Source organism: Emys orbicularis, chromosome 20 (genome assembly GCF_028017835.1).
Source record: "Emys orbicularis isolate rEmyOrb1 chromosome 20, rEmyOrb1.hap1, whole genome shotgun sequence".
Lineage (NCBI taxonomy): Eukaryota > Metazoa > Chordata > Testudines > Emydidae > Emys > Emys orbicularis.
Genome location: NC_088702.1, coordinates 3,984,054 through 4,053,276, shown reverse-complemented (window position 1 = coordinate 4,053,276; position 69,223 = coordinate 3,984,054). Strand labels below are relative to the sequence as shown.

The window sequence follows — 69,223 nt, the reverse complement described above, 5'->3', positions numbered from 1 at the left end:
ATGGAGACTGGGCAGTAGCCAAGACTGAGGCGAAGTGGGGATAGTGGATGGGGGTTCCAGAGCTGTGAGGGGTTACTGCCAGGGGGCAGTGCCCCAGATAACAGGGCACCGGGTCTGGGAGGGACACCGGGGGCCAAGCGGTAGTGGGATACCGGCCTGCAGAGGGCGCTCCCATGGCTGGAGAGCTAATTCCCATGGACAGCCAGCAGGAGGCGCTGCAGGGGTGAGTCCTGCACCATCACAGGCTCTTAGGCAGCTCCTCGCCCACCAGGGAAACCCTCTGCGTGGAGGGGATTCTTGTGAGTGGAAACGGCCCCCTTTAAGGCCCCTTTACACTGCAGAGCCGCATGTAAGAGAATCAGGCCAGCTACCACAGTGGGTGTAAAAAGCATTACACCCACCTTGCACTGGTGTAACCAAGGTGCAGGCTGATGGAGAATCAGTCCCAAGGGACCAAATCCAGCCCTGGGGTAAGCAGGGGCATTGGCCACCAGTGCCAGGAGCTGGAGCTGGCCCTGGGTTTCTATGATAAACACAGCATCTAAGTGCATGTCCTCTCCCCAGTGCATCTGTATCAGGCACTGACAGGCTCCTAGCCTCCCATGAAGTATCCCTTGCTCTCAGCTTCCCCTGCCATACCCAGCCTGTGGGTCCATGTCCCCTCCAGGCGGGGAAAGCCTGGAGGTCTTTTCAGCTGGTGGGGCACTCGTTAGTCTTCCTTTACTGGCAGGATTTTGGAATCAGCTGGTCTCTCTTGCCCTCTGTCCCAAATGGGGATTTGAACCTCTGGTTAACTCTCCGGCCAGCAAGATCCTGGGCAGTTCTCCGGCAGGGGAATCGCAGAAAGCAAAGGAGAGAGAAACAAGAAGAAAGGGCCTAGGAAAGCGGCAAAGGAGGAGGAGAGTGGGAGAGGCTGGAGAGACATGATCCAGCCCCTAGGCAGAGATGGATCCAGCCCTGCTGCGGCTCCTAACTCTGCTGTGAGAGTCGAGGGCCTCCTGGTGGCAGAAAGGAATATTTAAGGCCCAATTTCCCCATCGCCTTCTGCCTTGCGCTGTCATTTACTCCAGCGCAATGTGAGGGTGTAACACTCCGCTGCATCAGGGGGGGGTGTGTGTGTGCGCACGCACAGTCATTCCTGAGCAATATCAACACAACACACATAGGCCAATTGCTAGTGACTCTGGATCCGCAAAGGTATTTAGGCTCCTAAAAACCTTTGAGGCTCTGGGCCTTTCTGCCCAGATGTCCCTCTGGGCCAGCCCTGTGACATCCGCTGAGAAATGTGTTGCAACTCTCCATTCCGTTCGGGAGCATCATTAGTCTCCTGGTTCCTCCATACTAACCAAGATGCCCACCTGCAGGCGTCGGTACAGCCTCTGCTGAGGCGTGAGCTACCTGAAAGCACCCCCTGGAGTGGCACTAGAGAGGGGGAAGATGGGAGTTTGTTGGTTGAAAAATACTTGGGTAAAGACAGAGCTGGCCAGGGCTGGGAGAGCCGATTATCCCAATTCATGTGAAAAAATATATAGAAATAATGCTGCCCCGATAAAAATTAACTGCCCCCAAAACTTCTTTAACGCAGGTTGCCCAGTGCTGCCCTTCTGGAATGTGGAGAGTGTCTAAATGGAACCCACTGAAAGCCAGGAAATGAAAAGTTAAGGTAACACCAGCTTAAATCTCTGAAAACCAAGTTATTTGTATCCCCATCCTCTCAATGCAACCTTAACTCTGCTCCTCACCCCGCTGGAGCTGGCGACAGTCCCCTGGAATGGTTCAGTAAAGGACTAAGAATGTGCCATGGTTTGTGTCGTGTTGCACAGATTTAAATGGCAGCGTGTCTCTGAGCCGCCAAGCCTGGTTCGTGTCAAAACCAAAATTGCCCCCATCCAAATCCCGGCTTTAAATATAAAGTGTTGCCCCTTCTGGGAACTGCTTGTGTAACTGTCTCCGTTTGGATCCACAGCAGGATTTGAACCCCAGGCCCTTCTGCAAGGAAAGCACAAGCTTGTCCCACTTGCACTGAAGAACTAAAATACGATGATGAGATTCCTGAACCTCTTAGACGGCCCCGCCACTAGAGGGAGGCAAAGAGTAGCAAGGGGTTACACACTCACATGTGTAGCATGCTCACAAAGCCTGCTGTGTCCCCCATTGCTGGCCCATGGAGGATAACAACCTACTACTCCGGTAGCACATGGTCCAGAGTCCCTTTGTGAGGCAGGGCTCCTGCACAGCCAAGAATATAGGGAGGGCAAAGGTGGCTGAAGTCCCCACGTGCAGGAACAGAATCACCGCGTGCCAGTGCTTTGGAGTTTCTGCGTGAGGTCTGGTAGACAGGGCGGCTCTGAGTCCACCATCGCATCTCTGGCAGCAACCCCCAGGGCACATCAGCAGCATCTGTGAACTGTGGGTAATATCTGCCTCCTAGGAGGGCCCTGCCACGCACCTTGGCTTCCGTGACACCGGTCAGGAGTGGCTAAGCACAAGGGTAACTGACCTCGCAAGCTGCAGGGCAGGGGGACTCCAAACCCAAGAGCTCTGACTGACAGCAAAAGTTTGGATCTGAAGAACCACAGGGGCCTCGTTGCGCTGTCCCCAGTGCTGGTGTAAACTGGGAGTCGTTAATTGATCATGACCGGTAGTGCGGTCTAGTGGATAGAGCACTTACTGGCCTGAGACCTGGGTTCCCATCTTGGCTCTGCCACTGCCCTGCTGGCCTTCCTTGACTCAGTTTCCCCTTCTTGTTGGCTTAGACTGTACGCTTTTTAGGGCCGAGTTACTGTGTTTCAATATGTGTGCTAGCAAAATGGGGCCCTGTTTTTGGTAAGGCCCTGTCTTGCTAAGAGACACTGATCACTCCGTTGACATCAATCGTATGAAACGAGGCGCTCAGGCCTGGATCCTCAAACGTATTTAGGTGCCGAACTCCCCTGGGAGCTACGTGCCTAAATACCTTGGACAATCTGGCCCACAGTTACCGCAGCGATCAGCTCCTCTCATTCAACTGTCTGCGTGAATTGCTGCTGTTGCCTCAGAAGGCCTGTCTGTGTTTGCCCCGGTCCTCGGGATCAGCAACCAAAGCTCCGCTCGCCTTTCCAATAAAGCCACATGATGTCGGCCCCAGACGGGGCAGAGGCGGCTGGCCTCTGGGTTACATTCCTTGCTGAATACTTCATAGAGCAACCAGAACTTTTTCTCTGCACCCGCTCGCTGCCATATTCCGGAGTCTGTCTTGCTCCCAAACAAGGCAAGCGGGAGCCTCAGCGCGTGTAAACGGGAGTCACTCCGTTCTGATCGATGTCGGGCCCGGCACTGTTGTTACTTGCACGACACTAGCACCCGGAAGCCCTGACTGCTGTCGGGGCCCCGGTGTCACTGACACCGCATGAGATTACAATCTGAATAGACAGGACAGAGGAAGGAAGGATTATTCGCCCCCTTCTACCACTGGGACTCAGGAGAGCCGGGTTCAGATCCTGCCTCTGCAACAGACTCCTGGCATGATCTTGGACAAGACACTTGGTCTGCCCTGTGCCTTAGCTGGGAATGACTCCTATAAGTCATTGAGACGCTGACTTTATCCAGCTGTAAAAAGCAACAGAGAATCCTGTGGCACCTTTAAGACTAACAGATGTATTGGCGCATAAGCATGCGTCTGACGAAGTGGGCATTCACCCACGAAAGCTTATGCGCCAATACATCTGTTAGTCTTAAAGGTGCCACAGGACTCTCTGTTGCTTTTTACAGATCCAGACTAACACGGCTACCCCTCGGATACTTTTATCCACCTGTTGTCTCTTGTCTTCGGCAGAGCGTGCAATCCATGGGCCGAGGGGATAGCGCGCTGGTGTGGGAGCTGGGAAATCTGGGTTCTCTTTCCAACTCTGCCGCTGGGTGACCTGGGGCGAGTCAGGCCCCCGCTCGGTGCCTCAGTTTCCCCATCTGTAAAATGGGGACGATGATACTTGCCCTCCTTTGGAAAGTGCTTTGAGATCTATGGAGGAGAAGAGCTGGGGACTATGGTGGTTGTTTCTGTGCAGCAGCCAGCCCGACGGGGTCCTGAGCCAGGACTGGCTCCTACGTTGCCTCGGCCTGGACTTGACCCAGCAGCAAAAGGTATGGTCCCCTGGTGGCACGTCACCTGGACCAGCTCATCTCTCAGCTCATGCTAGCTTCTCGCAGTTTGCTTCCACAGTCCCGTCCCCCACTTCCGCCTCTATCGACCCCAATTCCTCAGCCACGTCTTTCCCAGCGATAGCCTCCTCCTCCTCTGCACAGACCCACCTCTCGACGTCTGGAGCGCCGGAGATGAATTACAAGCCCTTTGGGCCGGTCAGCACCACCCGTATCGCTTAATGGCATTTCAATACCGACTCACTGAAATAAACCAGAGATCGGGGGGAGCCGGGCAGCCAGACAGGAAGTCTGGCAGAGATTTGGTGGAAATTCAAGCCGCTGGAAGGAGCTCGGTGAGGGAGCAAGGGATGCCCAGAGAAGCCTCCTTATCGAGTGAAGAAAGCAGTGGAGGGAGGGTTGAGGGGAGCAGCCTTTGCTGCATTTAAAGCAGAGTATCTTTACGCAGCACTGCCCAAGCAGGCCCAAAGCCAAGGAAGTGGGAGCCCAATCCCCCAGGGGCTGGCTTCGTATATTTCAGAGATGGCTCCTAGGAAGAGAGTAGCCCCAATGCAGTGCATTCCAGCCCCACCCCCATCTCCCCCCACCCCCCACGCTGGGGGCTGGGTGGGTGCAGGGCTCTGCACCAGCCAGTGAGGACCCCTGCATGGGGGGGGGGGACTCTCGGGGGGGATTGTTTCAACCCACTTTAAGGCCCCTTGATCGGCCTCAAGGAACGTCGCCGTCAGATAACCAGGACAAGGATGTGGATAAATGGGAGGGGGCTCAGAGAAGAGCCCCGCAAATGATTAAAAGCTTGGCCTGACCGTGACAGACTCAAGGAGCGCTGTCAGTTTAGTGTAACGCAGAGACCGTTAAGGGGCTATGGTGGATTCTCCCTCACCAGCAATTTTAAAATCAGGATTTTCTGGAAGGTCTGCGCTGGTTCAAACAGGAATGAATTCGGGGACGTTCTCTGGCCTGTTATACAGGAGGTCAGACTAGAAAATAAATCAAGCCCAGTGGACTGACGTACATGAGAGGGACAATGTCCCCCATGGGACTGCTATTTCCCTCCCCCCCCCCCCCAAGCCTTTTGGGAAATACCACTGAATGCCTGTACGTCGTCCTCTTCAAGCCAGGAGGAAAAGTCAAACTTTTCTCTGCTGGTTTCCTGAAATTCTGTTCTCTTCCCAGGCCGATCTCTTCAGACAACTTGACAGAAGGCTGCTGTGAAGTGTGGCGGGGGGGGAAACAGGATGGAGGAACAAGACGGGGGAAAAAAATAGATAGAGGAACCAGAGAGCGATGAGGCCAGCCCCCAAGTATCTGCGGGGTGCAAAAGCCAAGGAGGGAGACAGGTTGGTAGAATGACACAGGATGGATAGAACGAGGAGCGTTGGGTGAAATTAACCAACGACTAAACGTTGTTAATAATCCCTAGCTCTTTTATATGGCACTGTTCATCAGTAGATCTCAAAGTGCTTCATGATCTTTGAATGTATTTATCACATTAGGCAACCTTAGCTCTTAGCATCTGCTATCAACTCCCAAGGGAAGTGGCAAAGCTTCCTGGGTTTAGAGCATTTAAAAATTGGGGCAATACACCATAAGAAATCACTGATTCTGCTTGCTGCTTCCCCTCCCCGTGCCTCGGTTTCCCCTCCCACCCTGTGTCTACGCAGGCTGTTAGCTGTTTGAGTCAGGGACTGTCTCTCAGTACGTGTATGTGCAGCGCCTGGCATAAGGGGGCCCTGATTGCAGCCTCTAGTTGAATTGTAATGCACATCAATAAATAATGGACTGTAGAGGTGACCTAATCGGAGACCAGGGCGCAAATCCAGATGTTTGAACAGCCCAAGAGGCCGGGGGTGGGCTTGGGCCCCATCCCTTGATCAAACAAGAGTTGTTGTTTTTCCTCTTTCTCTAATTTTTCTGGGGCAAACCCTTGATGAGACAAAATGTCCAGGAGGTCTACAAAATGTAATTAAAGGAGGGGAACAGAGTTTTAATTGATAGGTGGGTACCTCCAGTTTTCCCATACGGTGCTCTGCCTTATCATTCCCAGCAGAGGGCAGTGTTGGTTACCTATGGGAAAGCAGCCATTCAATGCCCAGTTATGCTTCCATGTGCGAATTTCTGTGTTCTTGGATTTTCACTTTGAGGGATTAGCAGATTCAGGATACACCTGACTGTAGGAGATACACCTCCCAAAGTGTTTTGATCACATGATCCCCCTTCTGAAAGCCGTACACTGGTGTGAAATTTGCAATGGTCCCTGTTAGATCTGGGAGCGGATTTTGGTTGTTTGGTTCACGTGGAAATGTCTGTGGGAAATTGTAACAAAATCTTCCAGGTTTTATTGTCAACACTGAACATTCTTCTGTTTTCAGCAAACAAAAAATGAAAATTCCTTCCCCAAATGAACCGTTTGAAAAACAAAAATGCTCTTGGTTTTTGGCAAATAAAATATTTTGAGAAAACTTGGAGTAAAACGAAATGTTTTGGGCTGACTTTTTTCCGTTTGGGGCTGCCCAAAACCAAAATTTCTTCCAGGTTTTCAGTGGAAACCCGAAAAGATTGATAGACTCGTTTAATTTCCTGACTAGCTCTAGTCGTCTCTGTCTTGGTGCTACCAGCTTTGGAACATCTGGAAGGAGAGGAATTTGCTGCTGGGATGCACAGTATGGGGGGACAGGCTTTTACTAGGGATGATCAATCTCTCTCTCTCTCTCTCTCTCTCTCTTTTGCTGCAGGGGCACCCAAAGTTTGCAACCTAGAGCCATGCTGGCCACTGGCTGGGAGGCTCCTGCGCAGAGACCTCCCCACAAGTCCCGGCGCAAGTCGCTTGCAGTGGTTGCAGGTCCCAAGACACAAGGGACTATTTTGATCCCAGCTGCACAATGGACCACAGCTGCGGATTGAAGGTGGCCACATCGCTGCGGGTCCTGGCTTGCATTGACCCTTTCCGCTGCCCTGGGGCTCGCTTGGCTCTCCAGCTTGGCTCTTCACTATTTTTGAAGTGGGGACCACTTTGGCAAAAAACCTTCAATGTGAGAGCCACACAGGGTGGGGCCGAGGGGTTCAGAGTGTGGGAGGTGGCCCAGGTTAGGGCGGGGTGCAGGGGTGAGGGCTCTGGCTGGGAGTGTGGGCTCTGGGGTGGGGCCGGGGAGGAGGGGTTTGGGGTGTGGGAGGGGCTCAGGGCTGGGGCAGAGAGTTGGGATGCGGGGGTGCGGGCTCTGGGGTGGGGCCAGGGATGAGGGGCTTGGGGTGTGGGAGGGGCTCAGGGCTGGGGCAGAGAGTTGGGATGCAGGGGTAAGGGGTTCAGGTGCAGGAGGGGGCTCAGAGCTGGGGCAGAGGGTTGGGATGCAGGGGGGGTGAGGGCTCTGGCTGGGGGTGCAGGCTCTGGTGTGGGGCCAGGGATGAAGGGTTTGGGGTGCAGGAGGGGGCTCAGGGCTGGGGCAGAGGGTTGGGATGCAGGAGGAGGGGAGGGCTCTGGCTGAGAGTGTGGGCTCAGGGGTGGGGCCGGGGATGAGGGGTTTGGGGTGTGGGAGGGGCTCAGGGCTGGGGCAGAGGGTTGGGGTGCGGGGGGGGTGCAGGCTCTGGGGTGGGTCCAGGGATGAGGGGTTCAGGTGCAGGAGGGGGCTCAGGGTTGGGCAGGGGGTTGGGATGCGGGGGGGTGAGGGCTCTGGCTCGGGGTGTGGGCTCTGGGATGGGGCCGGGGATGAGGGGTTTGGGGTGCATGCAGGCTGCCCTAGGGCTGGGGCCAAAGGACTCCCCCCAGCCCTCTCCCTGCCGGCAGCAGCTAGCTCCGGGAGAAGAGGCCTCTTTTTCCCCCCTGCCGGCAGGCAGCCCGCCCACCCACCCGGGGGCTCCGGGACCGGTGGAGAGGCCCACAGCAGCCCTGCAAGCCCCAATTGCTCCCCTCCCCAGTTCCCACCCACCCCCCCACCTCTCTCCTCTCCAGGTCCCTGCTGCGAGGCCCTTTACAGCTGCTACGCGGGAGGGAACTTGAGCTGCACTTGGGCCTGGTCTACACTACGACTTTAATTCGGATTTAGCTGCTTTAATTCGAATTAACGCTTGACCCGTCCACACAACGAAGCCATTTAATTCGAATTAAAGAGCCCTTTAATTCGATTTCTGTACTCCTCCTCGACGAGAGGAGTAGCGTCAAAATCGGTATTGTTAATCCGAATTAAGGTTAGTGTGGCCGCAATTCGATGTTATTGGCAATTCAATGTTATTGGCTACCCACAATGCAACGCTCTGGAAATCGATGCTACTACGGTAGCTTGGACGCACACCACCGAATTAATGGTGCCTAGTGTGGCCGAATACATTCGAATTTATAAAATCGGTTTCCTAAATTCGAATTATATAAATTCGGATTAATCCCGTAGTGTAGACATACCCTTGGGGTCGATAGGAGCTGCCACTGGCTCGTGGGCCTTGCAATGAAGAACACTGATCTACGCCCCCACCCCGGTGTACGGCCCTGCAGCTTTCCCAGCGGCATCCACCTCCCTTCTCTAGGGAACACCGTCTGGTCGGCCGCCCCAGCTCACGGTGCCGTTGGGGCATCCGCCTGGGCGCTATTAGTGCCAATGTCCGGTGCTCCCAAGATCAGTCTTCCAAGCTTTATGGCACGTGCCCAGCCTCGGGGCTTCGACGGCTCTCTGCTTCCCCGGGGGCACCATGGCCGAGGAGAAAGGATTCGAAGAAGCAGGCGGCGGCTGGGAGGGAGAGCGCGGCGTGACGGCCTAGTCAGCCCAGGGTGTGATCTGGGAACGGCCTTAATCCTGCCTGGCCCAGAAGAGCAGAGTGGAGATTCTGCAGCCATTGTTGGGGAAACTTTTTCTCTCTCTCTCCTTTCTTTCTTCCCCCCGGCCCCCCGTAACTCTCCCCGCCACTCCCAGAGGCTGTTTCCAAGCAACCCCTTTTGATCTTCTTGAGCCCAGAGACAGGCAAACGCTCTAGGATCCTGACGGCTCAGAAATCTGCCCCCATTCCCTGTTGTAAGAGGCCTCTGTCGCCTTGGGAAGTGGGGGGCTGGTGGGGGGGAGGGGCTCTCCACTCCAGAGGCCTCAGGGAGCGCAGGCAATACTGCAAACGGGGGAGAGTTTCAAAGGCTCAGAGGAGCGGTTCCTAGCCGGCGTGGCGCGAAGAGAGGTGGAAGCGCAGAGCTGAGGCTCCTCAGGCCGACTCGAAGTTCGAAGGGGAAGGGTGCTAAAGAATAGTATCAAGGGATCCAGCTCCGTAGACTCATGAGATGAATTCCCTGTGTCGTTTGCAAGCCGGGCACATACTTTTTTGGGGGGGGCTAGAAGGATTTTTCTGAGTTTGGGGAGGAAAATAATGTGCAAAGTAATTAGGCTACTTAGGGATTTGTGTTTCCAAAGAGCTTTGCAAATGTTCTCTAGCTTTTCTAACAGCACACACCATCCTCCTTTTACAGAGGGGGAAACTGAGGCACAGAGAGGCCAGTAAACGAGTAGCGAAACCAGAACAGTGCTCTATCCACTAAGCAGTACTGCCTCCTTAAGAGTATTGACTGGAACCAAATTAACAAGGATCCCTAGGATCTAAGCACAGGATCATCTCCCTGGAGGAGCTTGGGCAAGGCACTTAGTCTTTCTGTGCCTCAGTTTACCCATCTATGCAATGGGGATAACAGCAGTGCCCTGCCTCAGAACGGTGTTGTGCGGATAAACACCTTCAGCGTTGTGGCAACGAGGGCCAGATTAGTAGCTGAAATGGAGAGATGACTGGATTAATGGGTGGGCTGGTTGAAATATGAGACTGAAATTTGAAAAAAAAAATCAGGAAAATCATCGATGACGTTTTCCCCTGGTAAATTATTATTTTTTTTAATTTCAAAAAAAGTCAACGTTTAGGAATTAATTGAAACATTATTTTTTTTAAAAGGGAACAACTTGGAAAAGGTCTTATAATTTCCTCCCAGCTTGTTTTGCCCTGCTCTACTTAATGGGTATTTTGTCTCTCTCTCTATGTGTACACGCATGATCTACTGTTCTTTCCCCTCCATTTCCAGTGCCCTGTGTGAAATGAGTTTGGTGGAGTCTCAGCCCAGTCTCCAGCCTTAAGGATGTTGAGACGTAGGCGCCACCTTAACGCTAATACTTCCACGGAGAACATCTCCCATGATGTTTTCCCCCTTTAAATCCCCAGGTTGTTACAGTGAAATGAATCGATGTGCCAAGGGCCAGTCCAGGCCTGGGGAACACGAGACCACTAGAATCCAAGCCCTGGGACTTAAATGGGGATTCGGGGGGTGTCCCCTCTGCAGATGGGTGAGTTTCAGTAGCTCCTGGCCTCTAGGGAACAATGGACTAAGGAAAGTGACAAAGGCGTGAGTAGCTTATTATGATTATTAGCATTACTGTAGCGTCTCTGATCAGGGCTCCATTGCGCCAGGCGCTGTACAGACATATAATGAGCGACCGCCCCTGCCCCAGAGAACTTGCCGTCTAAACAGACAAGCCAGGCAAAGGGCGGAAGGGAAAACAGGCAGAGAGAGGGGACTTGCACATGGGTACACAGCAGGAAGGTAGCAGAGCCCAGGCGTCCTGATTCCCAGTCCGTTGCCTTGTGCGCTGCCTCTTTTCATATCGATTTCTTTCCCCTCCCCGGCTTTCCCGAGCCGTCTCTCCTGCCTGGGACACCCCGGCAGTTTAAGCAGAGCCCCTGCTTGGGGCATACTTAAGCCTCTCCATCAGCGGTTAAAGTGTCTCGCTCCAAAGCGGAGTCATGCGTCTGGGGCACCGAAGGGATGTTGCGCCCTCCCCAGCCAGCACTGGCCAACTTGCTTCTCAGAAATGTGCCTGGGCTGAAGCCATCCCAGGCAGCAAAGGGTTAAAGCCCACTTCATGCTCTCGCTGACTTTCAAGGGCCTCCCACTCCGACGCCCGGGAGTATGAATAGCTCAGCTCTGTTCCCTTCCCAGCCACTTGCTCCTTTCTGTTTCCTCTCCGTCCAGCAGACCACGTTCTTGGCAAGCCGCGCCGGGAGTGGACCAGAGCATGGAGGGCTTCCTAGCAGCCCGAGCCCTAGGGGAGGAATCTCTCCAGATGTGGGACCTCAACAAGCGTCTGGAAGCCTACTTGGCCCGGGTCAAGTTCCTGGAAGAGGAGAATGAACTGCTGAGAGCCGAGATCCAGAGCGCGAAGGACAGGCCGGCGGAGAGCTCCTGGCGGTGCAAATACGAGGAGGAGCTGAGCGCCTTGAGGGCGACTTTGGATGATGCCTTCAGGGAGAAGCACGCGGCGGAGCTGACCAGAGACAACCTCTCCGAGGAAATCCAGCATGTGAAAAGCCGCTGCCAGAAGGAGCGGGCGGCCCAGGAAGAAGCCAAGAAGCAGCTGGCCCTGAGCAAAAAGGAGCTGGAGGAGGAGAGACGGGCTCAGATCTGGCTGAGGGAAAGAGCCACCCAGCTGGAGAAGGAAGTGGAGGTGCTGGTGGACGTTCACGAGGAGGAGAAAGCCGGGCTGGAGCAGGAGATGGCGAGCTTCTCCCAGAGCCTGGAGAACTTCCGTGCCGTGCCGGTGGCTTTCCAGCCCGTGGAGGTGGAGGACTATTCCAAGAGGCTCTCGGAGATCTGGAGGGGAGCGGTGGAGACCTACAAGAGTGAGGTCTCCCAGCTGGAGAGCTCCTTGTGCCAGGCCAAGGAGAATCTCTGGAAGGCAGTGGAAGGCAACCGGCAGAACCAGCTGCATCTGCAGCAATTGGAGAAGGAGCTGGCTGGGCTGAAGGCACGGAAGGGGATGCTGGAAGAGAGTCTTTCCAGGCAGTGGCAGGACCAGAGAGGGGAGGCCGAGAAGTTCCAGGTGGGTCAGGGTTCTTCTTGCAGGCGGGCGTGGGGGTGGGAGAAGGGAGAGCGAACACCGTGTGCTTACAGAGCCATTCGCTCCCTACAGACAGCTTGCTGTGCACAGGACTCCTGGTGTGATCTGGAGGGTTAGAATCAGGGAGCCTGCGGGTCAGGACTCCTGGGTCCTATCCCCATCTCTGGGTGGGAATGTTCTCCAATGGTTAGATCCAAGGGCAGTGGGAGGCAGGACTCCTGGGTTCCATCCCCATCTCTGGGTGGGAATGTTCTCCAATGGGAGATCCCGGGGCTGTGGGAGGCAGGACTCCTGGGTTCTATTCCTATCTCTGGTAGGGAAAGGGGATGTGCTGTAGTGGTTAGAGCCTGGGGGGACTGGGAACCAGGACTCCTGGGTTCTATGCCAGGGAGTGTGATTTAATGGTTACATCCAGGAGGAAGCGGGAGGCAGGACTCCTGGGTTCTATCCCCACCTCTGTGTGCCTCAGCAGTAAAACCGGCCCCTGTGGATCGGAGCCTTGCACCAACCTGTGGGTGGGTCAGTGGCTAAGGTACAGGCCTGGAGGCCCAGACTGCCGGGTCCTGCACCTGGCTCTACCTCTGGGTCACTCCCTCTCTGTGCTTCCGCTTCTCCCTCCCTAACAGTGGGACAACGACACTTACCTCCCTCGGTCCATGAGAGTCCAATTAACGTTCACAGGGCAGCACTGATGGGGCTGGGAATGGGACGCAGTCCGTGAACCGGACGTCGGTCGAGCTCTGCGAACAACAACAAGCGACTAATGCGGCCTGGAATTGGGGCTTTCTTAGCGTGTGAACGTGGGACTGTCCGATGTGGGGGTGAGGGGAAACTCCCAGCAACTCCTGGAATCAGAAACAAAAGCGTGTGGCAAGCCCCCGGCCTAGCCCTGGTTTTGCCAATCTCCGGGTATGGAGCATATGTGGATGTTTACCTTAACTACTAAACTGACAGGTGCATCCTGCCTTAAAATCTTGGAGCACCTGCGTTCACAGGGAGTTGGGCCATAAATGAGTCCCTTCGAACTCCTGTACAAATCAGCGTCACTGATGAGTTTATGGACACAGCTTCTGCTTTGTTCACAGTCCTAGATGATCAGTTCACCGATCCGTCTAGCCCTCGTCACCACAGTATGCAAGTTAGGGTCTCACACTCTGGATCCCAACATTGCCCCAGTTATTGGGTTCATCCCTTTCAGAACGAGAGAGAGGATACAAACGGCAGGGACCGGGCATGCCAGCACTCTCCCCTCCCCAAGCTTTCTGAAATGAGAGATGCTTCGATTGCTTAGTGTTGCTGTCTAGAAAAAAAATTCCTCCCACCGCAAAATCTCGGTGGAACAAAGGCAGCTGCGGGCTGCAGTGAGTATCTTAGGTTTCTGGGATATTTTGAGCAGGAGCCAGAATCTGGCTGCTTGGAAAGCAGGAGTAACGCCATTGCGTTTATACCAGTGTAACTAGGATCAGAACCCGGCCCAGCACATCAGGTTTGGGATCCAGGAGGTTGGCTGAGCTCCTAGGGCTGTTTCCAAAATTCAGATCTTGGGGCCGATTTCAAACACCCTCAGCGTTCAGAGGTGTGATTGGTCCACGAGGATTTCGTGTGGATTCATTTCTGGTTTGGAAGTCCAAGGGCCAAATTCTGATCTCAAATACGCTTGTCTAAATCTGCAGGAATTCTACTAACTTTGATGGCGTTAGGGCCAGATTCTGAGCTTGGTCACATCCGAGTAAATCTGGAGTAACTATTAGCTAACGGGTCTAGGGCCAGATTTTCATCTCAAATACACTGGTGTAAATCCAGAGTAACCCTATTGACTGTAATGGAGTTTCTCCAGATTCACGCGATCGGAATCTGGCTCTCAAATTGCTGACTGGGCCAGTTTCACAGACTCAGCTCTTTGATTCTCTGATCTCTCCTGCACCCCCATGGAGAATGCTGCAAAATGAACCCCCGTCGAAAGAGACCAGACCTCATTTGGAAAAGAGATCGAGTTGCCCGTGGCCTCCATATGCCCCCATCATCTTCTAGTCCCAGTTGTCCTAGCAGCTGTTTGGTTCAGGTAACTGTGGTCAGAAAATGGGACGAAGGAGGGGAAGAAATCTCGCCTGGCTTTGTACAGCGGAACAGCTGCAAAAATAATTCAGTGGAGAAGGGATGTCGCTGGGTTTTTATCAGCATGGAAAAGGGTCAAGGAATGCTGTGAAAGTTCAGGGCTAAATTTTACTAGGGGCCGCTGATCTGAACAGCCAGGAATTCCCCCCCACCCTGCGGCCCTCAGCCTGGTGTGTTAGAGGAATAAAAAAAGGCTCTGGGGTGGGAGGCTGTTTCATGACTGAGGAATGGGGTTAGAACAGTGCAGGGGTGTGTTTTTTATAGCCTTCCTCCTGCTGGGTTTGTAGTAGCAGATTTCTACCCTACTCACTCTCCCCTCCCCTCTGGGATTGCTGGCTCCCCAAAAACATGCCTGAACCCCCACAGCCTGGCTTCATCAGCAACCTAGCACTCCAATCCAGTTCTTTCTCTTCTCTTTCTTTTCTCACTCTTCTCTTCCGCCTTTCTTTTCTCTTCCTTGTTTTTCACTCTCACTCAGCTTCCTCTTCTATCTTCTTCCTTTTTCTTTTTTAGGATCTTTCTTTTCTCTTTCTCCTTCCTCCCTCTCTCCTTTTTTTTTTTTTTCTCATTCTTCTCTTCTGCTTTTTTCTCATTCATCCTTCTCTTCCTTCTGTCCCTAATCCATGCATGGAAGAATTGATTTTAGGTGCTTTTAAACCTACTGCCATAGTATTTTCTAATGCCTCTGAGCAGGAAACCACAGGCTCTGTGTTTTGCACTGTGCCCATGGGGGAAGCTGTCACTCTCAACAAGATGTTGGTGTCACTGGATCAGGGGTTCCGGCAGCCTTGTCAGTTTCACATTTTGGGCAGAAGGTGATTAGGCCAGGCAGCATGTCTCTTTCCCCTCCCTCCCTCACCCCATTGGATTGGGGAGGAAGAGATCATTAGTGATGACTTATGATCCCCTCATTCCTATCCCTTGGGAAGGAAGGGTGAGTGATTATTTCCTGTATAGGGAAAGGGCGGTGAGAAATCTGATAGGAGAACTTGGCTTGGGACCAGTGGCTTGCATGCAAACCACAAGCAAAGAGGCACATGGGGAAGAGCCATTCAAGACAGAGGAGCTGTGATCTGAGCTGGGGAGAGGGCTCGCTGGAGGGGTTTCCGGGCATGGGACTCCAGACAGCAAGTGTGAAAAATCGGGGCGGGTAATAGGCACCCATGTAAGAAAAAGCCCCAAATATCGGGCCTGTCCCTATAAAATCGGGACATCTGGTCACTCTATGCAGCAGCTGTCTCTGGCAGCTACGGTCCCTGGGGCCTAGAGGGCCAGCTACAATTGGCACCGAGACACCTGGATTCTACACCCAGCTCTGTCACTGGCCTGCTACATCATTGCACCGCTCCGTGCCTCAGTTTCCCCACCCCTTGTCTATGACCACTGAGAGCTCTTTGGGGCAGGGACTGTTTCTCACACTGTGTGTATAACCCGGAGCTGGTCCAAACTTTGAAGTTGTTTCCATTTGGCAGGGTTCAAAATGGAAAAAAATTTATTCCCTCTCCCAACAAATTTTTCCAGTGAGATCCTGTGCCTTGTCAGTGGAACAGGGGGAGGGGAGTGGCAGGATCATGTTCTCCAAAGGACCCATCCCACTAGAGGACTGGCCGCCAGGACTCCTGGGTTGTATTCCCAGATCTGCCACTAACCAACCTGACCTCAGGCAAATCACTCCCTCCTTCTGTGCCTCAGTTTCCCCATCTGACAAATGGGGATAATGACACCAGCCTCCTTTGAGATCTGCCGGCGCAGCCTCCCCCGTGCTTGATACCAGCATATACTGCACTGCTGCAAACTCTGGCTGGGCAGCAGCTCCGCCTTCCTACGGTACGGGCTTGCTTTATAAGGACAGCTGTCTCAATGGTTCTGACTGGAGGTCGGGCCTCGGGTTAGCAGGGAAGGGAAAGTGTGAAAACCTCCAGAGAGAAGGAAGAGAGCCTAGCTCAGGGTGAAAGGATGGTGCAGTAGCTGGTGTCCTAACCTGCCATTGGGGAACGCTGGTTTCAGCTCCCTGCTCTGCTACAGTTTTCCAGTGTGACCTGGGGTAAGTCACTTAGTCTCGGTGGGTTGGGTGTTCTAAGGTATTTAGGTGCCTTGTGGGATTTGCAGATGTGTCTAAGCAGATAAGATCCCACTGAAATGCGGGGCCTGGGGGATGGTGCATTGGACTGGGACCCAGGAGATCTGGTGGGACACAGAGGCCCAGAAAGTGTCTTGTAAGGTATCCAGTGAAAGCCGCTGACACACTGGTCATGAATATCATTGTGAAATGTATGTATGAATGCTGTATGAGGAATTATGGATACTCACTGATATTATGCTTTGAAGTCTGTTGCCAAACACAGAGAAAAAGAGGGGTTTTTTTCCAGACAAGAGGGAAGATAGTTCTCTCATAAGAACGACCATGCTGTATCAGACCAATGGTCCATCCAGACCAGCATCCTGTCTTCTGACAGTAGCCAATGCCAGGTTCTTCAGAGGGAGTGAACAGAACAGGGTAATTTTGAGTGATCCATCCCCTGTCATCCAGACCCAGCGTCTGCTAGTGGGAGGTGTAGCAACACCTGGAGCATGGGGTTGACTCTACTCTAAGTTAAGCATTGGGAAACCAACACAAAGCAAACGCCATTTGCATGTAAGTCAACCGAAAAAGCCAGGCTCGCCGGGGGAAGACATTGGAGACTAAACCCACATTGGGGTTGTCTCGTCTCTGGGTCAAAACGGTGAGTTTGAGGGAAAGAGAAGGAGAAGCAAAAAGGCATTTGGTTATCCATTTCCCCGAGGAACACTCCAGGCGGAGGGGAGTGATTCATGAAAAATCTGCTGATTTTCTGTCAAATCAAGATCCAAACTCTGGCTAGAGCAGTTTTCTCGCCCTCAAAGTCCTTTTGTAGCTTCCTAATGTTATGTTTATCCTCTTAGAAGCTTGTTTTACTTTTGTTTTATTGTCACCAGTTCTGTTTCCACTGGCCTTTCTCAGTATCCCTTAAAACTCTTTGTTAATAGGCTTCTTTGTTTGATCATAAGTAGATCTCAGTGCCGTAATACGAAGCCTCGTGTGAATTCTTAGTTGAATCGAACAAGCCGGTGTGGGCGCTGTGTCTTTGGAGACAGCGAGGTTGGTAATTGCTGTGAGCGTCCAGTGACGGGGGCTGGATGCTCCGGGGGAATGCTCTTTTGTGGGGTTCAGGAATTGGGGTGCACTGAATGTTACCTGCAAGGCAAAGTAAGGGCTGGCACAGGGCTGAGAAGCACTCCCGGGGTGGCCGGGAGTGGTCACCCAGTTGAGCATCAGCAAATCTCTCTCCCGCTGAGGCGGGGGGCTTACGTGGTGCCCTGTGGTTTGGGGCACTTCGAGAAAGCGTCACGCCTGGGTCCGATTCCTGTCATTGCTGGGGCAAGTCATGTCCCTGCTCCGTGCCTCAGTTTCCCCATCCGTGAAACGGGGATTGTGACACTGACCTGCTTTGTAAAGTGCTTTGAGATCTAGGGATGGAGACGCTCTAATTAGGAGCCAGGGCTTATTGTTATCTTCCCGCACCGAAGTCACTTTGGAAATCTGGCTGTCTGCACTTCAGCTTCCCATCTATGAAATGAGAGAAAAGCACTTCCCTGCTGCAGAGGGATGAATTCGCTCATGATCGTAGACGGAGACTGGGTAAATTACCTGAGAGGGGGATGACCCCCCCACAACGGAGATCGGAGCTGGAGGAGCCCCACCCTGGGATGGGGGCGCCTGGGACACAGGCCTTTGTGTTTCTCTGTACTCCTCCCTCCTGTTCCGCTGCGGTCTCCCATCAGCGTCGCCGTACGCCGGGCGGCCCACTGAGGCATGCGAGGAGCCGAAGTGACCTTTTGATCCTTTCACTCTCCGGCTTCTGATTTAGATGCTAATCAACACTTGGTGGCTACAAAAGACGGTGCCAGCCCTGCCCGCCCACCCCCCAGACATGGTTCTCCGACGCTCGGCCGGCGCCCCAAGACTGGGAGAATAGACCCAGCCTTAACCCCTCACCCGCCACGGCCCGTGGCTTTTGAGCTAGGCACTCCCTGTGTAATAATAAACCCGAGCTCCTTGTGTCTATAGATCTCCAAGCTCTTTACACAATGGGTGGGGGGTGTAGTATTCGCCTCCCCCATTGTACAGCTGGGGAAACTGAGGCACGCAGGGGTGGAGGGGCTTAGATGGGGTCCCACTGCAAAGCCGCAGCAGACCAATGGCTAGATCCCAGTTCTTTGACATCCCAGGCAGATGCCTTCTTTACTGGAGGACACTGTTTCCTTGGTAGGGTTGGCGGTGGAGGTGGGGGTGGGGAGATCCCCATGTCTGTCTGCCCTTCTCTGGCTTGGGGATGACGGGGCATCTACGGCCCGATCCTGGGTGGTGCTAAGAGCTCTCCTGTCCGAGTGACGGGAGCGGGCCCTGAATGGTCTAGCCTGTCCTTTAATGTTCCTGGTCACGGTCAGGAGTGGAACCCTCGATATCTGGAGCGGGTGGAATGGGATGGGCTTGACGCAAGACGTCCGTCTCCTTAGGTAACAGAGAAGGGGGAGCGGTAACTTGATTACGGTCTATAGGTACCTACACGGGGAATTAACGGGCTCTTCAATCTAGCAGAGGAAGGTCGGACACGAGCCAATGGCTGGAAGTTGGAGCCAGACAAATTCAGACTGGAAATAAGGCATCAGTTTCTAGCCATGACAGTAATTAACCACGGGAACCGTTTATCCAGGGGTGGGGTGGGTTCTCCATCACTGGTGATGTTTAGCTGAAGATGGGACGTTTTTCTCTCTGGCCCGAGCTATCCAGGGGGTCAGACGAAGGTCCCTTCTGGCCTGGGACTCTAGGACTGGGGGGTGGGACCGGACAGGATCCCTGCAGTGGGGAGGAAGGTGCCCATGGTTCAGCGCTGAAGAGGGCCGCCTGAAATGGGACAGACAAAGTGACAGCACCTAACCCCCAAGGAGCTGCCGTCTGATAGAGCATCCCGGCGTGACCTTGGGATTGTCCCTTCGCCTCTGTGCACCTCCGTTCCCGTCGGCCCAATGGCGATAGCAGCACGGCCCTGCCTCGCAGAGAGGCAGACATACTTTGCAGACTGGGAGGTGCTCGGGTACTGGCGGAAGGGGAGCTGGGTTTGTTTCTTTTAGATTCCAATCGAGCAGATCTTCATTCGTGGGAGGCTTTGGTCTTGGGAGCTAGTGGGCGCGGTCCCAGAGCGCTGCTGGGGTCACCCGCCAGCGCCCTGACCGTTGCTCCCTCCTGCTTGTCGTTTCTAGCTGGCCCTCGAGTCTCTGGAGCAGGAGAAAGAGGCCCTAGGAGTCCAGATTGCTCACGTCCTGGAGGAGAGACAGCAGCTCATGCACCTGAAGATGTCCCTCGGTCTGGAGGTGGCAACCTACAGGTGAGTTGTTCCCCCTTCGGCCACCGGCAGCACTCTCCCCTCTGAGTCATGGCTGTCCGCAGTGCCTCAACATGGCGCTAGGGGGCACTGTCCTGCAGGGAGCGGGGCGGGCGGGTCAGTAGGGGGCGCTCTCCCCTCTGAGTCAGTGCTGACCGCAGTGCCTCAACATGGCGCTAGGGGGCGCTGTGCTGCAGGGAGCGGGGTGGGTGGGTCAGTAGGGGGCGCTCTCCCCTCTGAGTCATGGCTGACCCCAGTGCCCCAGCCTGGCACTAGGGGGCGCTGTGCTGCAGGGAGCGGGGTGGGTGGGTCAGTAGGGGGCGCTCTCCCCTCTGAGTCATGGCGCTGGGGGGCGCTGTGCTGCAGGGAGCGGGGTGGGTGGTCAGTAGGAGGCGCTCTCCCCTCTGAATCTCTACTGACCCCAGTGCCCCAGCACGGGAGGTTATTTTGCTTCCGAATGCTCCGGGTCTGATCCTCATCACCGGCACCCAATGTCTCCCCCACACACACTTTGCGCGTCAGAGACTAACTCGAGGGGTTGGAGGAGCATTTTTCCCCCCAGCGGCCACTCAGTCCGTGGTGAGGCTGCCAATCTGGTGGCTGTAGGGACCCCCCCACTAGGAAATGGAGCGATGCCAGCTCCTTTCACCCAGGTGACAGCTACCCCTGGCATGTCAGTCATCCGCACAGTCTCCCAGCCAATGCGGGGCAACCAGGGCAGAGAGGGTCTTCAGAATACCCAGCTTCTAGGGAAGTGGAAGCTTCTCCACCTCTTGAAATCTTCACATCTCTGGAAGATGCTTTAGCCAAACACGAGGTTTTGGGCTCAGGTTGGGGGTAGCTGGGTGAGAGTCTCTGGGGCAGGCCAACGCCGGTTTGGTTCACGCCCAGGGCCGGCTCTAGGCACCAGCAAAACAAGCTGGTGCTTGGGGCGGCACATTTTTAGGGGCGGCATGGCCGGCGCCAGAATGCCACCCCTAAAAATGTGCCCTGGCCGCCCTAGCTCACCTCCGCTGCTGCTGCCGCTCGCGCGCCGCTACTCGCCCTCCCTCCCAGGCTCTCAAGCCTGGGAGGGAGGGGGAGCAGCGGCGCGCGAATCAGCTGTTTCGCGCGCCGCGGCCGCTCGGGGTCTCCCCCTCCCTCCCAGGCTCTCAAACCTGGGAGGGAGGGGGAGATCCCGAGCAACCGCGGCACGCAAAACAGCCGTTTCGCGCGCCGCTGCCACTCGGAGTCTCCCCCTCCCAGGTTTGAGAGCCTGGGAGGGAGGGGGAGACTCCGAGTGGCCGCGGTGCGGGCGCCGCTTCTCCCCCTCCCTCCTAGGCTTGAGAGCCTGGGGGGAGGAGGCAGGGAAGGGGCGGAGTTGAGGCGGGGCCGGGGGGGTAATTAAAAAACGGGGGGGGGGGCGGCCAAAATTGTTTTTGCCTTGGGCGGCAAAAATCCTGGAGCCGGCCCTGTTCACGCCTGCTTCCCTCTTGTTTGTGTGTGGCCGAAAGGCAGATGATGGGCTGTGCCACTTGCTAATGAGGACACGGCTCGTTAACCGGGCCAGCGAGCTCACGTGGCCAAGGCGGCTCAGCGAGGATGCAGGTGGAGCAGCGAGTGTTTTCAGCTGCTCTCCACCCCTTCCTGCAGTGGACCAGGCCAGTCAGCTGGTACCGAGCAGGTTAGTTGGGTGAGGAAGGAGAGGATGGTGGAGCAGAGTATCACAGGCTCCGGTGTGCTGATGGTAGGACATGTCTAGGCTGGATATTAGGAAACACTATTTCACTAGGAGGGTGGTGAAGCACTGGAATGGGTTCCCTAGGGAGGTGGTGGAATCTCCATCCTTAGAGGTTTTTAAGGTCAGGCTTGACAAAGCCCTGGCTGGGATGATTTCGTTGGTGTTGGTCCTGCTTTGAGCAGGGGGTTGGCCTAGATGACCTCCTGAGGTCTCTTCCAACCCTAATATTGTATGATTCTATGACAGCCACTGCTCTGCTCCTTCCACCCAACCCTTGTGTGTCCCGTGGTCATGGTCTAGAGCGGTGGTTCTCAACCAGGGGTCTGGGGCCCCCTGGAGGGCCGTGAGCTGGTTTCAGGGGGTCCACCAAGCAGAAGTCCCACCGCATGGGGCTGAAGCCCGGGGCCCCGAGCCCCGCCACCTGGGGCTGAAGCAGAAGCCTGAGCAACGTAGCTTTGTGGTGCTCCTTGTGTCATGGGGCACTGCTTGCTACCCCCCCAACGCCGGCCCTGGCTTTTATATACAGAAAACCAGTTATTGTAGCACGGGAGTTTTTATAGCATGTTGTGGGGGTCTCAGAAAGAAAAAGGTTGAGACCCCTGGTCTAGCAAGCCCTGGGGGGCACTGCCAGCTGTTTATCCACAGGAGGAATGAGGAGGGAGTTAAGTCTCTGGGGCCCGTTCCGCCCTTGATCCCTCTGCTAAGACGAGGCAGCTGGTTAGTGCCAATTGTGTTAGCCGCCTGGACTACCGGCAAAACTAAATGGCATATGTAGGCCACCAAACCGGAGCAAGTTTCAACACTGACCAGAGGCTAAACCCGAATATCAATTCCTAGCCCTTTTCACCTGTAGAAAAGCAGCATTATTCCCCTTTTACAGATGGGGAAGTTAAGGCACAGGGAGGGAAAGTGACTTGCCCATGGTCACCTCGCAGAACAGGGACTAGAATCTACATCCCCTGAGTCCCAGTCCAGTGCTCTATCCCATAGGCCGCATTGCCGCCGTCTGCCGCATATCCTGAGACTGGACTAAGAGTGTTCACACGGGCTGGGGGTGTATGGAACAACCCGAACCCTATGCCAGTGTAACCATGTCAGCTAATTTCATGGTGTATGTTATACCAAAAAAATGCTCCCAGGTGGCAAACGGGTAAAATTTTCAAAAGCCTAAGTGATTTAGGAACCTCCATTCCATTGATTTTTTTTTTTCCGGGGTCCCAAGTGCCTAAGGGCTTGTCAACACATGGGGGGCTTAGACCACACTGACTTAAGTGTGCGCCCACTGAAATGACCCTGAAAGCGCTGTAACTGGGCCGTCCGTGCTACGCAGTCAAAGTGTGGTGTTGAGGCCACGTCTACATTACGGGTGCTCCAGTGGCCGGGGCTGATGAGGCGGGGGGAGGAACAATTGTACTAGGGCCCTGAGCTCAGGGGAGTGGGCCCCCAAAGATTCTGTAGCTGGGGTGCAATGGGAGGGGGCGGGGCTCCAGCCAACATGATGTACCAAGGCCCCAAATTTCTCTTGACGGGCCACAGCTGTGGCGTAGACGCTTCCTACATCAACAGAAACCCCCTTCCGTCCACGTAGGTGATCCACGCCCCCGAGCGGCGGTAACCAGAATCCTATCAACATAGCTGCGTCCACACTGGGGACTAGGTCGGCATAACTATGGTGCTCAGGGGGATGAATTGATCACACCCCTGAAGATCTACATTTTAAGTGTAGGCCAGGACTGAGTTAGCGCAGATTTAGGCTCCTAAATCTCATAGGCCAGGCCTACGCTACAAATATTTGCCGGCATAGCTCTGTCGGCCGGGCAGGGGGTGGGGGGAGGGTGAAGAAGTCTGATCCCGCCTAGCACAGACACGGCTCTACTGGCAACGCTGTTCTTTTCCCAGCACGGCTTATTTCACTTCAGCTCTCCCAGCGCAACGCAGCTGTGCCGGTCAAGCTGCGTCCACATTGGAGCACTTTGCCGGTACAGGGTAGCAATACAGCCACGCTGGCAAAGCATAAGAACATAAGAACAGCCCTACTGGGTCAGACCAAAGGTCCATCTAGCTCAATATCCTGTCTACCAACAGTGGCCAGTGCCAGGTGCCCCAGACGGAATGAACAGAACAAGGAATCATCAAGTGATCCATCCCCTGTCGCCCATTCCCAGCTTCTGGCAAACAGAGGCTAGGGACACCATCCCTGCCCATCCTGGCTAATAGCCATTGATGGACCTATCCGCCATGAATGTATCTAGTTCTTTTTTTAACCCTGTTATAGGCTTGGCCTTCACAGCATCCTCTGGCAAGGAGTTCCACAGGTTGACTGTGCGCTGGGTGAAAAAGTACATCCTTTTGTTTGTTTTAAACCTGCTGCCTATTAAGCCTTCCAAGGCTTGGCCGACACAGAAAAGTTAGGTTGGTATGGCTCCATCGGTGTGAAAAAAACACACTCCCGACGGTGTTCCTGTCCCCACAGAAAAACCCCTTATGTCGGCAGAGGCTGCATCTACACTACGGGGCTCTGCCAGGCCTTCTCTGTACCTAAAAATCAACATTGCAATGACGCTCAGGGGGTGAAAAATTCACCCCCCTGGGGGCCGTAGTTAAGCCGACCTGTAGACAGGGCTAGGTCGATGGAAGAATTCTTCTGTTGCCCTAGCTACTGCCTCTCGGAGGGCCAGATTAACTGCATTGATGGAAAAAACCCCTTCCGTCGCTGTAGCAAGCATCTGACCCACTGTTGCACCCACAGTGTAGACGTGAAAAAAGCCAGGAGCAGCAGCTCCCTGTGGGTGAGAATGAAGCGTGCGCAGATACGGAGCCTCCGGACCTCACAAGAGTTTGGGTGGTTTGGTTTGTTTTTGTTTTTTTTTTTAAAAGCCCCTTTTGCAAAGGGATTAAGAAATAAATAAATACATGAAACGTGTCATTTATTGGCCGGGTGCAAAAGGCGCCTTTGGCTTTATTGTCCGTTTCTCTGCTCCCTCCCTCCGCAAAGGACATTCCCTGGGAACCTGCTGGCTAGCTGCATTCCTACCCCCACCTTCCCCATCCAGATGGCTCCCAGACAAATGTATAGTTGGGAGGGGAGGGATTAGCATGAGAATAGTGTCTTCCGTGGAGAGGGGGGTGCCCCTCCAGGACTAGTCATTATGTCATCGAGGGCCTGGGTCTCAAGAATAGGTGGCTCTCCCCTAGCGCTGCAGAGCGGGGTAGTGTTGTGTGCACGGGTGGTATTGTGAGGGGATGAAAGGGGGTGGGTGAGCGGGCAGGGGGGGGTGAGCGGTTGGAGGGGAGGGTTCTATTTTGCAAAGGAGAAAGGGAGCGACGGAGCGCACATAGCATTGCAAAGCGCGTCCCACGGGCAAAGCTGCCGGGTTGAGGGTCCCGTGATGACCCACATCCCAGTGCATAAGGGCCCCCAGGGTTATGCTGAATGTGGGGGTTGTGATGGTGCGATAGCGGTCACAGTGCATCCGTCAGCGCTCAGCCTCTGGCTGGGATTGAAGATCTTGGGGGGGGGGGGGGTGCAGCAAGAGACCCCCCCCATCCTAGCAGGATGGTCTAGTGGTCAGAACACTCGCTGGGTTCTATATCTGGCTCTGCCACAAACTCCCCGTGTGAGCTTGGGCGAGTCGTGTAGCTGCTGTGTGCCTCAGTTTCCCCGTGTGTCGCACTGCCCTGCCTCGCTATGGGGCGGGAGGGGGGATGTGAGACTTCGAGTTGCTCTGAGTTTCCAGACGTGTCTAAGGCCAGGTCCACGCTGGGAGGCTGTGTTTGTGCAGTCAATACGACAAGACAGAAGCGAGTTTACTCTGTTCTTTTTACAACCTCTCTGCGGGGAAGGGGGGTGACCGTCCCCCAGTTACTTTCCCTCTCCGGGCTTCAGTTTCCTCCCTGATGAAATGGAGCAAAACTGGATCCTTTCACCCCGCGTCCCTTTGAATTTCAGTAGCAGCTCTTTGTGTTTGATTCGCTCCTCCCCCTCCCCCCCCCCCGATGATTCTTCCGCCTTAGGACGGGCTCCGTATTTATTTAGCTGGCGGGGGGGGGGGGGGGTTACGGCTATTGATCGCTTCGGCCCATCGCTGGGTCATGTGGCAGCCCCACAGCCCTGCGATGGCTGGAGAGGTGACAGCACCCGCCGCACTGGAGCGTGTCAGGGCACAACTTATACAGGCCTCTTATGGTGTCTACGTACAGCACCTTGCACAGCAGGGCCTGGTCTCGGGTGGGGCTTCAGGGAGCTGCTGTACTCCATGAATAATACGGCGTCTGATTGTTCCTTTCAGGACGCTCCTGGAAGCTGAGAGCAGCAGGCTGCAGATGCCTTCAGCAGAGTACAAACTGGTCAATGGGTTCAGAGGTAAGACGGTTTCCTCCTCCCCGCCAGCTCCCGTACGCCGTCTGGGCCGTGCCTGTTACGTAGGCCAGCCCTGCCTCACCAGGCCGTGAACCGGAGGCCTCCAGAGCTAGCCGTATGAGCTGCTGCGGCTTGATCTCGCCAGCCAAGGCTCTGTGGCTACCTCCACGCTGCAATCGAAAATCCCGCAGCGCCGAATCTCGGAGCCCGGGTCGATCGACTCAGGTTCACGGGGCTCGGGCTAAAACTTGCATTGTCGACGTTCGGGCCCGGGCTCTGAGCCCCACCCCCCTCGCGGGGTCCCCAGAGCCTAGGCTCTTGATGTCTCCACTGCAGTTTTATAGCCCTGCAGCCCAAGCCCCATGCCGCCAGTCTTTGCAGTGTAGACGTCGTCCATCGGTGGCACCTACGTATCCTCTGTGGATCGGTCACAGATGGAACACACACAGCACACACTGACCAGTGTGGACACGCCTGCTTTCCTATTCTGGGGCAGTAGCTTCTCATCCCCGAGGAGTGTGAACCAAGCCTGTGGGATTCTCAGAGGAGCCGATGGGAAGCACCCTTGTAACGTCCCCCACAGTGGAGGATGGGGGCACAGGGAGTAGAAAGGGGGTCTTTAGTTATTTCAGCTAATCGTCGTCCCCCCCCCCCCCCATTTATAACATTGCCAGCCCCAAGCCTTCAAAAACCAGGAGTCAGCCCTCTCCAGAAAAAACCCAAAATCATGAGATTGGCTTAAAAATCATGATTATTTTTTGTAAATACTATTTTTGAGGTTCTCTGTATTCTCCTTCTGGTTTTTGAGTTTTTAGGGCTCATGTTTCCAAGGTTTTCTCTGCAACTACGTAGGTTAGAAACTTTTTTTTCCCAAATGAAAGCTGAGATAATCACAGGACTCCTGGAGCTGGGGCTTTAAGAAAAACCAACCACACCTAGGGTGTTGGAAGGTGTAATAGGTGTCAGTTGAATGCTGACATGCATCGGGTGGAGGATACTAGACAAGGTATTATTATTGTTTGGATTCCTCTGGAGCCCGGTAATCAGCCCCGTGTTTCTAATTCATTCATCTAACAATCCGCATGAAAAGGTTATTAAGTCTTTGAAGCTAGCGTCTAGGGGAGATACTGCAATGTAATTCTAAGCACTCAGAGTAGGCCTCATTCACATTTTTAAAAGATCTTATGCATTTTTGTTTTCAATTACTGTTAAGTAACAAGCTGCCACTATGCCCATCTGAGGTGGAGTAGGACAGAGTCATCTTCCTTGTGTATAAAAAAAAAATGTGATTTTTAAGTTTTATCCATATATTCTGCTTTAGTTACAGCTGTACCACCTTGTTAAATGTCAATAGGCTTGCAAGGGAGGGTAGAGTTTGGCTCTTAATCCTCCCATCCCATACCTAATTGCTTGAGTAGCGTTCTTGTGCGCTGTCACGTTCCACCCCAGAGGTGGCTGCATTCCAAAGATGGGCGATTCTTCGATGCCTACGGGGCGAAACTCATCCCCATGCCCAGCATTCAGAACAAGTACTTTGCACCACTTAAGTCCCACTTAAGGCTTCAAAATAGTTGAGACTCGGGTGGTGCTGGCCCACTGCTGTGGGGTGAATTTTACCCACTGGTTGGAGGAAAGACGCCAGAGGTGCCAACTCTGTGGGTGCTCCGGGATTGGAGCACCCATGGGAAAAAATAGTGGGTGCTTAGCTTCCACCAGCAGGCCCCGCTAATCAGCTCCTCCCCCCTCCCTCCCAGCGCCTCCTATCCGCTGCAGATCAGCTGTTCAGGAGAGGAGGGGGACAGGAAGAGGTGGAGAAAGGGCGGGGCATGCTCAGGGGAGGGGGCAGCAGAGCGGGGGCGGGAAGAGGTGGGGTGGGGGTGGAGCCTTGGGGGAAGGGGTGGAATGGGAGACGGGGTCTGGGGCAGAGCGGGGTTCGAGCACCCCAGGGGAAATCAGAAAGTCGGCGCTTCTGAAAGACGCTAAATAAAAATAATCCCTGTGGTATAAGCAGCTGCATCTCTATTGGAGTCATGCATTTGACTGAAGCATCTTTCCAAAAAGCTAGCCAGTCTTCACCTGAAGTCATTCAGAGATGGAGGATACACCACTTCCTTTGGTAGTTTGTTCCAAGAGGTAATCACCCTCGCTTTCATGCCTTCTAACTGGAATTTGTCTGGTTTCAGCCTCCAGACTTCAGTTCCCGGTCTGCCTCTCTTGGCTAACTCTTTACCCATTGAGTAGCTGGTGTTTTCTCCCTGGGGATCCACTTCTGGATATTGATTCTGCTTGTTTTCCTCTGTGCTCTTTGCAGATGCCAAGCTGGAAGTGAGTAACAGCAAACTCCAAGCTGTGACGCCCGAGAGCAGGAGACTGGTTTCCTGGGACCACCGACTGAGCCCCACCACCTTCCAGAAGGGAGAGAGCAAGACACAGCTACTGAGAAACCAAATCGATTCCCCCAAGCTGCAAGTTGCCGCCGTGCTCCCCAAGAGCAACGGCCCCGTTGCTAGAGAGTTCCAGAAAATCAACTCTGTCCTTCAGTCCCCACTCCTGAAAAGTGCCCAGGCGGTGAAGGATACCGCCGCTCCGGGCCATTCAATCCCCGTCACGCTGGGCTCGTCCCACGCCGGGGAGATGATCAAAGCCGCCGAAGCAGAGATGGTGGCCCACTCTTTCTCCCGGGAGCCGTTCGAGCAGCTTGACTCCATGCGCTCCGCAGTGCCGGAGCCACGGCCGTTGGGACGGTCCGATCCAGACATGGAAGGCAGGAGCCCGGCAGCAGAAGGTGGAGATCCACCTGCAAGCCAGGTGGAAGCAGGTGATATTGGCCAGGAGGAAGAATGTCACGAGGAAGCCAGGAAAGAGGTCGAGAAAGATCCCAGCGAAGAACCACCCGGGAAGCTGGCTCCCAAGGATTCGCTCTGTCCCAGGCAGCTAGTCAACGAAGCATTGGAAGATGCCCTGAAGGAAGTAATAGATCGCTCCGAACCAGCTGTGGACTCCGGCCCTCTGCAAGCAGATAAGGCCCCAAATGACGTGTATTCTTATGTCTCTGCTCCCCTGGAAGAGGCTTACGGGCTAGCTGCTTCTCCCAGCGCAGAGGTATTGGAAGAAGGAAAGGAGACTGAGTATGAAGGCCAGATGGAAGCCAGTCATCCAGCAGAGCAGCTCAAGGCAGTCAAAGGCACCGAAGCCACAGATGAAATGGACAGTGGCCTAGAGCCCCATTTTGAAGAGGAGACCAGGGAAGCAGCCATCCAGGAGCTCCCGGATGTGAAAAGTTCTGCTCAGCAGGACGGAGAGGAGTCACAGTCAGGGCTGGGTCCTTCCACCAAGCGGAATGAAGAAAGCATCCCTGATATTCTAGCCACCGAGGGAAGGCCTGAAATAGAGACCCGGGAGGAAGTGAGATCTTGGAAGCAGAATGAGAGTCAAGAAGAAGAGACACCAAGGTCACAGAGCGCAGACACGTGCGGGGAGACGGATGCAGTTTGCAAGAGCACAGAGCAGGGAAGTCCGTTAGATGAAGGTGGGCTGGTTTTAACGGGAGCAGAGGGAAAGCGTTGGGAGGCTGGAATAAGTGGCCACAGTCACCTACCTGCCACGGAAGGGAATGTGGAAGAGTTTGACCGCGGAGAAGAAGACCTTGAGGTGGTGAGCACAGAAGCGTTGCATCAGTCAGAAGATGAGGAAAGGCGAGAGCTCTGGAGCCCTTCCAGGGAGAATGAAGAAGACAACTTCCAAGCAGAGATGCTGGAAAGTGAATTTCTGCAGGCGGAAATACAAGCAACTCAAGCTTTTCCCATGGAAAGTCACCCAGCTTTGGTTGTGGAAAGCCCACAAGAAGAGCATCTTAGTGGCGCTGAGCAGGAAAAGTTTGAGCAGCAGGAAATGTCACTTCATGAGACTGATGCCGCAGTAGGAGAGGATGGGAGGAAAGAGATGTTCTCCGACCGTGAGCTCTTGAGCATCAAAGAGGCCATCTTTGGGGATGAGACTGTGTCAAAGGCTGAAGAAAACATCCTGGGGGATGAGACCCTGGACAGAACAAGAGGGGACAGTGAAGAACACAAGGCAAAGCTGGAAGAGGAAACTTTGGGACGCGAGGATCTCAGCGCAGATGAGAACGGCTTGAGACATGAAAACTTAAAGCAGGAGAAAGATACCTTGGAGGAGGAGGTTGGGGATCTGCAAGAGAACGGCTTTGAAGAAGACATTATGCTGGCCAACGAAGGTCTGGAGAATGTTCAGAAACTGGAGTCCTTGGGCAGAGAGGAAGAAGTGGAAGAAGACTATCAAAGGCACCTGCCAAAGGAGAAGGAAGGGGAGGGTAAGGAAGATACAGCAGGCTATTCGGAGATAGGGGAAGCTGCTGACATTGCTTTGCAAGAACCAGCCTGGGCAGACACTATAATGACCAGCACAGGAGTAACAGAAAATGAACGTGAGCAGATAAAGGGCAGTTTGGGTGCAGAGATGGAAGAAATAATGGGAGATGATGATGAAGATGATGATGCAGGTCACTTTATAGGCAGTGAGCATCCAATGTCACACAACGAAGCGGAGCAGGAGGCCAGCCCCGGCATGGAGCTGATGGAAGAAGACCATTACAGCAGCGAAAGAGAGCATGAGGACATCCAGAGCCAACCTGCCCCGCAGCTTGGAGATTCCCCAAGCCATGAAATCAGCGATGAACAGACCGAGGTGCTGGAGGAGCCTTGGGAGAAGGTAGACGTTGCGGGTGAAGCTGAGGGAGAACTCTGCGAAGAACCTAAGAGGCCGGAGAACATAGACATGGCCTCCCAGGCACCAGGTGACTTTTCAGAATCTGAGGACTCCCTGGGATCCCTGGAAGATGTCTCCCCCAATGCCTCCCAGAAAATGGAAGGGATGGAGGAGGAATTGGAAAGCGGCAAGAGGATTATGTTGGAGGAAACGCTGCCAGATAGCACACCCCTGCGCTTCTATGAAAAGGAGGTGCTGGCTGAGGCCATGTCCAACCAACCACCTCCAGTAAGTGATGACGGTGGAGATTCACCACCAGCCCCCGAAAGCACTGAAGTTTCCCCAGATGACGTAGGACAGCTAGAAAGCAGGGCCGCACCATCAGGCTCCCAAGAGAAGGAAAGCAATGAGGAGGATGAATCTGGCCCGGTGTTGGCAAGAACATCAGAGCGCGCAGAGGAAGAAGGAGGTTATTTCATGGTTTCGGCACCCAGCCAAGAGACACCCTGTCTGGAGGAAGCTGAGGTTTTGGAGGACTTCGAAGAAATCAAGGTCGAAACATCAAATCTCACCGGAGAAGATCCAGAAATGCTCATGGCGCTGTCTGAAGTGCCAAGGGATGAGAGCCTCTTTGAGGCTGAATCGGAGGAGGAGGTGGAACAGGAGAGCAACGCGGGCAAAGAAAGCGAGGGTAGAGAGTTTCCTCCAGAGGAGAGCAAGCCCCACTGCTCGGATTTCACCTGGGAGCCAGAAAAGGAGGATGGTTTCCCAACCAAAGCAAGCGACTGCGGCAGCATTGCAGGTGGTGCTCAAACAGAGAGCGACGGAACATTGGATGCTCCCGATCCTGGTGACGTACACCCTGAAGATGCTCGGAAGGTTTCTCCGTTGACCAGCATGGCTGACCTAGGAGAGATTCTGTTGGAAGGGCAACTGCCTCTTAGCCAGAAAGGAAGCCCAGATTCTAGCAGCCCTCTCTCCTCGGAGGATGAGTCACCCAATGTCACCCAATCCCATCCGGGTTCTGATCCAGAGGTCAGCGGAGGACTTCACCCCGGGCAGCCAAAGGATGCTACAGAGATGAATCAAAGTGGCATGGACCACTCCATGGAGACGGTAGCAAAGATTCCGGCAGATGTCATGAAAGACTCGGACATCCTGGAGATTGTAGAGCAAGCTCTGGAGTTTAACCAAGAGCTGATGCTGGGCGCGAGGCTTTCGGAGCTGCACGCTGGAGATGAACAGCAGGCTGAAGGCAGGATTGATGTGTCAGACCAGACCCAGGAGGTGGGGAGAGACAGCGGCATGAGCGAGACAGGGGCTCTGCAGGAGACTGTCCTGGACTCCTCACCGCAATCCAAGGAACTGACGACGTCCAGCCACATGTGGACGGAGAGCAATGCCAATGGAGAAATGAACGGGCTGCATGGAGAGCAGATATTGAATGGGATCTCAGACCTGCAGCCACTCACCGATCAGAATGACTGTGCAAAATCCAGAGGGCACGAGGTGAGCTCTTCTGGGGATGAATTCTTTGGGAAGGTCACCATCACCCAGGAATTACACGGAGAGGAACCAGAGGCCTTCCCCATCTTGGAAACGATGCTAAGTCAGAGCCCATTGCAAACGCCAGACTACGAAGAAGGCCACGGAGCTGGAGAAGAACACTCCAAGAAAGGCCAGGTCTCCGATGAAACCGACAAGAGCAAATTCGCTGACATAATGCAGAGTGCTCACATGCAAAGACAGGACCTTGAGGCTCAGACCATCTCTGTCCCATCACCTTTCGGAGACGATGTCTTTCACCTGGGACCCAGCCAGCATCTGAAATTCCAGCTCAAAGATGACCAGGAATCGTGGTCTTCAGAAGATGACTGAAGGGGTCCAGGGACACACTGACCATAGACACATCACAGCTGTTACTTCTGCTCAAGTGAAACCATGTAATTGTAGGGCAGATGTGGTATCTTCACCCGTCTCCTCTAATAGCTGGCCCCCTTCTAAACTTAAAATAGGCCATTTTCTATTGACAATCGGAAGCAGCATTTAGGAAATTTACCCTTGTAACACTTACCAATTTTTTAATGATTTTTTTTTAACACACTTGTTTGGATTTTCTTTTTAAACACTTGAGGATTAAATTCCAGTGTTCTGTAGAATGTAGCAAAGTAGAATCAGGGGCTTGGGGTTCAGTCCTGTCTCCGTGGGGTACACAGTTCACGGAGAGTAACACACAAGCGCTACATTGCTGTATGCATTGGCTACATCCCTTTCCAGACCTGGGAAAATTCACCCTTTTAGGTGCAACATGGAGGCTTTTAGGATTGGGAGGGATTTTTTAATTACTTTTTTCATACAACAAATTCCGCATTGGACCTGACTCTCAATTATACTACGGCCACTCTACACCACTCTGGCAGTGCATAACTATAATTCACATCCCTAGTAAGGCCCCATTACATGAGCAGGCCTTAGAGGAAATAAGAATCTGGCTCATTTTCCCTCCTCCATGGCGGCTCTAGAATTGTTTAATTTCCGTCTTCTGGTTTGTCTGTTTGCTTTGTTTACAAAGGTATTTAATTGACATGCTATGTCTTGACAAGACCTTCACGGCCTTTTTTTTTTTTTTTTTTTTTAATCTAAATGACTACAGTCCATTGGCTTGTGAATGGGGAAAATGACCTCGATCCACCGCAAAATACATTCTGACAGCACTTGCAAAGGTTACTGAGTTGCAAAGGCAGCGGTTGCTTTTACACGCCAGGTCTAGAGAACCACCCGACGTCCTTTTAGGACAGTGCTCCTCTTAGAGCAATGAAGGTCTCCTCTGAGCTGGTGTTGTCTTGTCCATTTCCAGCATCAGATGTGAAATATACCAGCCAAGAGAGAAATCATCACCCAGAGTAAACTAGGGCTCTATTCTACATGGCCCTTTTTGCCCCTTGAAACATACTACGTCTGAAAGAGTGTTTCCAGGAATCGTGGTTGGGTATTGGCCAAGATAACAATACAGGATACAGCTGAGACAACCACCTGTATCTTTGCCTCTAGTTTTAATGAGGAGGATGTCAGGAACTCAGCTGAGCTTGAAGGCAAATTTTTTTCCAGGGCATCTTCCTCCCTTGTTGTGAACACCTTGCTAGATCTGTCCTGTGTACCTGCACCCCCTACCTGCAGTGATCAGACAGTTATGCCTTGGGGGATGAGAGACACACTGCACGCTGGTTAGAGTCACACATTGACCTGCATATACACAGGGTTAGATCCTCAGCTGGTGTATATCCTATCTCCTTTGAAGTCAATGGGCCAGATCCCCAGTGGGTGTATATCAGCATTGCTCCCTCAGAGCCTGTGGAGAAACAGCCATTTACACCAGCTGAAGATATGGCCCAACACATCCAGAATGGCTCATTACCTCCCCTCCTGTTGATCTAACAAAGATCCTGGACGAAACAACCTAATCACATTGATTTAGACCTGGCCCTCTTCCTCACCAATCATGAATGGGTGATGGTCACTCAAATTCTTCACCAAGGGAGGAAAGGACCATTATGGAGTTTGTCCAGCTCATTCATGGCTAGTCCTGATCTGAGAAAGAATGAGACCTTTTTTTCTTTTCTTCCCTATCACTGAGCATGCAGGGCTGTCGTCGGTTCCGGGAAGTATATGAAGATGATACAGTGTAACCCAAAGACGAGTGGAGTCCTCTGCTGGCTGGTTGCTTTGGATCCTCACCAACGGCTTTGAAGCGGACGGCGCAGATCGGCCGCTCCCACCGAGCTTTCTGCTCTGCTGCTGTGTCCTCTACGCTCGTAAAACCAGCTGAGGCGTGCCCGATGAGCCGCGCAATGTATTCTGTGCCTCGTCTATCATTTAATAAAGCGACCGGCTTCCCACCTCAATGGTTCAGTGTCTTGCCCTTTAATTGTCCCATCACATTTCAAAGCAATATACCAACCTGCTTAGCTAGTCTGGACACTCCACAGACATTTGTTCCAGGTCACAGAGGCTGAGCCCTAATTGCAAACATTTGTGGTGTGTCTAGCTTAGTGATCTCTCTGGGGCAGGGCCTGGCTTTTTGGTTCTGTGTTTGTGCAGCACCTTGCACCATGACCAGGGCTCCCAGGGTACTGGCGCAATACAAGTCATAAATCCCAATTACTAAAGTTGAGTTACTTGGCAATCAATTAGTTGAGTTAAAACACCAGCAAAAACTCTAGCCTAGACAACCCCTCGGTAAAACTGCTGCCAGCAAAGTGGAATGAAAGTCACCTATGATTCCGCAGCATCTTCCCCCGCCCAGCAAGACTTTCGCTTGGAGCGATGCTATTCTGTGTGGGCCCGGGGGAGGATTCCACCCTCTGTGCTAAGAGCCCTGGGAAAAGCTCCATGGAGTTTGAATGGAACGGGGCTAACATCTGAGGGTGAAGTCATCTCTCTCTTTTGATCTGCAAGTGACTGCCTCCTTAAAGAGACTTAGTAATCCTTCCCCCACGTCCCCTCTCACAGCAGCCACTGTTTAGCTGCCTCCACCAGCCCCGAGACATCTGCTGTGTGTTTAGGAAGCAGAGACAAAGGGCTGGTTATTGACGTACCTAGACAATATTCCCACGCTCTCCCTTCAGGGTGCTACCTGTGGATAATTCCAGGACTCAGCTGAATTTCTCGGTGCCAGTGGGATTTTAAGGCAAGCCAAGAACTGTTCTGGGCATGGGGAGGCTGGAGCAGTAGCAGGATCGTAGAGGGTGCGGCCCGGGCTGCAGTGATCCAACATGATGCCATCTGGCACAATGCACCAGCATATGTTTTATTGCAGTGGGCTAATGTCTGAGCAGATTCACGCAGGGGCTGGAGAGAGGAGGATTAGATGGATTTCAGAGCTGAGCTTATACCTGCTTCAGCTCATTGCATTGTCCCAAAAACATCCCTGGTACCCAGCCAAGATGCCTTCTCTACCCCGATTCTGCCACCCGTGTAACTTCACCCAAAGCAGGGCAGGGCTGCTGGATTGTACGCCTCCATCCAGCTGAGGCATGTTACCCCAGCCTCTCCTGGAGTGACTTCCTTATTTATCTGCCCCCCATCAGCACAGTATCTGACACCTCACAATTTAAATGCATTCACTGGCATCGTCCCTGTTTTATAGATGGAGAAATTAAGGCCTAGAGATCTTCACGTGTATTTAGGCCCCTGATTCCCATGTGCTGCAGGTGACTTGTCCTAGATCACACAGGAAACGTGTGATAGAACAGGGACTGGTACCCAGGTCTCCCACCTCCTAGGCTGGGGCCCTAACCACTGGACCATCTTTCCTCCCACTGGCCTTACACCACATAGCGATGATGTTTAATTCCCAGCCGTCGCCCTGCTTAGGCGTCAGTCCTCCGACCGGCCCATTGGGTCGCTCAGGGGGTCAGGAGAGAGAAGTGCTGCTAAAGCAATGAACAGTGGGGTCATTGTGGGGCAGGTCCTCAGATCCAGATCTGGCCCTGCCTGGCGTTAACTTCCCCCTCGCTTCCCAAGTGAATGAAGCTAATTTGGAATAAGCGCACCCACGCATGGAGTTAATCAGGAGGAGTTGCCCTTGTAGACAAGCCCATCATGTAAAAGCCAGGCCTCAGTTTCCCTACTGTAGGATCGCAATGGTACCTCTCAGAGGTGTGGTCAGGGAATTCTTGGAGGAGGAGCTCAGCGACTCTACTGATTCCCTCTACATATAGAAACCGATGAAGGAGAGCTGGGACTTGCAGCTGCCTCACCGATCCCTGAGCCAAACTGATTCCTGCAGCATCACCCTCAGTGTAATCGAATGCCAAGCCAGCAGAGACGGGCGGGCGGGAGATTCCAAACCCAGCTATTTGTGAGCGCCGCTTGGAAGCGCCAGGACAGGGTGCGTTTGATTTAGCCATGAGACAGCAGAATGCAGCTGCTCTTTCTACGGAGCCCAGGAAAGGATGCCTGGCCGGCTGCCTGCAAGATGTGTCATCTGGGATGGGCTGATGCAACTCCTCCAGGAGTGGGGATGTATTTTAAGAGGCAGGAAGATCAGTGAGATGCCGCTTTTCCCCTCCCCTCGGCCATCCCCCTGGCAGGAGAGAAGATGATGCTGCGGGAGGGGAGCAACTAGGCGAGGGTCTCTGGCCTGTGATCTACAGGAGGACAGACTGGATGATGCAGCCTATGCATCTCCTAATTGTCCGATCCCTGGGGTACAGCTCTCTCAGCTGGGCCCGAGGACCCAACAGAGCCGGGTTTAGTTGCAGTGTGGTGGGAAATTGACTCATGCCCTGGTCCTCAATGTCTTCAGGTGCTGTCAAGGGGAGTTAGGCACCTAAATACCTTAGCAGCATGAGCTGGTACTCGAAAGCTCAGCCCTTTTCTGTGCTGGGCCAATGAGTCTTCCTCCAGATCCACCCGTGCCCATGGGGAACAGGCCCATTCACTCCTCGGCTCCGTCCCTCCCCCACCGCTCCTCCCAGGCTCCCGGCAGCATATTCCCAGAGACTTTGTCCCAGGATGTGGCCTCCATCACTTGCCCCTGCAAGCCACCCAGAGCAGGCTGTGGCTGTGAGAGGTGCCACGATCTCCTGGTGGGGGAGGTGGGTCTGAACATCTGCAGCTCCAGCCACCATTATAGGCACTCAGTGTCTACTACCATGAGCCCCCAGTGAGGCTCCTTGTCCCAGAATCTCTGCTGTACCTGGGCGAGGCAGCTTGGGCAGCCCGCAGAACTCCTGGGTTCTATTCCTGGCTTGGCTCCTGACTCGCTGGGGGACTCTGGGCCAGTCTCTTTCCCGCACCCTGCCTCAGTTTCCCTCCGCTGTAAAATGGAAATTGTGCTGTTTCCTTCCCCACAGCGGAGGTGGGATGATGGATTTATTAACGTCTGAGAAGGGGTCAGATAATGGGGGGGCTGTATAACCACCCAGGGAGAAAATGATCGCTCACTGGGAGGAAGGTTTTACCGCTTTTTAATTCTCCCTGGCTCAGTTGACTCTAAGGTCGCACGAGGCGTCGGTGGCAGAGCTGGGGAATCGAACCCAGGAGTCCTGATACCCAGGCCTGCGGCTTGGCCAGCAGACCTTCCGACGCGTCCACGACAAGCATGAGTGGGGATGGCGGCACGGCACGCGGCAGCTAGTCTCACAGCCTGGGGCTGCAGACTCCGGCTAACGCTACAGCCTTAAAAAATAGCCGTGTAGCCGGCCAGGCCCAGGAGCTGAGGCCAAGGGGGTGGTGGTTACAGAGCCCAAGCCGCAATATCTATCGACCCGGCGTCCCAGGCTCGCTGCCGTGAGCTGTGTCAACGCACCCCGTGCTGGAAAGGAATTGCCCAGGGGAGCAGGCGTTCACGGGGCACAATGCAGGCTGAGGGGGGAAACGGGTGCTGTTGCGAGGAAAGAGGTGGCCGCTCCGTGGTGGCAGATGCCTGTGAGCCAAGCGCTGCTTTATTGAATGAGGGACAGAGGCAGGACATGGCTCCTCGGGGGAGTCTTGCAACTGAAAATAAATGAGCACGCTGGAGACCAGCTGATGCCCTTTAATAGCTGCGGGCTAGCGCCTCCCATGACATGATATAAATACTTTGGTAACTAGGGGCCTGCTGTGCCCGGCGGAGAGGGGCTGAGATGTGGCTAGAGACCCCAGGAATTATGCAGGCAGCACCGGCCAGCCTGCCTCCTTCCCACTCCGCTGCTGCAGAGAGGTCAAGGAAAGCTGTACGTGCTCAGCGCCCATGAAAAATCAAGGCAGCGTGGTGTGGAGTTGGATTCGGCTGGCCAGCTATTGGCACCCGCATTGGAAAAATGTTGGCTTCCACTGCCCTGTGCCTCAGTTTCCCCACCTGTGCCATGGGTATGCGCACAGGACTGGGAGCCAGAACTCCTGGGTTCTGGGTCCTACTCTGCCACAGACTCCTTGTGTGACCTTTGGTCATGTCACTTTAAAAAAAAAAATCCCACTCTGCCTCAGTTTCCCCAGCTGCAGAATGAGGAAAACAAACCTTAGACACCCTTTTGCAGAAGGCTCTTTAAAACAGGATCATTATTACCTGTGGATACCAAGCTCATCTTCAAGGGCTGCTGGAAAACTCCTGCCTGGACGCTTAGAGAGAGCGGATTTAACCAGGCCAGCTCTTGAGGGCGAGCGAATAGGCGCATTCAAACCATCCCAGCTGTCCCTCGAGGGGCAGCGTCTGGCCTACTCCCATCCCGACCTCTTTTCTTTGCGGCGCCAACAGCTTGCGCCCTCATTCCACTGGCACGTTGGGGCTGGAAATGCCAAGACCAGGGTATGAGCCAAGTCAATCGGGCCTTTGTACGTTATCTGCTGAGCCACCACACACAGGCTGTGGGTGCCGTAAAAATCTGTCCCTGCGAGGGAGGAGAATGGGGGTCTTTGTGCGAGGCGAAGAGGAGAGACAGAGGGCTAGAGGGCTGAGTCACCGGCAAGCCCAATAGTCACCACTGATGCTGCGGCTTTATGGGCACACGCTGTCCATGCACGGATGGGCTGGGCTGGTGCAAGGGTCCAGGTCAATGGAGAGGGGCCGGTGTGGGCATAACCCAGGCTCCTCGCATTTGGGTTGTGAGTTGGCCACTGACTCTGTCTGCGCTTTGCAGTGTGCATCTTCCTGCCCTGGGTGAAACTGGCATAAGTGCTCTGCATCCGGCCTGTTCCCGGCCCCTGGCATCCGGAGCGGATCGGGGTGTGGCCAGCGTGTATTGCGGTGGTGGGGCTAATCTCTGCTTCTCGGGGAGGCAGATGGGGGCGCGTAGCCAGAGCAAACGGCGTGGTGGCTGGTCTCTGCTTCCCATAGCCTCTGGGGAAATGTGGCCCTGCTGCAGCAGTCCTTTAAGTTAGTCAGGCAGCGTTCTCATTTTTTGTAAGAAACCAGGGAAGGGCAGAGCATGAGCCGGCGAGCTCTGTGTCATTACCATGTGTCCTTTGTAACAATCTGACTAGCCCCTTGCATCCGAGCGTCAAATCACTCTGATGTCAGGTTTGTTATTATTATTATTAACATATCATCCCCAGTTTAGTTACAGGGAAACTGAGGCACTCAGCGCCGGAGAGACATGCCCAGGGTCACCCAGCACTCCAGTGGCAGAGCAGGAGAAAGATCTCTGGAGTCCCGCTTGCCAGCGCCGGCCTGCTGTAACCCCTAGACCACATTGCCTACCTGGAGAACCCAGGAGTCCTGACTCCCAGTCTGCTGCTCGAACTGCTGGCCCAATTTTTCAGACGACATCTCTCCCACCTCTGACCAGAGCCTCTAAATCTGGCATTCTCCAGCCATTGCTCCTGCCCCAGCAGATCCTTCGGCCTGCTTCCCCTTCCCCTAGGCCAGCGCTCCCCCAAGGGGCACAGCCTTGCCCTGGCATGGATGGCTGCCGTCGGCCTTGGCTGACTGCCCGCTGCCCAGCTGTCTCGCCTCCTCCTTGCCCACACTCGTAATTTAGTTTGGAGGCAGCGAGAGGCCTAAACCAACACCGGCCCCCATCCAGCTGTTGTGGGGAAGGCTGGAGTCAAAGTCTGATAAGGGCTAATATTTAGCTGGCCTTTCCAGCCCAGCTGTTTCCTTTTAAGGGCAAATTCACTCTTTGGGATGGGAACCAAATAATAATAATCCCAGTAAAAAACAAACCCTCGGTCGTTGATTCAGGCACACGGCCTGCACTGAATCACACGCTGGCCCTATGCACGGGCCAGCTGCAAGCCACAGTCGCTTTTCCAGCTCCTGGCCGGTATACAGACGCCTGAGTGCAGGGGGTCACATTGATGCCTGTTTTCGGGGCCTTGCTTCATGGTGCTTCTCATGGAGATGGTGTAGGGTTGAGATTCAGAAAAAGCAGCCCCTGGCTATCCCCCCATGCCCACCATCTCCTGCTCCCAGGGACCCCCGCGGGAGGCAATTGGCACTTAGTACGTTCTCACCAGCACCAGGCTAGGCAGTACAAAAACCGGCCACCCTAGGGCAGCGAGACCTGGCCAGCACCCCGGCAGGGCTGGCAGGCCAAGATTTGCCACAGTGGCTAGTGATTTGGGGCACTTGTGATGCCTTAAAGGGACCTGGCTTTTGGAGGGTTGGTGGCTCAGAACTGCCTGAAAACCAGGCCACTTCAGGTTGGGCACCTGAAAATGGAAGGAAAAACCATCTCACCTCTAGTCACTTTCAAAACTGCAGGCTCTGGGTCCTACACCCAGCTCTGAGAGGGGAGGGGAGTCCAGTGATTTGAGCCGTGGGACTGGGAGTCTGTATACTGGGGTTCTAGGCCCTGCTCTGGGAGGGGAGTAGGGTCTAGTGGTTTGAGCAGGGGGACTGGCTCGTCTCTGAACCCTCCTCGATTTATCAGCATCCTTCTTGAATTGTGGACGCCAGGACTGGAGACAGGATTCCAACAGCAGTTGCACCAGAGCCAAATACAGCGGTAACATAACCTCTCTGCTCCTACTCGAGATCCCCCCGTTTGGACATCCCAGGGCAGAGCATCACACCCGGAGCTCGTGTTCAGCTGATTATCCACCACGACCCCGAGTCGTTTTCAGGAGCGCCTCTGCTTCCCAGGATAGACTCCTCCATCCTGTAAGTGTGGCCCACATTCTGTGTTCCTCGCTGGGGGATTGTACCTTTGGCAGCTTTGGAACGCATATTGTTAGCTTGCAGCCCAGTTTACTAGTCGATCTGGATCAGCGACCTGTCCGCTTCTGTATTTCCCACTCCCCCAATCTTTCTGCCGTCTGCATACTTTGTGGGTAATGATTCTATGCTTTTGGACTGGGACTCAGCAGACCCAGGTCCTAGTCCCAGCTCTGCCCCTGGCCTGCTGGGCGACCTTGGGCAAGTCACTTCCCTGCTCAGTGCCTCAGTTTCCCCATGAGTAAAAAGAGGGTAATGATTCCGACCTGTTTGTAAAGCGCTTTGAGATCTGCTGACAAAACGCCTTAGATAAGAGCTAGGGGATGATTATTTTTGTTGTTATAGCATGCTTGCTGTGTGTGGACGGGTGTGTGCCCTTAGATGGAGAGCCAATCTGAGAACTACCCACGCCCCATGTCTGCCAAACCACACCCCCTTTGGGGCCCTGGAAGCACCAGCTGCTGCATCAATGCACTCATGCTGAATCCCTAGGCTCCACCTGCTCCTGGGGCTGGGTCCATGGGGTTCTAGCCCCCAGACATCTTATCTGGCCTTCGCCCTGTGCCAGCCATCCCCGGTGCTGGGATCCCTTTGAGTGCCATTCCCCCTCTCCGGGGAGCTGGAGATCTGGTTCCACCATCTGTCCCCACTCGGTCGCTTTTGTCACCACTTGGGCAGCGAGGAATGTGTTTAATTTCACCAGGAATTTCTGCCTCGTTTGTCGCTACACCTCCCCCTTCCAGCTCCTTCACTTCACCTCCCTGGCAGGCTTCGGGGAGGGGATACCGCCTTCTGATTTTCCCTAAGCTTTTGTCCTCAGTCCTCCCTCATCCTTCCCTAGGCTTAGGTCTGTTGTTGACTTGGGGCTTGCTTACTCCATTGCTTCTGTGGGCGGCGCTGATTGCACACCCCAGGGGCTCTGGGCGTCCTTCCATATCCCCCTCAAACACCCTGTGTGCCCCTCTCCCAGTCCCCTTTACTCCAGGGACTCCCTGCAAGCCCGTCTGTAAAATGGGGCTACTGATACTGACCTGCTTAGTAAAGTGCTTTGAGATCTACTGATGGGAAGGGCTAGATAAGCCCCAACCTGGGTACAGCAGCTCTGTCCACACCAGACTGTATCAAGGAGACCCTGAAACTAAGTCAAAACAAACCCCAAACTTGTAACTGACAAGAAGTCACTGGCCCAAATCTCACTCCCGTCTTTTAGCCGTAATTATCCGGCCTTGTTAAATCTAGTCAGCGGAGCACACGTAATCTAATTTGGGGGACTGTGGGGTCTTTTATGGGGGGGAATTGGTAAGTGCAAGGCAGAGCATTGCTGTTGTTCACTGTCCACGTTCATATGCACCCACATTGTGAATATTCTCACACACACACACACACCTTTGCCCGCTGGGTACGTAGTCACACCGATCCAACACACGAGCACAATCACACTGTCTCACACAGGCAGACACGCACACGCACTCCTTGTCACATGCAAATCCACACACACCAAGCACGGGCACAAACAGTCTCTCATGTGCTTACGTACACAACCGCTCCCCCACATTCACTCAGACGCCCCGTCTCTCTCACACACACACACGAGCCCCGTCACAAAGGCAGTCTCTCTCGTGCGTGCACACACGCACGCATACGGTAAATATTGTCCAGCAATCTCCCCTGCCCGAAACGAACTAAAACAACACTGGTCCATGCGAGGACAGGAGAGAGACCCTCCCCGGGACCCATCTACCTGGGCGAAGAGAATTGACATCGCTAAAGCAGTGACTCGCACTCTAGTGCGTGACTTCGGTTCCACTTTTCGTGGGAGCAAACCCTTCCCTTAGGCCTGGTCCACACTTAAAAACTAGATCGACCTAGCTACAGCGCTGTGAAAAACGTCACGCCCTGAGCGTAGATGCGGCTAGGTCGACAGAAGACCTCTCCCATCAAACCAGTGACTGCCCCTCGGGGCGGTGGATTAACTACAGCAATGGGAAAATCCCTTCCAAAGATGTAGGAAGCCTCTACGCTTCGGCGCTGCTGCCATAACTGCGCCGCTGTAGTGTAGACGTACCCTTAGGAGGCACGCTCGGGAGGGTAGCGTTGACGCTGCCCCTTTAAGAGCCCACAGACAGCTGCCTCTCTCTGCTCTGTGTCTCTGGGCAGCCCTTTGGCTCCAAGCCAGACAATTAAGGGTTTTGTTTCCTTTAAGGCTGGGCTGAGATGACTGGTTCAATAGAGCCCAGACAAAGCCTTGCTGTGGGGCCAATAGGGAAGGGGGGGAGGTAGGATGACCTCAGTAGGGTGACCTCACTCTGCACAGCTCCCCATATACATGAGCCTTATAAGGGAAGGACCAAAAAGTATCTCTTATCTCCCACACCCGCCAACCAAAAAAAGCCCCCGTCTCCCTGGGGATGCTAAATATAAAGCGCTTCGCCCAGGCCCCTTTTGCAACTGAATGAAATTGATGGGTGTTTTTTTTTTTTGCATGCATGCATCATGTGTGTATGTCACCGTTCTATTTATTCTCCCGCTCTTTGTCCCGGCTCCAAAGACTTCGCTGTGATCCCGGAGACAATGGAAGGCCCTGGATGCAATGTGAGGAAACGCGGAATGCGCTGGCGGCTTCTTACAGCCCCAGAGGAATGCCCGGCGAGGGAGAGAATTGATACAAATAATAATTAAAAAAACTTTAATTTCCCCCCCCCCGTTTAGTAGTTTGGCTGATTGTGTGTGTGTGTGTGTGTGTGTGTGTGTGTGTGAGCATTGGGTGGGGTGGGCATGAGCAAAGGGGGTGGAGCCTTGTGGTTAGAGCAGGGGGCGATGGGAATCCAGACGCCTGGGTTCTAGCCCCGTCTCATGGTTAGAACGAGGGATCTGGTAGGCAGAAGTCCTGGATGCTGTCCCTGGCTCAGGGAGGGAGTGCGGCCTGGTGGTTGGAGCACCAGGAGTACTAGGAGATGTGCGTTCCATTCGTGCTTCTGGCGCTGGCCCACTGCATGCCCGCGGGCAAGTCTTTTTTTTTTTTTCTCGGTGCCTCAGTTTCCCCACCTACAAAACAAAGGGGTGACAGCAGGGGTGCAGGTTGGGAGTTTAAATTCACTGCTGACTCATTAAGTGGGTGGGAGATCCTGTTATGAAAGGCTCTCGAATGGTCAATGGGGCCGCAGTGGGTGAAATCCGAACCCCGCTGACTTCAATGGAGCCAGGACGTCACCCTATGCCGCCGCGTCAGCGAACGGTAGTGGATTTCCACTAGCAAAAAGCAGCGCTCACTCTAAGCAAAAAACATGGGGGTAGTGTCGCCTGGTGGATAGAGCACTAGGACCTGGGTTCTAATCCTGGCTCTGCCACTGGGTGAGTTGGGCAAGTCTCTTCCTGGCTCCGTGCCTCAGGTCAGGGTCCCATTGGGCCAGTCACTGCACACACATAGGAACCCAGATGTTCTGTGTCCTGGTCCAATGACCCGAGCCACGGTGCCTCTGCTTTCTGCCTTGTATTGAGAGCGGCCACGAGGTCAAGGCACGGGGCTCACTTCCTGTGAGCTCAGACCTTGAAATGGTCACTGGTCCCTCTGATCAGGTCACAAAAAACAGGCCATTTTCCAGAGGGCTTCCGGCATCCAGAGCCTGAGCCTTCCCCTCCCCCCAGCCCAGGCTTGTGTTGCATCCCATCGGGGGGCTGGGTGCCACCACCCACTAGCAACGCCGGGCAGCGACGTCAACGCGCCACGTGCTGACGCAGATCGGCCCCCCGAGCATCCTGGGCCGCCCCATCTCGCCGTGATGGTGTCGCGGCGGAAGGTGAGCTCAGCGAGGGGCCTGATCCTCTGTGCCAACCCCGTGCTAGGCAGGAAGGGGTTAATGGCAGCCTGGGAGCTCAATCAGCCCCAACCTGTTTCACCTGCCTGGAGACAGGGGTTAAAAGGAGGGGAGGGGGCAGCCCAGCTCACTAGGGGCTGAGTGGAAGGAGGAGAAGACCTCATGCTAAAACCTTGAAAGACGACTTGGCTGGGGCCAGCGGACAGCCAGAGGCTGCTACATGTGAGAGCTTCCTCGGGGCAAGTAGGCTTGACGTGGGACTGTTCTGTGTTCCCTGGGACTGTGGGGTTTTCCTCTGGGGCTCTGTGGAGGAGTGGGCCCAGGAAGGGGCTGGTGGAAAGGCCTAGAGGTAGACAGACCTTAGCTGGAACCTGGAGTAAAAAGGTGTCCAGGGTCCACCGCCCAGCCCCCAACGAAGGGGGTGTGGAAGTCAAGGGCTAGAAAGGATGAATGGCTCTGGAGGCAGGCAGGAGAGCTGGGGTGACCCTGCTGGGACTCAGTTTACCCCCGCAGGGATAGGACTGCAAGCCACCAAGCTGGTGGGTCAAGTCCCAACAACTGCAGGACCGGAGCGGCTGTCAGCGGGGTGGGCGCTGGTGGAGGAGACCCTGCTAGGCCAAACCCCACCATGAGGGGGTGCACCCGTCGGCGAGTTCGTTTGTAACCCCTGCATTGGGGGCCATCCCATCCCGTTGTGTGTGGGGACCATAGATCTGCCCTTCTATGTGTCATTGTGTCACCGCATCGTGGTGGGATGAGGTGGATCTGCCGCCAGCCATCCTAGCTTGTCCCCGCCCCGCCCCAGCAGTGGCTGCATCTGACCGCCAGGTGAGCGATCCCTGTATAAACGGCCACCGCGCCCCGCTCCAGCAGTGGCTGCATCTGACCGCCAGGTGAGCGATCCCTGTATAAACGGCCACCGCGCCCCAGCCCACCAGTGGCTGCATCTGACCGCCAGGTGAGCGATCCCTGTATAAACGGCCACCGCGCCCCAGCCCAGCAGTGGCTGCATCTGACTGCCGGGTGAGCGATCCCTGTATAAACGGCCACCGCGCCCCGCCCCAGCAGTGGCTGCATCTGACCGCCAGGTGAGCGATCACGTCGTTTCGCGGCCTGGCGCAAGGTGACCTCATGATGCAGCAATGCAATGCCGTGATGTCATCAGCCACCGCATCATCCCCTGATGACACCAATCTGACCCCCCACCCCTGAAAATCAGGATGGCTGGCAAAGCTGGGGGAGGAGGCTATTTCCTTCTCAAGCTCTGCGTTCAGAGGTTCCCAGCTACATCCTGGCATTCACCCCTTCTCCTGCCCCCTCGCCAACCCTGACCAAGCCCCTGCCTCAATGCTGGGCACGTGCCCCCGATAGACACAGCTGACAGCCAGGAAAGGCAGCTCCCCATGCTCTATAATAAGATCTCCCCTTACTTAGGGGCTTTTCTAGTCAGCAGCAGCTGCTCTGTTAATACTTCTGTTCGGTGCATCCCCCCCCCCTCTCACCCCACCACCGTCACAGCTGTTGCCAGCACGAGTCTGAAAACAGCAAGCCGGGATTTTTCCGGCTCTCACCCCAGAATGCAGCCGGCGGGACCTTTGACCAGAGGCAGATTAAATTTGTCAGCTCGGGGAGCGGGGCAGCTGCTGGAATGTGTGTTTGGAGCCATCCATCAGAGCTGGGATGTATTGGGGGGTGGGGGACCTAGAGAGCGAGCGGGGGTAACTGAGCGGCGTTTCTGGCCAGTGCCGGCTCACGTTACATGAAAACCAGCCACGACGGCTGCTGCTCCCGCATTCCGAGACGCTGCTGCTGGATTGCATAGCGCAGGCCCGCGGTGGGATCCCAACCCCTTAGCCGCCCTCCCTCGAGCGCCCCCAGAATCCTCTGTTTTGTCCTTCTGCACAAGGATCTCGCAGTACTTTCTAGACACAAATGATCTAAGCCCATTTCCCACATGGGGAAACTGAGGCACGGTGACTTGGCCAAGGTCAGCAGAGTCTGGAATAAAAACCCAGGTGTCCTGACTCCCAGGTCTGATTTCTAACCGCTGGACGGTACGTCCCCCGCTGCAGGTCGCGCTCAGTTGCTGCAGCAGGCCAGTGCATTTGGGGGGGGGGGTCCATGAAGATTCGAAGAGCTAGATATTTCTACAGCTTGGCTCACAGGTGGCTTTGAGGACGGACGTGTCTACAGGGGCTTGTGAAGGGGATAAACCTGAAGGCAGAGGAGGGCTATTTAGGACGGAAGTCGAGATTGTAACTAAGGGTGCGAGGATGACATTAAGGAAGGGGACAAGAGGCAGTGTGGCCCAGTGGTTGGTGCACTAGGCTGGGAATCGGGAGGTGCTGTTCCCAGCTGCTGTGATTTGGAAGAGCTCCTGGTCAGCAGAGGCTGGGATGAGCAAACCCAGCTCTGAAAAGCACCAGCCGGTCTGGCCCCGGCATCCAGAACCAGCCATTTCCAAAGCCGTGAACGCCCTGGTTGTTGTTGAACCCAGCCTATAACAACAGAAGGGGCCCCAGGGCTGTGGCTAGAGCACAGGAAGGGAAGCCAGGGCCGGGGGAGAGCGGGGGGTGCAGAGTTGAGGGGCAAGGAAGGCATGGATGGAAGGGAGATATTGGATCAGTGGGAGGTCTGATCCAAAGGCATGGGCTTGGGAGTAGAAGACTGGCTTGACGGCACCACAAAGCTAGAAAGGAGCCCTACTCCCTTTGTGCAATCCCAGTATAAACAGCCACCACACCCCAGCCCAGCAGTGGCTGCATCTGACCGCCGGGTGAGCGATCCCTGTATAAACGGCCACCGCGCCCCGCCCCAGCAGTGGCTACATCTGACCGTGAGGTGAGCGATCCCTGTATAAACGGCCACCGCGCCCCGCCCCAGCAGTGGCTGCATCTGACCGTGGGGTGAGCGATCCCTGTATAAACGGCCACCGCGCCCCGCCCCAGCAGTGCCTGCATCTGACCGTGAGGTGAGCGATCCCTGTATAAACGGCCACCGCGCCCCGCCCCAGCAGTGGCTGCATCTGACCGCCAGGTGAGCGATCCCTGTATAAACGGCCACCGCGCCCCACCCCAGCAGTGGTTGCTGCAGCTCGCCACCACGATCCATGCGATGTGCAGTTTCTCCGGCGCTGTGGGGGCCACTGGCCCCAGGGTGCAATTGTTCTGCATTCCACTTCCTCAAGCAGGTTCCAGCAGCTGCTGCTGAAAAACTCAATGAACCAGCGAGGGGGAGAGTGGCCCAGCGCCCTGCAGGTCTCCTCGGCTATATTGCAGCCCTAGCTTATAGTCTGCAAGAGCCGCTGCTCAGAGCCAGAGGCCCCCTTCCCGATCAGCATTGTTCCAGCCTCCCAAACGGTCTCGTTTTAATTAGTGTGTGTGGGGGGCAAAGGAATGACATCATGCGGCTTCCCCTGCCTCCCCCATCCCCCCAGTCTTGGCTTGCGGTCAACCACCCTCCATCAAGCTGGTAATTAACGAGGGAAACAGCAGCTCCCTCCCCTAGCCCCTGCCTCCAGTCGGGAGGGAAGGAATGACATCATCCCCTGGCTGCACCAAAGCCCCCTGGAATCCTCCATCATCCTCTTCCTCCTCCCCCCGGCTCTTTGTCCTCCTTTCTCAGGCCATTTCTATGGGGTCCGGCGCTTTGGCAGCTAAGAACCTTTGGGCCTGGCTCTTAGCAACGTGGAGGCCGCTCCGGCAGCTCCAAGGGGCCTTAAAGCGGGTGGAAAGGAGCCCCTGAGAACCCACATGCTGCGCAGGGGGCATCCCTGACCGCTACGGAGTGGGCCTAAGGGCCCTGCTCCCAGCTAGCAATGTAGGTGGTGTGTCGGGGGTGTGGCCGGTGGGCACCGTGCTGTGGCTATTCCCAGAGGCCACGTGGAGCAGCGTGTAAGTTAGAGCAGCCCTATGGCTGCTCTAAATTATCCCAGGGGCTGGGAAAGTCTGGGCAGACCAAGAGTTTGCGGGGGGTCGGGGGAGCACAAAAGTGGTTTAAGGTGGCTTAAAACAGTGGTTTTCAACTCTTCATTTGCAGACCCCTAAAAAATGTCGAATGGGAGTGCAAAAATGGCTTCAAGCCGCCTTCACCCCCTTGCCCTCCCACCCCATCTGGGAATCGGGCCCCGCCTCTGCTAATTGCTCTGGCCAGCCCCTAGTTGGGTCCCCCTCCGGGGGGGGGGAGCAACGGCCCCTTGGAGCCCCACCCTGCCTCTCACATGCGGTTCTGATCCCGATCAGTGCTCTATTTGTCCAACATCCATCCGAGTCGCCCCAGCCAGCAGGAGAAATGCAGGGGGCAAGGGTGTAGAACAGTACAATTGATGCCTTTTGATTGCTGCCCATGCCCCCGAGTCTGATGTTTCCCAGAGTCTGGGGTGGGGGGCTGCCCTCCAGAGGTCAGAGGACGGGCACCGTGTCCCCCAGCGAGGTCGGGATGGAATGCAGCCCCAGAGCCCTTTCCCTCCCCGGGGACGGGCCAGGCGTGTGCTGTTGGGGAAGGAAATCCGATTCAAGACAGATAGCAAGGAAGGAGTGCGGGGGGAGGCGGGTGCAGGAGGCTTGAGTTTGCTGGGCAACCGTGGCCACAGAGAGGCACCAGGGACCTGACCCACTGCTGCACTGTGCGACCGCTGGGCTCCAGTCCCAGGCATGGAGTCCATTCCCCAGCAGCGCTCTGGAGGGAGAAGGGGAAAGGAGGGGGGACAGCCTGTGCCCCCTGGTTATCCTGCCCCATGGCAAAGGCCCACACGGGCCAATGAAGCAGAAGCCCAGACGAGGGCAGCCCTCCGGCTTTAGCGGCACTAAAGGGCGAAGGCTGGATCCTCTCTGCCGGATCTGAACGGCTTTGAAGTGAACCTGGGGCAGCGTCCGGGTGATGACCACCCGCGCAGCGTCCAAAGGGTTAACCCAACCAAGCCCAGGCCCGAGGCGGGTTAGACATGAAACTGGCATGGGGCAGGGAGCAGTCCGAGGTTTCTATGCATGGAACTGATTCAGTGACCTCGGCAGCGTCTGCAGGAGGAAGCCAGGACAAAGCTCCTGCTTTTCCTTCCTAGCTATTCAGCTGTTCTCTGGCCCCGTCTCCTCACAGGTGGCGTGAGATAAATAAGCCGGCCCCTGGCATCTCCCATTGTCCGTGTGGTAGTGGGGCCTGTGCTTTTAAGGGCTCAGCAGGATCCCTGAACACCCCTCAATGGACCAGTTCATGGAGCTGTCCATTCCTGAAGCTCCAACACGTGCTGGCTAAGTGCTGCACCGGATACATACAGAAGATAAGGAGCCTACTACTGCTGCTGCCTAGAGGAATTGCTCCCTTAGCTCGAGTGGGAGCGGGCCATGTTTTTAGTGCAGAGGGTCCCACCGGCAACCCATGGGAGGTGGGTTCCATACCTCAAACATTGGGGGAGGTTTAGGTTGGATATTAGGAAAAACTTTTTCACTAGGAGGGTGGTGAAGCACTGGAATGGGTTCCCTAGGGAGGTGGTGGAATCTCCTTCCTTATTGGTTTTTAAGGTCAGGTTTGACAAAGCCCTGGCTGGGATGATTTAGTTGGGGATTGGTGCTGCTTTGAGCAGGGGGTTGGACTAGATGACCTCCTGAGGTCCCTTCCAACCCTGATATTCTATGATTCAAACCTGTGTGGCTGTGGGCTTGCCTTATAATAGGTTTTTTGGTTTTTTTTTGGCGCGGGGTGTGTTTCTCTCAGAGGTTCCCAAAGCACTTCCCACCCCGTGGCCAAACCTCAGGTGCCTTTCTATGATTTAGCTGCGCACAGATTTAGCCGTCGATACCAGGATCACCACTTAAAAGGCAGATAGAGTGCTTTGTACAGCGCCTAGCACGCTGGCCCATGACTGGGGTTCCTAGGTGCAACATGAATCACAAACGTCACACAATTTAGGATGGGAAGTGAAGGCAAGCGTGGTGACTTGAGAGCACCCAGGGGAGTGAGGTACAGCAGGCAAGATTCATTTTGTTTATTCAAGTAGCACCACAATACAGCTGGTCACTGCCCAGCTAGAGAAGAGACAGTCCCGGAAAAGCTCAGTATCTAAACAGACAAGGCGGAGAGGGGAAACTGAGGCACAAAGCGAGGAAGTGACTTGCCTGAGGGCACCCAGCAGATCAGTGGCAAAGATGGAAATAGAACCCAGGTGTCCTGAGCTCGGAGCCAGCTCCCTCTCTGCTAAAGCGCACTGGCCCAGAGCCTCAAAGATGGTTAGGTGCCTAACTCCCATGGGAATCAGGCACCTAAATACCTTTGGGGATCTGGCGGCTGCCTCTCATCCAGTGACTAGAAGGTTGTGTCTCCCAAACCCATGAGTGGAACTGAAGGCAGGGCTGCTGGAACACCCGGGGGGACGGTGCGAGGGGGCATTTCCAGCCCCTCTGCCGTATATCGCACGCCGGCAGAAGCATCCCAATGGAACTCGCTGCGGATTCCAGCCCCTTCCCCACCCCGCTGCCCCATTTAGCAAAGGGGGTCGTTGGAACTCCAGTTGGCTGACAGCTGTGGTGCTGGGTTGGATTTCAGATCAGGAGTGTCAGGACATAGAGATTTAGAATCTCCCTCTAGCTGAAGGTGGGAGTCCACTTCAGAGCTGCTGGGTCGGCTTCCAGATGATCTTATCCCGTTTGAATCCCCTACAACCCCCATTACTGTGGCTGTTTTATTTATTGGTCTGGCAGCAGCACCCGGGAGCCCTAGTCACAGCTCAGGTCGGCGGCGTGCTAGGCGCTGTCCGGACACAGAACAAAAAGACAGTCCCCGCCCCAAAGCGCTTCCAATCTAAATATGACGCAACAAGAGACAATGGGTGGGGACAGACAGACCGAGAGCAAGGGAAGAATGAGCCAGTACCTGACAGCACCGCTGCTGCCTAACCACGGTTAAGGTTTTTCCACAGGCATCACGGCCCAGGAGAGTTTTAAGGAGCGGTTCGGAGGGTATAAAGGAGGGGGCTTTGTGGGCATTTACGGGGGGCGTGAAGGGTAGCAGGAGAAAAGCACGAAGGGGCTTGTTTGTAACCAGTAGGCGATGGAGGCTGGCGCCAGTCAGAGATGGGAGGCGACCTCTCGATAACGAATGAGAGAGAGGCCGTGAAGGGCCTTGGGAGTGAAGACAAGTCGCTTGGTTTCCTGCTGCTTTTCTTCCCCGGAGGAACATCAAAGACCCTCAGCTCAGACCAGCGGGCTGCAGAGACCAGGATCCTGGGCCAAGATTTCGTGAAACTGCCTAATGATTTTTGGGTGCCCCAACGTGAGACACCGTAAAGGGGGCCTGGATCTCAGAGAAATATCAGGCCCCTTTCAGGTGTCTCAAGGCGGCCTCCCAGAAATCACTAGGCACATCCGGAAACCCGTGGGACCAGCTGCTTCGGAGGGAGGTGCAAGAAACTCCCCTAGTGGGCAATTGTGGAATTATCACCCCCCGGGAAAGTTTCTTTCTAAGCCATGTTAGCAAGAGGTTGGTTGATGCTCTGGAACTGGAGAATTCAGCTCCTCTTGGGGTCTGATTCTCTTTGACACCAGGGCCCCTTTACACCACCCTGCCAAGGAGCATCAGGCCCTTGCTTATGTTTGAAACCCTCACTGTTATAGTCCTGGGTACTCTCATTATCGATATAAATGCCCAAACCTTTCTGCATCCTGCTAAGCTCTTGGCAATAGCCTGTGGGACTCATTTGTGTGCAAAAGTGTTTCTTTTTATCTGGTTCGGATTGGATCTGTTCCCTCCTGTGGCCAATTACTTTATTTTATCGTTCATTTACCGTGCGATGCGAGGATTATAGAAGTATAAGATTGATCAGTAGTTAGAAGGGGTAAGTATGCTTTAGGTGTCTAAATAAGGAGGGCTGAAATGCAAGGCCTACAGGCTGAGGCCTGTAAGATTTTAGCTTAGCCATATTAGGCCTTAGAGTCAAGAAATGCTTGACGTAAGTGACCAAAGAATAACCCAATGCCACAAGATTAGGGGAAAAGATGTACCAATGGGTGGTATTGCGAAAAATTCACCATAAGATTCATTTTAGATCACAAGATGCCTTAGAGACACTTTCATTTTTCTAACGACTGCCTTCCCACAGGATACAGGTCGTGCGTCACTGCTAACGAGAATAAAAGGAACCATCTACAACCTCTAGAAAACGGGGTACCTGACACTTTCACCCACGTGCTGAGTACGAGGGATAGTCTGAATCCCATTATAAAAGAAGGTTAGGAAAACTGACCTCCCTACGGGAAAACTCCAGCAGGAACCATCCCTCTACTGCTCCACGAGAGACCCGTCACACCCTAAGACCATCTAGGAGGATGTGAGTCTGACCGTACCTATAAATTGTGCATGAATATAGGTAGGATTTATCTGCGCTTGGATAGACATAACTTTGTTGGTAACGTTCATAAACTTGATAGAGGATATGAGATGTTTTTCTTGTGACTGTCTGTGTTACTTTCCTTAGTCTTCATATGTTCCTAGAAGCTCTAGATGTGAAAAAAGTGGCAGAGGTTACTGTTGCGCTTGAGTAGTACCCGCAGTGGCATAATAGAACATCGCTACATTCACTTAAATAAAAATAAAAGGCTACACTTCTATTTCCCCCCCCATCTCCACCTCCTAGCCCCCAGCTCCCCTCCAATCTGCCTTAAAAGAGCTAACCTATGGGCTCTCCCTTTGTGATCCTTCTGCACTTTGTTTTAAACCTACAGCGTTTCTTTCCCCCTCTCTTCCCAGGCAGGGTCTCCCCCTCCATCAGCCACGCATTGGCTGGCTCTGACCCACTCCCACCTCCCGCGGAGACCAGGGGAACCAAATTCCGACCCCCGGAGGGGGAAAAATCCAGTTCTTTCCAGATTCTCCATCTGTTGCTAATCAGGGGCAAAGATGCAGCTCGGGGTGGGGGGGAAGCACCAGTCTCCAGAGTGCAGGGAAGACAGAACAACTGGCTCTTTCTCCATCGCTCTCTGCCCCTCTTGTTTGTGTGCTTTCTCTCTCGTTCCCCCTCGACTTCGCTGCAAAAAAGAGGGTGTGTTTTTCCCATCCCAAAAGCCATCTCCATGTCAAATCTTAGTGGAGACAGGGCCTCCACGAAGTTTGACTGTACTTAATTTGTCAGGGAAGAGGGGCCGGGACACAAGCAATTTTTTGACTTTTGTAACTAATGCAGCAAACCAGAGGTGCCGGGGCTATGAACTGCCAAGCCTAAATTTGCACTGGAGCAAGTCGCGGCCAGGTGAAAGCTCCCTGGGCCTCGTAGGCACCGGGATTGTACAGCTCACGCGGGATCTCCACGTGCAAAGCGTATCTCTCCATGCAGGGAAGAGGCAGGCTCGGCTCTAGCTCTCTGCCGCACCGGCTTTTGCAGATAATGAAATGACATCAGGGCCTGGCGCTGGGTGACTAAGACGTTTCTGAAAGGGAGCGGAAATGCCTCTTTCCTGAGCCAGCCTCTCTGGCGCAAGAGGAAAGAAAGGCCTGCAACTGAGGGGTTTATTTTAAGCTCTCACCCCACTCTGCTGCAGGTGGAAAACAGCGGACCCAGAAGAGGTTTCTTTCCAGGAAGGGAGGTTTTTTTCCTCACACCCCTCTTTTTTTCTCCCCGAGAAGAAGCTGCAGGGATGGGATGCAAAAGGGGATCCAGACCGCTGCTCAGAGAGCAGGAAGTCTCCTCTCTTGATCCAGCACGGGCAGAAGCAGGGTGGGGTTTCCCCACAACCTGGGCATCAGCCCCTCCCTGGAGACACCCTGTTTAGTGCAGAGGGGGGAGTTCACTGGGCAGCGGCTGTTTAATCCTTTGTCTCCAAGGGTACGTCTACACTGCCAAAAATAAAAAAACTCCAGCGGCGTCAAATCTCAGAGCCTGGATCTACAGGTCGACTAAAACCAGGTGTGTAGACGTTCCTGCTCCGGCTGGAGCTTGGGCTCTGGAAACCAGCCCCCTCCCCAACGCTGCAGACGAGGGCTCTGGGGCTCCCTGCTGCAGGAATTTTTTTTTTCAGTGTAGACATACCCCCAGCTGGGGTGAAGGCCTTGATCTGTCCACTGGGGAGTGGAAGGAGACCCCACAAACTCACTTACGCAGGCTGCTGAGCCGCTGCGCTGGTGGCAAATGACTGTCACACCCACCCTGGGCTGTAAGCAGCCCTTCTGGCCTTGCCATTAAGGCACTGGACTAGGACTCAGGAGGTCTGGGTTCAGCATCTCAAACTCCCTCTGTGATCTTGGGCAAGCCATGGCATTGCTCTGTGCCTCAGTTTCCCCCACCTGTCCAATAGGGATAATAATCCTTCCTGTCTGCTTGGACTAGGTGACCTCCTGAGGTCCCTTCCAACCCTGATATTCTATGACTGCGAGCTCTTTGAGGACAGGGACTGTCTTTCATGGTGGGGACGTACAGCACCAAGCACCGCAGGGGCCCTGATCTCATTGAAGGCCCCTGGATGTTGCCATAACACAACTTCCATCACAGTCTGTCTTTTCCTCCTCCGGATCTTTATTTTTTATTTTATTTTTTTTATTTTTCTGCAGACGCCAAGGAGGGAAATTAAAAAATAATAATAATCAACAAGCAACACCAAAGCGTTGCCTCTCTGCCCAGCTGCCTTGCCAGCATGGGAGGTATTTTAAAACCCTCCTATGGGTTTGTCACAGCTGTTGGAGCAATAGCCTTGACAGCCCAACCGCCAGGCCCTGTTTCAGGCAGTGGTCAGGGCACCACCTAGAGCCTCCGGTAGCACATTGCAAAGGCCGGGAATGCTTTTTGCAGGACACCGCTGGGAGTTTCAGGTTGGAAAGAGAGCTGGGCTTCCAGGCCGGGTGGCGGGGTTTGGATTTGACGGGAGCACCCTTGGGAGAGCTCAGATGCAAGAGGCTGAAGTCTGGCAAGATCGGCTGTCTGGCAGGATTTCCCAGGCGTACAAACCGGAGCCAGGAAACGGGCCTCTCGCCAGTGTGGGTCCAACTTGCAACAAAAGCCTGAAGAAGGGGGGGCGAGGGGTTGTCTGGTCTGCTTTAAATCCCATCTCCAGGTGTGCAGGAAGGTTGACCTAGTGGTTAAGGCACTGGCCTGGGCTCAATTCCTGCCTCTGCTACAGACTTTGGCCAGTCACTTCGTTTCTTGGTGTACCAGTTCCCCAGCTGTACAACAGGGGCTAATAATCTGTTTCCCCCATCCTTGGGCTGTTTAGAGCCTCACCTCTTCAGGTGCTCCCTCCCAGGCTTTGAAAGCCACCCTGGATACCAGAGCCCAAGCTCCAGCCCGAGCCGGAGTGTCTACATGGATATTTTGCGCATCCTAGCGCAAGCCCCAGTCTGTAGCCCCAGGCTCTGACTCGCTGTTGCAGGTTGTTTTGTTTCTGCCGTGTAGACGTACCTGACTGCAACTGTCATCCAAATGCACGATATCGCCCGTGCTGTTAGGTCACTATTATTCCATGTTGTAAGGCCAAATATTATTACGGTGCAGAGCACAGCATGTAAAACATACATGTTGATAGAGAATAATAATCCCTAGCTCTGATCCCCCACTTTTCCTCCATAGCTCTCAAACTGCTTTACAAGGGAGGCCAGTAGCATTATCCCCATTTTACAGATGGCAAAACTGAGGCACAGAGCAGGGCTGTGACTTGCCCCAGGTCAGCCAATCGGTGGCAGAGCCAGGAATAGACCCCCAGGTCTCCTGAGTTCCAGTCCCGTGCCCAGCCAATTTATTGCCCTCGCTTTGGGAGCCTTTGGGGTATGCGGTCCTATAGAAATGTAAAGTAATAGAATTTCTCTCTCTCTCTCTGCAACCGTCCTCCTGTAGCTCAGAGGAGATAAAGAGGTTAGATTATCTAGCCAGGCCACCAAATCTAACCTAGCTGTCTAAATTAGTTATTTCTAACGTGAGCAACCCTGTAATATTCCAGCTCCAGCAATAATGTTTACATCTATACAAATATTCTCATTTATTGTGCTTGGGACATGAAAGGGTGGGGGCGTTAAGGTGGGTTTAAGACCCCTTTTGCACCTCTATTTTCTGGAGCCTGCAGGGCCCTCCCTGGATCCCGGTGTAAGTAAGAGCAGCCTCAGGGGTGCTCTAACTGACTCTGCACCAGGGCTACCGGCAAGCAGAGTAGCCACAGTGTGCTAAGTTCCAGCCGCACTCCTGATCTGCCATCTACGCTGGAGGTTGGAAGAGGGGCTGATGCAGGGGACGACCTTACCTCAGCTCCACACCTGCCAGGGATCCCCCCCCCCCCCCCCCCGGCCAGTGCAGATTCTCAGGGGGTCAGTCCCACCAACCTGAAGGCTATTTTACGCTGCCAGAGCAAGGTGATTAAAAAAGCAGCCTTTCTCCCAGAGAACTGTCAGCCAACCATGGATTACGTCTCCCTCCCCTGATCTCTCCTACCCTGTTCTAAAGTTGCTATGTTCCTTGCGAGCCCAGTTAATTAAAAAAAAATTTCTCAGCCTAGGAGAGAGACAGCTATCCCTGGTCTCTGACCTCACGAAGTCCCACAATGAGCATGCTAGGGCATAGCGAGACCGTTGGCATTTCACCATATTGTTGCTCTCTGCAAAGAGCGGCTGCCGTCTGCATTTTTCCTGCAATATCCCGGGTTGCCGGCATTCTTGTTCCATTCTAGCTGCCCTATGGTGTCACCTTTGTCTGTTTGCTGATGGTTGTAAATTCAGTCTCAAGGAATTGCCAGATTGGATCAGACTCGTGGTCGATCTAAGCCCTGTATCATGGCTTGCACAGGGGCCAACACTAGCCACCGCAGAGAAAGGTGCAAGAAACCCCCTCATGGACAAATATAGAATGGCCAGGCCCATAGCTGAAATTACTTCCAGATCCCTGGCAATTAGTGGCTGTGTGATGCCCTGGAGCATGAAGGTTGACATCGCTTATAACCATGTATCCTGTGTAACTGTGGGTGTTCTCATTATCCATATAACTACCTAATCCTTTTTTTAAAAAAATCCTGCTGAAGACTTAGCTTCTTATATCTTGCGGCAGTGAGTTCCACTGTTAACTATGGAAGTTATAAAAACAAACTATGGGGGCAGCTGTCTCGTTACACACCCTCCTTTTTTGTATCTGGGCTGTTCATCGCCTCTCCTGGGCTGCGGGACTTTACAGCCATTGGGACCGCTTTGTTCGGTGCCCACAATTTCAGGATCCTTCAGCTATTGGATCACCATTAAATCAGCAACCAGGAAACACCCCCAATAAGAGAAAGACCGGGCGCAGAGAGGGGCTTGGGCAATGACATTAACCGGCCAGAGTAACGCCTGGGAGAGCCCTGGCCTGAACCTTCCCCCACCCCATATCCTCTCTTCCCCTGTCTCTCCCTTCCTATCCTCTCTCCCCCTCCCCTTTTCCCCTCTTCTTCCTCCTTCCTCCCTCCCCTTTCCCCTCCCCCTCGCCTCCCTCCTTTCCCCTCCCACTCTTCTTCCTCCCTCCCTATCCTTTCTCCTGCCCCTCTCCTTCCTCCCTTTCCCCTACCTTCCTCCTCTCCCCTTCCTCTCTTTTTCCTCCCTCTCTCCCCTCCCCCTCTCCTTCCTCCCTTTCCCCTCTCCTTACCCTCCCCCCACTTCCTCCCCTTCCCCTCCCTTCCTCCTCTTCTTACCCTCCCCCCCACTTCCTTCCCCCTCCCTCCCCTCTCTCTCCTTTCCCCTCCCCTCCTCTTCCCCTTCCTCCCCTTTCCCCTCTTCTTCCTTCCTCCCTCCCTCCCTCTCCTTTCCCCTGCCCCTCTTCTTCCTTCCTTTCCCCTCCCTCCCTCTCCTCTCCTCTCCTCACTCTCTTCCCTTCCCCCCTCCTTCCTCCCTCTCTCCTCCCCACTTTCCCTCCCACGTCCCCTGCTCCGGGCAGAGTTTGAAATTGCCACCCTTCCATGCGATTGGCGGACACTTTCCAGCAGTCTCACCAATCAGAGCAGCTCATGCCCCTGGCGGGGCGGGACTGCATCCAAGGGCTGGGGCGCATGCGGCAGGGAGAGAGGCCAGCCCGGCAGCCAATCAGGGAAGGGAGGAGGCGGGGTCACGCGCTCCCCGCGGGGACAGGGTGGGAGGCGGGAGCCCAGTCGGAACGCCAGCCAATGGGTGGCTGGAGGAGAGGGGGCGGGGCCAGCCCCTTCCTGGGGGCGGAGCTCGGATGGAACGCGAGCCAATGGGCGATGCGGGCGCCATGAGGGGCGTGTCCCGGGGCTGGGCTGCAGCCAATGGGTGGGGAGGGGGCGTGTCCGGGCTTCCAGAGAGTTCGGACGGAGAAGGGTGGAAGAAGCTGAAGACTGTCGGTGGGTGAGTTACGGGGGGGGGGGTTCCCGGATGCCTGGGTCCCTTCCCCCCACCCCGTCATGGACTGCGGCTCCCGGGTAGCCCTCCTCGGACGCCTGGGTCCCTTCCCCCCATCGTCGGAACCCCCCCGGACGCCTGGGTCCCTCCTTTCCCCCCCGCCGGACGCCTGGGTTCCTCCCCTCCCCCCTCCCGGGTCTGCGATCCCCGAGTAGCCCTCCCCGGACGCCTGGGTCCCTCCCCTCTCCCCCCGCTCCCCTCCCGGGTCTGCGATCCCCGAGTAGCCCTCCCCGGACGCCTGGGTCCCTCCCCTCTCCCCCCGCTCCCCTCCCGGGTCTGCGATCCCCGAGTAGCCCTCCCCGGACGCCTGGGTCCTTCTCCCGTGGGGTTCACCCCCCCCCCGACATTTCCCCACCCCATGGATTTACACTCTTCCCGGACGCCTGGTCCATTTCCCACCCCAGGGACTGACGTGCTTCTCCCCGCTGGGAGACCCAGAGACCAGCCCCCCACCCCTCCTTTCCCGGACGCCTGGGTTCTTTCCCCACCTTAGAGACTGATACCCTATTGGGGGAAATCCTAGACAGCCCCCTGGTTGCCTGGGTTACTCCCCCACCCCAGGGATTGATTGGCCAGTCCCTAGATGCCTGAGTCCCTCCCCCATCCCAGGGTCCATGCGCCCCCCTTCCCCCCTCCGCGAGATAGGGTCAGGGCTGTGTCACCCTAGAGATCAGCACCCCACGCTAAGGGCAGCTGGGAGAAGTAGGGCAGCCCCACCCCGCCCCAGGTGCTGCAGGGTGGAACGCCATCACCCTCCCTGTTGGCACCCTGAGCAGAGAGGCCAATGTCCAAATGGGCCAGGGGGACTGAGCGCCCTTCCAGCGTCAGGGATGGGGCTGGTTGGTGCTACCCCTGCTCCGTTTGCCTAGAAGATTCATTCTTTACCAGTGCCTCCCCTCCCCCCGACCCTAAATCCACTGGTGCTCCAGCCCCATCTCTCAGAGTCTCTGAAGTACCCCCTGACAGCGGGTACTTCATAGGGCTCGTCTTCACTGCAGAGTTACCTCGAGTTAGTTAACTTCCCTCTAAGTTGACAGCCCTGGAAACGGAGATCTTTCGTTCATCTTCAGAAACGATACAGGACTGCTGGCGCCAGTACGTGCTTCCCAATGCTGTCCTGCTAGCATCTCCCCCATGACCCCTGCCCTGCCTTGCCCTTGCTCTCTCTGCTGAGACCGCCAATTAAGAAATGCTTTTGTACTGTGGTGTCGCTTCCCATTTGAAACTAGAATAAGGCCTGGGCTAGGCACACAGTTGCCCCTGTTTGTTTAAAGGTGCATTTTTAAGCACATTTAGTTAAACCGGTGTAACTGCGTGCGAACTCTCTTATATTGGTTTCGCTTTGGTAGGTTTACATGCATGAGTTAAACTGACATAGCCAGTTTTAAACCAATATAAGTGGGTCCATAGAGGGATTTGCACCGCCGTGAGTGAGCCTAGCTCAAGTGAGAGCTGTTAAATAACTCGAGCAGAACAGAGTCCCCATTACATCAGCACCACTCCAGCTTCAACTACCCACCCAGCGTGGGGTTAAAGCACCACTTAACTTGAGCGAAAGATCTTTGTGTGGGGATGGGCGTCAGGTTGGGGGTGATGCTTGAGCTAATGCCGCAGTGAAGTCAAGCCCATAGACTCCTCTACGGTGGTATCGGAGGAAAAGGCCCAGCCCCAAATTCTGGCCTGGCCTGATTGAACTCTTGTGAGCTGCTGGGCCCGCTGTGCTTTCTGCAGGGCTAGCTGTGCTGCAGGTATTCGGGGTCTCTGTTGTGGAGAGAGAAGGATGTTCTATTCTATTTAGGTTCTTATCTGGCCCTCAGCACCATAGTCTCCGAGCACCTGTTGGCAGAGCTGTCCTAAGATACTCCCAGTGTTACCTTGAAAAAAACCCAACCCCCTGAGTTGAAGGTGCTTTTCCCAGCAGCATCTGCAACACCCTCTGCTTTCATTTGGACAGACTTTTCCAGCCATTAAAGCTACAAAGAAAAAACACCCAAGTGTGAACAAAGCAGCCCCATGTGCCTGAGTCTGCAGACAGACCGCTCCTCCTCCCTGGGGCTGGGAGCTTTGCTGACCCTGTAATTAACAAAATTCCGGTCAGTTTCACAACTGCTGTTCAGAGCCCTGTGTGGGTGATCTGGATGTGCTGCTGCCCAGAAGAGCGCTGAGAAGCAGCTGAGGTGCAGTAGGTATTTGTGGAGGAAGGGAACCCTAGAAACAGAGGCAGGGGGTGGTGGGGACAGTAGTGAAGACCCTCCCCACTTGCAGTAGACAAGAGGCTCTGGCGTAGGGGGAAGAGAGCAAACTCCTTCCAGCAAGTGGAGGATGGTGGAGCTTTGATCTTATTAGTCGTCTGCTAGCCCGAGGCTGTTACACCCCAGCAGGGTCCAGGGACAGCACCCTGCTGAAACTGCCGACAACTGAGAATTGCCAGGCCCGTCACCAGGGCGTTGATCCTGCAGCCTCACCATCATTTGTACCTAGTCCTGGGCAAGCCAGTTTAACCTGTCCGTGGTGAATCTTCCAACATCTGGCCCCAGTTGTTGTGGAAGGAAGCTGGTAGCCCGCGCTGCGGTCTCTTTGCCCTTTAAACTGTGTTTCAAAATGGCTGAAGTTGGCATGGGTCTAACCCTGCTATGGAGGGGGCTTCACATGGACTTGGAAGACTGCACTGGTGCCAAGCCGGTTTAAATTGGTCCAAACCAAGGTTCCAGCTGCAGCCTTTAGGATAAGAGCATGAGCTCAGGAATGCACTGTGTGCATTGGATGGGTGGGGGTCAAGGGAACAGATCATGCTGGCTTCAGACTTACCCTGTCCAAGCTACTGGGCGTGTAACTTACACCATGCCCTTCACCTTCTCAGGCATCCTGGGCCGGGGATCTGGAACAAGGGCACAGATCTAGGACTCCCACGAACTCGGTCAAAGTTGGGTTCTGTCTGACCTGTAATCTGGGAGCGGGTCCAGAAGCACTGCAGGGTCTGAGCCTGCCAGCAGCTGAGTGAGCATCTCCTGGGAGCTAGTGAGCACCCTCAGCGCCTGTGGACTTCCGGAGCAGCTGAGGGTGCTCGTCCCCCCTCGGCAGGCATTCAGCTCCTTACAGAATCAGGCAACAAAGTGTGCCAGTGCTGCGTTATTCAACCCTCTTTGGTAACCTAATCGCAATGGAGTTTCCAGCGCCCAGGGTCAGCTGCATTGCTCCTCGGTGCTGTCAGCGCAGCTGACTTGGGCCAGTCTGCTGCTAGCAGTCAAGGTGGTCCGCTTTTTTAATGACCTGAGCCAAGAGCCTTTTCCACTGGCCAACGCTAAACAGGCTTAGCTGCCCTGGTTTGGAGGGGAGGGGAGCTGGGCAAGAAGCGTGGGGAGGGATTAAATAGGGGAACACGGAAGGGAGGGGCGTCCCCATTCTGAGCCTTCTTCACACTCAACACGCCACACCCCGGTGCTTAAAGGCACAGGCCGCGGTAGTCCATAGGGCAGCAGATGCTGTCTGTTTCCAGCATATTGCCAAGGATGGGGACGAGTTGGGTTGATAAGAGGGTCTGGAGCCTTTCGCCTCTAGATAACCCGTCCTCAGTTAGCCCTGGTCCCTAGTGATTCCTGCCTGGTGGCTCGTGTCGGCAGTAAATTCGGAGAGGGACTTATCGTAGTTCCCAGCGGGCAGATATCCGTGCTGCCAAAACCGCCATTGCCACCGGCATTAATCGGGAGATTTCCAAGCCAGAAGCAGGGGCTGCGCAGAGGTTTTCGGGGGCAAAATCTGAAACGGAGGCTCGGGGCCAGAGTGAACCCGCAGTGGTGGCTTGGCTCCTGTTCTGTAGGGCTGGACCCAGCTTCCCGCTCCGGAGTCGTTCCATGTGGGGTCGCAGTGCCACTCGGGTTTGGCCCAGCCGTGACAGCAGATCCACGGGGCAGGGGGCATGTTCTTCTGTCTGGATAAACAGAGGATTCCAGCCTCCAGGGCTCTTAATCCTGCCACTAGCACTAGAGTCCCATTTGTGGGTATGTCCCCTGCCTGGGGCAGTAACCTAGGACTTGGGAGTCCTGGGTTCGATTCCCAGCTTTGCCACCTTGAGTGAGTCCCTTAGCCGCTCCGTGCCTCGGTTTCCCCATCGGTACCATGGGGATAATAGCACAGCCCTGCCTCATGGGGGTTAAAGATTTTGAGGTGCTCAGATACTGCAGCGTTGGGGGCCATATGGGTTTCCTAGGCTGGTATATAGTCTGTCAGCTCAGGGCACGGGGCCTATTCGAATGGGTGCAGCAGTTCGGGGGAGCCAGCGGCTATGCGCGGCACTGGCACGGTGGCATTGGACTGGCAGGGGGCCCTCTTTGAACCCGCTTTCTCCTCCTCCACCAGCGCATCAGAGGGGAAAGATGGTGAAAGAAACGGGCTACTACGACCTCTTGGGCGTCAAGCCGGGCGCCACCTTGGACGAGATCAAGCGAGCATACCGGCGGCTGGCGCTGAAATACCATCCCGACAAGAACCCCAGCGAAGGAGAGCGGGTAGGTAAAGAGGGCAGCGACCCCTTTGCGCCGCTCGCCCGCTGGGACAGGCGGCGTCTCTAACCCTCTCCCCTTCCCCAGTTCAAGCAGATCTCGCAAGCCTACGAGGTGCTGTCGGACACCCAAAAGAGGGCGCTGTATGACCGGGGCGGGGAGCGGGCCATGAAAGAAGGCGGCACTGGAGGCCGAGGAGGATTTGGGTCCCCGATGGACATATTCAACATGTTCTTCGGAGGCGGGGTGCGGATGCCTGGCCGGCCAGAGAGGAGAGGTACCTGGGATGGGTTGCTGGGACACAGGGCTTCGTGCTCATTGCACGGGATGGGCTCACCCATGCTAGAGATCAGGGTTAAGCCCTCAGGTCTTCCTGTTCAAGGGAGACAGTGGGGGTCTGGCTCTGGGAGGCCCCCGGCGGCTCAGGTCCTGCAGCAAGAGGCTGCATTGATGTTGTGTATTGTCCCTGCTGAAGGCAAGCTAAGAAAGGATAAGTGAGTCCATATTCATTCTACTGAGCTGGGGGGGCGGAGGGGGGGTCTTAGGCAGTGAGGTCTCCCCACAGCCACTTTGGGTTGTGATCTGGTCCTGCGTTAAACTGGGGTGCTGCAGAGAGAGGCGTTGGCAAGTCAGTGGAGGGCTCTCTTCCCCTGGAATTCTCACAGAACTGGTCCCTCCGTGTAGCTCTGGGGGTGCCGTGTTGCCGGGGGCGACCCCTTTACAAACGAGGCCCTAGCCCTTCGTCTTCATTACAGTCCCATAGCCAGGAGCTGGAGGGGGGCTAGCCCCGGGCTGCTGTCCAAATTCCCACTCAGATAATTACATCCTGACTCTCTACATTCCCCCGGGGCTTTCAGTTAACTACAGGGCGTGAAGGAGAAGGGGCTGCTCTGTATTAATGTATAAAGACCGTGTGACCTGATCATGGGAAATGATTACTGTGTGACGACACCCATATGTTTACTGGCTGCATAGGTGGGTCCGTTTAACAGCAGGGTTGTTGGGAACCATGGTAGGGAACAGGGGTTCCAGATCAAACCCCACCCAGTGAACAGGCAGCGAAGAAACAAACCCCACACTAGTAGTCGTGAAGATGCTGAAGTTATCCAGCTATCTCGCTAGGGCTGGGAACTGACAGATCACTATGGTCTAGAGAGCGGGGGGTGGAGGAGGGCAGTTGCCAGTGAGTTTGGAGAAGAGGCCAAGATGGAGACACGGGTCCTGCAAAGCGACTGGGCCTTCCTCAGTGTCCAGGGGCTGATAAGCCTTGGCGGAAGACGGATGTGCAGATTGACTCTTTATTGGGTTAAAATCCTCTCTCCCTCTCCTGCTTTGCTGTTAAGATTGAACAATTCTTTGTGTTTTGAAAGTTGTCTGGTCTCTGTACTGACTGGCTCCCGAAGGGAAGAATTGCAGGGGCCAAACCCAGCCAGGCCTGCTATCAGGGTAGCCCAGGTACCCGGTCCAAGAGTGGAAGAGGTCTGTCACCTGTAGGGGTGAACTCAGACTGGAGAGGGTCGTGTAACTGTGACAGGACGGTTTTGATACTAACCTCTTGCGTGACATTATATAGCTGTTCAACAGCTGCCACGTTCCATCCCCAGAGGTGGCTGCATTTCAGTGCTGGGTGAGTGATCCCTGCGCAGCGTTGCTCTTCGCTGTTGAACAGCTGCTACTTTCCACCTCAGAGGTGGCTGCCTTTCTGGGTTGGGCAAAGCGTTCCCTGTATGTATTTAGCTTGTAAAGCTTTTCTAAGGCACTATGGAGATGGCTTTATGTGAGGGGAGACTGCTGTCCCTGGGGCATCGGGAGGGGAGCCATGTCCTTGATCGGAGTCTGATCTCTCTCTGTCCTGTGGTCAGGAAAGACAGTGGTGCATCCGCTCTCGGTGACCCTGGAGGATCTGTACAACGGCACCACCCGAAAGCTGTCCCTGCAGAAGAACGTCATCTGCAGCAAGTGCAACGGTGCGTGAGCCACGGGCTCTGGGTCTGGGGCCCTGCATCTTATTTCAATGTAAAAAGTCAGGTGGGACGCCTAGCTCCGCCCCCTCCGATCTCCAGCCACTGAGGAACAGGAAGGGCAGAGCCTATTGGGACTGCCTCTTTCCCATGTGCATTTCAAAGTTCCCTCTGGCGGCCACGTGACCTTGATTTGGGGGTGGGGCTGTAATGGGAGGCGGGGCTCGGGGGCCTGATCCCACACTCACTCAAGGCTGCTTCCCGCTGAGTTTCACCCTCAGATTATGGAGACTCCGCTGTGGGGGTATGGAGAGGAAGCTTGGTCCAGGGGCCAGAGCAAGGGGCTGGGAGTCAAGACTCAGGTTCTGTTCTTGGCTCCAGGAGGGGAGTGTGACCTAGTGATTAGGGCAGGAAGGCCTGGGAGTCAGGACTCCTGGGTTCTGTTCCTGGGTCAGAGAAGTGGGGGCTAGTGGTTAGAGCAGGGGACTGGGAGTCAGGACTCCTGGGTTCTATCCCCAGCTCTGCCAAAATCACTGCACCAGATGGGCATCGCCGGGCACTGGGGATGAGGATTTTGCTCCACCCCTTCTCTCCTCCGCCAAGAGCTCGGAGATCCCTGGCTGGTGCCTCCCGTCCATCTGTTCCATGTGTCCGTTCACCCTGCCCATGAGGGGATGTAAGCTGGAGACGATGCGGGAGCTTCACCCCGAAGCTGCTGCTGTGTAGCTCCGCATCACATCTCCTGGCTCAGAGACGAGCCCCCAGGCCTGCACTGACACCCTCGGCCTTGTCTCTCCTCCCTTGTCTGCAGGCTGCGGGGTCCGGGAAGGCGTTGACAGCAGGTGCCCCAAGTGCCATGGCACCGGCATGGAGTTTCACGTCCACCAGTTGGGGCCCAGCATGATCCAGCAGATCCAGACCATGTGCTCGCAATGCCAGGGCCAGGGCGAGTGGGTCCGGCCCCTCGATCGCTGCCTCACCTGCAATGGCAGGCGGGTGGTGCGAGAGAAGAAGATCCTGAATGTCCACCTGGACAGAGGTGAGGCCAGGGCGCTGTCTGGATCGAGAGAGGGTTGAGTCTGGCCCTGGGGAGCCAGGACAGGCACTTGGAGAACTAGCCTGGGGGGTGATCCGGGGTGCCGGGTTATCAGTGTTGATTTTGCAGGCATGCAGGACGGGCAGAGGATCACGTTCCACGAGGAAGGGGACCAGGTGCCCGGCCTAGAGCCTGGGGACGTGGTCATCGTCCTGGATCAGAAGGAGCACCCTGTCTTCCAGCGCATCGGCAACAACCTGGTCCTCCGAAAGGAAATCAGCCTGGTGGACGCTCTGTGCGGCTTCAGGCAAGTTGTCCGCACTCTGGACAACAGGCCCCTGCTCGTCTCCTCACAGCTTGGTGAGTCGGCAACCCGAAGCAGTCAGGACTCCTGGGTTCTGTTCCTGGGAGGGGAGTAGTTAGAGCAGGGGGGACTGGACACCAGGACTCCTGGGTTCTATTCCCAAGTCTGGGAGGGGTCTAGTGGGTTAGAGCAGGGGGGACTGGACACCAGGACTCCTGGGTTCTATTCCCACCTCTGCCACTGACCTGCTGTGTGACCTTGGGTAAGCCACTTCCCCTCACGGTGTCTCAGTTTCCCTACCTGTAGCATGAGGGTGATATCCACCCCCTCTGGACAGACCTGACCTTTATTTGTTTGTGTGCCCATCACCATGACATCTGGTCACATGACTCAGATTAAATGCAACCACAGGGAATCAATAATATACCCTGTAGACAGCCCCTAGGTAGCCCAGGGATGGCCCAGACCCCAACACATGTTGGACCCAAAAGATGCCTCCTTGGAAGGTCAGTCAAGCAAAGCCCTGCAGCGGGGAGCCCCCCACCATGCAGACCATGGTGGGGGGCTCATCTAGGGACCTCCCCAAACTCCCCAGCCCCTTGAATGTCCCATTCTGGGCATCTCCCTAGCACCTCTTGAGCACAGCCTGCCAAGGTGGGACCCTGACGCGGTCCCTTGGGCTCACTGCCGTTAGGGGGACACCAGCTGGAGCCCAGCAAGCCAGGGGCCGTGCAGGGAGCTGTCCCAACCCTACGAGGCTACAGGCATGTTGGTTTCCAAACCAGCGTCCCACACAGGGGCTGAAACCGCCTGGCTTTCTTTAACCCCCGCCCGCGCAGGTGACGTCATCCGGCCGGGATCCGTGAAGTGCGTCCCTAACGAGGGCATGCCCGTCTACAGAAACCCCGCCCAGAAGGGCCGGCTCATCATACACTTCCAGGTGAGGGGCGGGGCAGGTACTGTCCAAGGGAGCCCACGGGGCTGATCCCCAGCGGGGGTGTCAGTGGCCCAAGCCCCATTGATGGCCCCATGCCGGTTCACACCAGCTGAGGACCCTGAGCTCCACAGCAATGGAATGACCGGCTGCCCCAAAGAGACGCCCAGCCAACCCCATCCACGCTTGAGAGGGTTTTGCCTCCTGTCTCGGTCAGCCCTACACCGAGCGGCAGCCACCGTCTGGGGGCTGAGATGCAGAGACTGGGGATCGGGGATCTATTCCCAGCTCTGATACCTCTCACAAAGCACCCACCAGCCTTGCACGGGGCTCTGTATCCATGATTAGCCCCACCCTATGTGGATCTGGGATCCAGAGCCACGCCTGGAAGGCGCCGTCCGTTCCGAGCATCTGGGGAGAAGCAGGGCGGAGCCAAGTTAGAGGGAAGATCAGAGAAGCAATCAGGGCTGGGCGGAGCGGCAGCGTCTCTGGCTTAGATCCGTGACCGGTGAGGACGGTGGGCTATAGCCCCTGGTGACTCTTTGTCTCCCTCTAGTGCCCGGTTCACATAAGAGGCTTATGAGTCACCTGCTGCCTCCAGCTACTAGACTTCAGTGCTTTGGTTGTGGACGTAGCTTTTAGGTGGACACATCGTGGGTTCATTGACTCATTCGGGGGTCGTTTCCATCAGGAGGGAGGATGAGAGTGGAGCCGGGGCTGTTGGGGTGATGTTGATGACAGCTCTTGCTGTCAGGGACTTTCCCACCCTCCCTGCACCATGGGCCCTCTGTCCTGGACGTCCTTCCACATCTCGCTTTGCGTCCCCCAGGTGAGATTCCCAGAGCCAGGCTGGCTCTCCCCGGACCGTCTCCGCCAACTCCGCACTTTCTTCCCCCCCCAAGAAGAGGTCATGGCGACGGAGGACATGCAGGAGGTGGAACTGAACGACTACTTCTCCCAGCCGGGACACTGGTGGCAACCCCACGCCGGCGAGGCCTACCACGAAGACGACTTCGAGGAGGCCTCGCGCCCGCACGTCCAGTGCCACACGTCGTAGCCCCCCTCCCCCCCCCCCCGGGCGGCCGCCCCCTCCCTGGAGCAGGGCGGGGCGAGGGGGGCGGTTCAGAACGTCGTGCGGTTCAGGGATGTAAATAGTTAACGCTGCCACCGGTCCAGTTCGGCAGAACTAGCGTAGCTCCGGCCTGGCTCGGTCGGTCCCCGGGGGGCGCCACTGAGCCCCTGCGGCAGGAGGAGGCTCAGCACGCGGAGTTCCTCGCATCCCACATCCTGCCAGCACGCACTCAAGGGCTTAGGCTCCAGCTAACAGTAGTTGCTGCCTCTGAGGAGCGTAGTGGTGTGAAAGGGTCCCTGGGCACAATGCATCAGGATCAA

At 55.1% G+C, this 69,223-nt stretch overlaps 2 protein-coding genes across 3 annotated transcripts; both read left to right on the top strand.

The window, feature by feature from the left end:
• Positions 1 to 11,159: 11,159 nt before the first annotated feature.
• NES (nestin) lies at positions 11,160 to 32,181 on the top strand. Its single transcript, XM_065420530.1, has 4 exons — positions 11,160 to 11,963; positions 19,377 to 19,501; positions 25,508 to 25,581; positions 27,890 to 32,181. The coding sequence occupies exons 1-4, from the start codon at positions 11,160 to 11,162 to the stop codon at positions 32,179 to 32,181; spliced, it is 5,295 nt and encodes a 1,764-aa protein (XP_065276602.1).
• Positions 32,182 to 59,001: 26,820 nt separating this feature from the next.
• On the top strand, positions 59,002 to 68,888 carry LOC135892393 (dnaJ homolog subfamily A member 1-like). Of its 2 annotated transcripts, XM_065420164.1 has the most exons (8): positions 59,002 to 59,039; positions 63,454 to 63,602; positions 63,684 to 63,873; positions 65,459 to 65,563; positions 66,369 to 66,596; positions 66,723 to 66,953; positions 67,737 to 67,837; positions 68,661 to 68,888. In XM_065420164.1, the coding sequence occupies exons 2-8, from the start codon at positions 63,471 to 63,473 to the stop codon at positions 68,886 to 68,888; spliced, it is 1,215 nt and encodes a 404-aa protein (XP_065276236.1). In that variant the 5' UTR covers positions 59,002 to 59,039; positions 63,454 to 63,470. The 2 variants fall into 2 exon arrangements, with proteins under 2 accessions (XP_065276236.1, XP_065276235.1); XM_065420163.1 differs by lacking the exon at positions 59,002 to 59,039 and having other exon boundaries at positions 63,348 to 63,602.
• Positions 68,889 to 69,223: the final 335 nt, after the last annotated feature.

Excerpts from the sequence above, each read along its gene's own strand:
- LOC135892393 (XM_065420163.1), top strand. The coding sequence starts at position 63,348 with ATGGGTGCAGCAGTTCGGGGGAGCCAGCGGCTATGCGCGGCACTGGCA. Across the intron at positions 63,603-63,683 it reads ACCCCAGCGAAGGAGAGCGG|TTCAAGCAGATCTCGCAAGC; the intron begins GTAGGTAAAGAG and ends CCCCTTCCCCAG. Across the intron at positions 63,874-65,458 it reads TGGCCGGCCAGAGAGGAGAG|GAAAGACAGTGGTGCATCCG; the intron begins GTACCTGGGATG and ends TCCTGTGGTCAG.
- NES (XM_065420530.1), top strand. The coding sequence starts at position 11,160 with ATGGAGGGCTTCCTAGCAGCCCGAGCCCTAGGGGAGGAATCTCTCCAG. Across the intron at positions 19,502-25,507 it reads CTGGAGGTGGCAACCTACAG|GACGCTCCTGGAAGCTGAGA; the intron begins GTGAGTTGTTCC and ends TGTTCCTTTCAG. Across the intron at positions 25,582-27,889 it reads ACTGGTCAATGGGTTCAGAG|ATGCCAAGCTGGAAGTGAGT; the intron begins GTAAGACGGTTT and ends TGCTCTTTGCAG.